At 37.5% G+C, this 72,089-nt stretch overlaps 3 protein-coding genes across 4 annotated transcripts; 2 read left to right on the top strand and 1 right to left on the bottom strand.

Moving 5' to 3' along the window:
• Positions 1-18,317: 18,317 nt before the first annotated feature.
• On the bottom strand, positions 18,318-18,908 carry LOC138894571 (uncharacterized). The gene is made up of 2 exons (XM_070179275.1): positions 18,751-18,908; positions 18,318-18,642 (listed from the first exon to the last, which is right to left on the bottom strand). Exons 1-2 carry the CDS (start codon positions 18,906-18,908, stop codon positions 18,318-18,320), a joined length of 483 nt encoding a protein of 160 aa, XP_070035376.1.
• Positions 18,909-31,612: 12,704 nt separating this feature from the next.
• On the top strand, positions 31,613-36,373 carry LOC104092762 (amino acid permease 3). 2 transcript variants are annotated; one of them, XM_009598425.4, is made up of 6 exons: positions 31,613-31,760; positions 34,215-34,545; positions 34,638-34,731; positions 34,908-35,122; positions 35,228-35,370; positions 35,476-36,373. In XM_009598425.4, the coding sequence occupies exons 1-6, from the start codon at positions 31,755-31,757 to the stop codon at positions 36,127-36,129; spliced, it is 1,443 nt and encodes a 480-aa protein (XP_009596720.1). In that variant the 5' UTR covers positions 31,613-31,754; the 3' UTR covers positions 36,130-36,373. The 2 variants fall into 2 exon arrangements, with proteins under 2 accessions (XP_009596720.1, XP_033511149.1); XM_033655258.2 differs by lacking the exon at positions 31,613-31,760 and adding an exon at positions 33,898-34,033.
• A 2,471-nt stretch (positions 36,374-38,844) lies between these two features.
• LOC138894570 (uncharacterized) lies at positions 38,845-46,010 on the top strand. Its single transcript, XM_070179274.1, has 3 exons — positions 38,845-39,175; positions 43,725-43,924; positions 45,573-46,010. The coding sequence occupies exons 1-3, from the start codon at positions 38,845-38,847 to the stop codon at positions 46,008-46,010; spliced, it is 969 nt and encodes a 322-aa protein (XP_070035375.1).
• The last annotated feature ends 26,079 nt before the right edge of the window (positions 46,011-72,089 follow it).

Here is a 72,089-nt window from a genome sequence, read left to right as displayed (position 1 = left end):
ATTGCGTTCGCAAGCAGTGTTTCGCATTCGCGAAGAGCAAATGTTGGGAAGCACATTTTGTGCTTCGCGAACGCGAGGGACCTATCGCGTTCGCGAAGAAGAGAGGTCTGGACAGAGAGTTTAAGTTCTGAAAATGGGATTTCGTCCCATTTTCAGTTTTGATGGATTGGAGCTCGGGAAGAGGCGATTTTCGACGGTTTTTCAAGAAAAACAACGGGGTAAGTGTTCTTAACTCAATAATTGTTAAATTACCTGAATCCATGGTTGTTTTTATCATATAATTGGTGAATTAAGTTGGAAAAGTTTGAAAACCCTCTTAGTTTAAATTGAAGATTTGAGAGTCGAGTTGGGGTGGGATTTTGATAAAATTAGTATGGTTAGACTCGTGGTTGAATGTGCTTTCGGATTTTGTAACTTTTGTTGAGTTCCGAGACTTGGGCCCCACATGCGATTTTTGAGCTGAGAATCCGAATTTTTATGGAAAATTAGCATTTTCTTATTGAATTAATTCCAATAAATTTTATTGAGTGAAACGAATTATTTGTGACTAGATTTTAGGCATTCGGAGGCCGATTTGCGAGGTAAGGGCATAGCAGAGTAAAGAATTTCACGCTCTGAGGTAAGTAATGGCTTTAAATTTGGTCTTGAGGGTATGAAACCCCGAAATTTTATGTCATGTGATTATTTTGGAGGTGACGCACAAGCTAGGTGACGGGCGTGTGGGCGTGCACCGAGGGAATTATGACTTGGTCCGTCCCATGAAAATGTAAAGTTGAATAATTTGTTGTTAGCTATATGCTCTCTATGTGTTAAAGAAATTTGACTATAAATCATGTTAGAAATCATGATTAGGCTATATGATAGTACTGTTGGGAACCATAGAGGGCACATACTTATTGAATTAATTGCTAATTTCTATTTTGTGCTCAGTCATGATTTTACTTACGTATCATATCTCAGTCTTTCTTGATATTTGTCGATGCATTATGTTATCTTTGTTTGGGCTGATCTTTATGATTTCGGAGAGCCCGAGAGACTAGAGAGGTTGAGGACTGAGTAAGGCCGAGGGCCTGCCGGTGAGGTAAGGATATTATGGCATATGAGTTGTCCATGTAGGATATTATAGCACGTGAGTTGTCCGTGCAGATTATGACGCTTGGGCTGTAGGAGCCCTTCCAAATTCTATTCACCCCGAGTGAGCACGAGTACCCATTGAGTGTGAGTGTTGAGGGCTAAGAGCCGAGTGATTAGTTGAGTGACTGTTGCCTGAGAGGCTGTACATGCTTTGCATTTGTTATTGCACTTGATTGCTATCTGTCATTGTTGTGAAATCTCTGAAAGAGTGACCCTGGTTCCACTTATTCATATGTATCATCGTATTTTGCTCAGTACCTGGATATGCCCTGTGAGTCCTTAGTTTCACCTGTTTGTGTATCTACACCGGTGGTCGATATTATTACTGTGGACCGTGTGTATCGGTGTGGTCGTGTGTGGTGACTATTGGAAAATTGGAGACTAAAGCTAATCTCTTATTACTTGGTATGGTTGATTTCAATCTAATCCTGGGTATGGATTGGTTGTCTCCATGTCATGCTATTCTGTACTGTCACGCAAAAATCATGACGTTGACGATGCCGGAGTTGCCAAAGGTTGAATGGAGAGGTTCTCTAGAATTTGTTCCTAGCAGAGTAATTTCTTATTTGAAGGCCCAATGTATGGTTGAAAAGGGATGTCTGTCATATTTGGCCTTTGTGAGAGATGTTGATTTTGATACTCCTATTATTGATTTAGTACCGGTCGTGCGAGACTTTCCAGATGTATTTCCTATAGACCTGCCGGGTATGCCACCCGACAGGGATATTGTTTTCGGTATTGCCTTGGTGCAGGGCACTCAGCCTATTTCTATTCCTCTGTATCGTATGGCACCGACTGAGTTAAAAGAATTGAAAGCGCAACTTCAGGAACTCCTTGAAAATGAGTTTATTAGGCCTAGTGTGTCACCTTGGGGTGCACCGGTTCTGTTTGTAAAAAAGAAAGATGGTACTATATGGATGTGCATTGACTATAGGCGGTTGAACAAAGTGAAGATCAAAAATAAATATCCTTTGCTGCGTATTGATGACTTATTTGACCAGCTTCAGGGAGCGAGGATATTCTCAAAAATTGATTTGAGATCTGGGTATGACCAGTTGAAAATTCGGGATTCAGATATTCTGAAGATAACATTCAGAACTCGTTATGACCACTATGAATTTCTTGTGATGTCTTTTGGGCTAACCAGTGCCCCAGTAGCATTTATGCATTTGATGAATAGTGTATTTCAGCCATATCTTGATTTATTTGTTGTAGTATTTATTGATAATATTCTGGTGTACTCACGTAGCTAGGAGGAATATGCACAAAACTTAGGTATTATATTATAGAGGCTGAGAGATGAGAAACTTTACGCCAAATTCTCTAAGTGTGAGTTCTGGCTTAGTTCGGTGGCATTCTTGGGACATATAGTGTCTAGTGAAGGAATTAAGGTGGATCCGAAGAAAATAGAGGCAGTTCAGAATTGGCCCAGACCATCCTCAGTTACCGAGATTCGGAGTTTTCTCGGCTTGGTCGGTTATTATCGTTGTTTCGTGGAGGGTTTCTTGTCTATTGCATCACCTATGACTAAATTGACCTAGAAAGGTGCTTCGTTCAGGTGGTCGGATGAATGTGAAGAGAGCTTTCAGAAGCTCAAGACAACTTTGACTACAACTCCAGTATTGGTGTTGCCTACAGGTTCAGAGTCTTATACTGTGTATTGTGACGCGTTGCGTATTGGTCTCGGCGCAGTGCTGATGCAAGATGGTAGGGTGATTGCCTATGCGGCCAGACAGTTAAAGGTACATGAGAAGAATTATCCAGTCCACAATCTTGAGTTAGTAGCTATTGTTCATGCCTTGAAAATTTGGCGGCATTACTTGTACAGTGTCCAGTGTGAAGTATATACCGATCATCGGAGTCTACAACATTTGTTTAAGCAAAAGGATCTTAACTTGCGGTAGCGAAGGTGATTGGAGTTGCTTAAGGATTATGATATCACCATTCTCTATCATCCCGGAAAGGCCAATGTGGTGGCCGATGCCTTGAGTCGTAAGGCGGAGAGTTTGGGCAGCTTAGCATACTTACCGGTAGCAGAGAGGCCTTTAGCCTTGGATGTTTAGGCCTTGGCTAATCAGTTTGTTAGATTGGATGTTTCCGAGCTGAGTCGAGTTTTGGCCTGTGTGTTTTCTCGGTCTTCTTTATATGATTGCATCATAGAGCGCCAGTATGATGATCCACATCTACTTGTCCTTAAGGACACGGTTCAGCACGATGATGCCAAGGAAGTCACTATTGGAGATGACGGTGTATTATGGATGTAGGGCAGGATATGTGTTCCTAATGTAGATGGTTTGCATGAGCTGATTCTCCAGGAAGCTCACAGTTCGCGGTACTCTATTTATCCAGGTGCCGCGAAGATGTATCAGGATTTGAGACAACACTATTGGTGGAGGCGGATGAAGAAAGATATAGTTGGGTTTGTATCTCGGTGCTTAAATTGTCAACAGGTAAAGTACGAGCATCAGAGACTTGAAATTCCGAAGTGGAAGTGGGAGCGTATTACCATGGACTTCGTAATTGGACTCCCACGGACTTTGAGAAAGTTTAATGTTATTTGGGTGATAGTAGATCGGTTGACCAAATTTGCGCATTTTATTCCAGTCGGTACTAATTATTCTTCGGAGTGGTTGGCTAGGATTTATATTCGCGAGATTGTTCACCTACACGGTGTGCCGGTGTCCATTATTTCAGATCGGGGTATGCAGTTTACCTCACAGTTTTGGAGGACAGTGCAATGAGAATTGGGCACACAGGTTCAGTTGAGTACAATATTTCACCCTCAGATGGACGGATAGTTCGAGCGTACTATTCAGATATTGGAGGATATGCTACGCGCTTGTGTCATTGATTTTGGGAGTTCTTGGGATCAATTTCTGCCACTCACGGCATTTGCTTACAATAATAGCTACCAGTTAAGCATTCGGATGGCTTCGTATGAAGCTTTGTATGGGAGACGGTGCCGATCTCTGGTGGGTTGGTTTGAGCCGGGTGAGGTTAGGCTACTGGGTACTGATTTGGTTCAGGATGCTTTAGAGAAGGTCAAAGTGATTCAGGAACGGCTTCGCACGACACAGTCTAGATAGAAGAGTTATGTTGACAAGAAGGTTCGTGATGTTGTTCACATGGTGAGGGAGAAGGTTCTGCTCAAGATTTCACCGATGAAGGGTGTGTTGAGGTTCGAGTAGAAGGGCAAGTTGATCCCTCGGTATATTGGGCCTTTTGAGATACTTAAGAAAATTGGAGAGGTGGCTTATGAACTTGCTTTGCCACTTAGTCTATCAGGTGTCCATCCAGTGTTCCATGTATCCATGCTCCGAAAGTATGTCAGAGATCCGTCTCATATTCTAGATTTCAGTAAAGTACATCTGAATGGTAATTTGACTTATGATGTGGAGCCGATGACTATTTTAGATCGGTAGGTTTGAAAGCTGAGGTCAAAGAGCATAACATCAGTGAAGGTGCAGTGGAGAGGCCAGCCAGCCGGAGAAGCTACTTGGGAGATTGATCAGGAGATGCAGAGCAAATATCCACACTTATTTGAGACTCTAGGTATTGTTCTAAACCCGTTCAAGGACGAACGTTTGTTTAAGAGGGGGAATGTAACGACCCGCCCGGTCGTTTTGAGAATTATAACCTCGTTCCCCCATTTACCGCTCAATTTATGCTCTATAATTATTTTATGACTTACCGGGTTAGTTGGTTCGGGTTCGGCAGGGATACTGAGTGAAATGAGACACTTAGTCTCATAATTAAAAATTTAAGTTAAAAAACTGGACCGGATATGGACCTATGTATAAACGACCTCGGATTTGAATTTTTATGATTTCAATAGCTCCGTATGGTAATTTTGGACTTAGGAGCGTGTCCAGAATATTATTTGGAGGTCTATAGAGGAATTAAGCTTGAAATGCCGAAAGTTTAATTTTTGGAAAGTTTGACCGGGGGGTTGACTTTTTGATATCGGGGTTGGAATCCTATTCTGAAAATTGGAATACCTCTGTTATGTCATTTATGACTTGTGTGCAAAATTTAAGGTCAATCGGACGTGATTTGATGGGTTCCGGAGTCGTTTGTAGAAATTAAAAATTTCAAAATTCATTAGGCTTGAATTGGGGTGTAATTCATGGTTTTAGCGTTGTTATAGGTGATTTGAGGGTTCAACTAAGTTTGTATGATGTTTTAAGACTTGTTGGTATATTTGGTTGAGGTCCCGAGGGGCTCGGGTGAGTTTTGGATGGTTAATGGATCATTTGTGGCCTTGGTGAGATTGTTGATATCTGTTGCTGCATTTTTCGGATTTTCTCTTTCGCGTTTGCGAGTGGGCCCTCGCGTTCGCGAAGAGGAATTTCAGGTACGCAAGATTTACTCTTCGCGTTCGCGAGGGGGTCTCGCGTTCGCGAAGAGGAGCTGGGTTGTGCATCGCGTTCGCGTTTGGGGTATCGCATTCGCGAAGGGAAAAATAGTGGGCATGGGTTTTTTGCCTTCGCGTTCGTGAAGGGGAGCTCACGTTCGTGAATAAGTGCTCCGTAAAGCATCGCGTTCGCGAGCAGTGTCTCGCGTTTGCGAAGAGCAAATGTTGGGAAGTACATTTTGTTCTTTGCGAATGCGAGGGACCTGTCACGTTCGTGAAGAAGAGAGGTATGGATAGAGAGTTTAAGTTCTGAAAGTTTTTGACGGATTGGAGCTCGGGAAGAGGCGATTTTTGAGAGTTTTTCAAGAAAAACAACGGGTAAGCATTCTTAACTCAATAATTGTTAAATTACCTGAATCCATGGTTGTTTTTATCATATAATTGGTGAATTAAGTTGAAAAAGTTTGAAAACCCTCTTAGTTTAAATTGAAGATTTGAGGGTCGAATTGGGGTCGGATTTTGATAAAATTGGTAAGGTTAGACTCGTGGTTGAATGGGATTTTGGATTTTTTTAACTTTTGTCGAGTTCTGAGACGGGGGCCCCACATGTGATTTTTGAGCTAAGAATTCGGATTTCTATGGAAAATTAGCATTTTCTTATGGAATTAATTCTAATAAATTTTATTGACTGAAATGAATTATTTATGACTAGATTCGAGGCATTCAGAGGTCGATTTGCGAGGCAAGGGCATAACAGAGTAAAGAATTTCACGCTCTGAGGTAAGTAACAATTTTAAATTTAGTCCTGAGGGTATGAAACCCCGAAATTTTGTGTCATGTGATTATTTTGGAGGTGACGCACATGCTAGGTGACGGGAGTGTGGGCATGCACCGAGGAAATTGTGACTTGGTCCGTCTCGTGAAACTGTAAAGTTGAATAATTTGTTGTTAGCTATATGCTCTCTATGTGTTACAGAAATTTGACTATTAATCATGTTAGAAATCATGATTAGGCTATGTGATAGTACTGTTGGGAACCACAAAGGGCACATACTTATTGAATTAATTGCTAATTTCTATCTTGTGCTCAGTCATGATTTTACTTGCGTATCATACCTCAGTCTTTCTTGATATTTGTCGATGCATTATGTTATCTTTGTTTGGGCTAATCTTTGTGATTTCGGAGAGCCCGAGAGACTAGAGAGGTTGAGGACTGAGTAAGACCGAGGGCATGTCGGTGAGGTAAGGATATTATAGCACGTGAGTTATCCGTACATGATATTATAGCACGTGAGTTATCCGGGCAACACGTGTGTTGTCCGTGCAGATTATGGCGCTTGGGCTGTAGGAGCCCCTCCGGAGTCTGTACACCCCTAGTGAGCGCGGGTGAGTGCTGAGGGCTGAGAGTCGAGTGATGAGTCGAGTGACTGTTGCCTGAGAGGCTATACTTGCTTTGCATTTGTTATTGAACTTGATTGCTATCTGTCATTGTTGTGAAATCTCTGAAAGATTTATATCCGAATTACATGAAATTGAACTGTATAAAATCGATTTGACTTAAACTGCCGGATTTGAAAACATGTCTATTCTTTGCTGGAATTACTGAAAGTGAACTGTAACTGTGTAGCTCGTCATTATCTTCAGTTCCTTAGTTATTATTGTTACTTGCTGAGTTGGTTGTACTCATACTACACTCTGCACTTCGTGTGCAGATCCAGATGTTCTCGGATATAGCGGGTTTTGATCATTTTGCACAGTTGATTTTCAGGAGATTCAGAGGTAGATGTCATGTTTCGCAGACCTTGTCTCTCTTTCCCTATCTCCTTGTTTACTGTATTTTGGTCTTAGACTATTATAGACCTTATGTTACAGATTTGTATTCATATTAGATGCTCAAATACTCAGTGACACAGGGTTTTGGGGAGTATTCTGTAACGACCCGACAGGTCGTTTTGAGCATTTACGCTTCTTTCAACTATTTGAAGTATTGAATAACTTCCTACGAGGTATTATGACTTATGTAACTTATCGGTTTTGGTTTTAAGGTATTTCGGAGTTAGCTTGGAAAAATGAACTTTCATGTTAGGAGCTTAAGTTGAAATAGTTGAGCGGATATTGACTTATGTGTAAACGATCTCGGATTTGAATTTTTATGATTCCAATAGCTCTGTATGGTGATTTTAAACTTAAGAGCGTGTCCGAAAAAGTATTTGGAGGTCCGTAGTGGAATTAGGCCTGAAATGCTGAAAGTTGAATTTTTCGAAAGTTTAACCGGGGGATTGACTTTTTGATATCGAGGTTGGAATCCAATTCTGGAAATTGGAATAGCTTCGTTATGTCATTTATGACTTGTGTGCAAAATTTGAAGTCATTCCGGATTGATTTGATGTATTTCGGCACAAAATATAGAATTTGAAAGTTCAAAGTTCATTAGGCTTTATTGAGGTAGGATTCGTGGTTTTAGCGTTGTTTGATGTGATTTGAGGCTTCGACTAAGTTCGTATGATGTTTTAGGACATGTTGGTATATTTGGTTGAGGTCTTGAGGGGCTCGGGTGAGTTTCAGGGTAGTTTCGGACCATTTCTAGGCCATTCTTAGTTGCTGGTTTTTGGCCACAGAGGTATGCATCGCGATCGCGGACAATTGGTCGCGATCGCGAAGAGCAATTTTGCTGTTTGGGCAGTGTGAATCGCGATCGCGGAAGCCTTTCTGCGATCGCGTAGAACAAACTTCTGTTGCACTGACCCGACTTTGGAAGCTTATATCTCGCAATCTATTAGAAATTTGGAGATGATCCAAAAATAAAATGTATCCCTTTGTGTCTAGGTTTCAGAAAAGTAAACCATTTGTCATTTGGAGTTATGTACAAAAAGTTATGATGTATATACTATAGGCTATCTGGAAAGAGTTTGGAAATTCTCTATTGCACATGACTAATTTTGGAAGCTTATATCTCGGAATATATAAGGAATTGGAAGATGAGCAACAAATGAAAGTTATAGCCCTTGGTGTCTAGTTTTCAGAAAGCTAAACCAATTACAAGTTGGAGTTTTGTACAAAACGTTATGACCATTATACTAGAGGCTGTCCGGAAGAGCTGGGCATTTGTGCTTCGCGATCGCGAAAGGCAAATTTTGGGCAGGAAAATTTTGTGCTTCGCGATCGCGAAGAGTAAATGCCTGGACAGAAGATATATTTTGAGGTTTCGACCATTTTAACACATTTGGAGCTATGGAGCTCGGATTGAAGCGATATTTGTGGCGATTTTCACCATATGGATTGTGGTAAGTATTCTATATCCGAAAGTGATTATACTTCATGATTCTATGGTTATATTCATCATTTATTTCGGATTTAAATGGAAGAAAATTAACATTTTTGCAAAATCTTCCAAAAACGAAAATTTAAGATTTGGAGGTCGAGTTGTTATCGGAATTTGATAAAATTGATATGGTTGAACTCGTATCGGAATGGGTGTTCGGATTTTTTAACTTTTGTCGGGTTCCGAAATGTGGGTCCCACGGGCGATGTTTGAGTTAATTTCGGAATTTTTTGGAAAATTAGTATTTCCTTATGAAATTATTACGATAATTGGTATTTCTTGAATCGGATTAATTGTAGCTAGATACGAGGCTTTTGGAGACCAATTCTCGCAGAAAGGGCATAGCGGAATAAAGAATTACACGGTTTGAGGTAAGTAACACTTCTAAACTTGGTTCTGAAGGTATGAAACCCCGAATTTGGTATGATATGAATTGTTGAAGGTGACTCACACGATAGGTGACGAACATGTAGACATGCACCGCAGAAATTGTGTCTTGAATAAATCCTATAAAATTGTAAAATTAAAGAATCATGTTATTATCTGAACATATGGCACGTGTTAGAGGAATTTAGCTGAGGCTAGTAATAAAGATCATGTTTAGGCTATGTTCCGATATTTTAGGACCCATGGGGTCGTGATACTGTTGAATTAATTGTTCTAAAATATACATTTCACACTCAGTAATAATTGTCCATTGTGAGGATATTTATGGGATTGAGCTGCGCAACGCAGCAGGCCATTTGGCTTTATATATGTTATTATTAAATGGATCGGGGCTGCCCACCTGCAGCAAGCCAGAATGGCTTTATACATTATTATTATTTTGGATCGGGCTGCCCGCCTGCAGCAGGACTTATAGGCTTTACTATTTTATGGATCGGGGCTACCCGCCTGCAGCAGGCCTTATAGGCTTTGTTATTATACAGATCGGGACTGCCCGCCTGCAGTAGTCCATATTGGCTTTGTATTACTCTTGGGCTGAAGGAGCTCCTCCGGAGTCTGTACACACCCTCAGTGAGCGTAGATGATCATCGATATTCGGGATGGACTTCCTAGGGCATGGACTTGCCTTACTTACTGCTTATATATATATATATATATATATATATATATATATATATATATATATATATATATATATATATATATATATTTGGGATGGATTTTCCCAGGGCATGGACTTGCCTTACTGATTTCTATTGTAATGAGATATGTGGACATGGATCTTGTCAGTATCATTTATATTTAGGGATAAATTATCCCAGGGCTGGATTGGCCTTATACGGTACTGGGTAACTGATTATCAGTCGATGTGCATATATATATACGGGTTGGAACACCCCTGGGCTGGATTGGCCATAAACAGTACTAAGTGACCGGATAATTTATGACCGGTATGTACTTGAGGTCTTTCTACTGAGATGTCATATGCCTCATATCATGCAGTATTAATCTATTTCACTTGTACTGAGTTTACTGTTGAACTTGAAAGCATGCCTACATTTATGTACTATTATTTTTACTAGACTGTACCTGCGGAGCTCATCATTTCTTTCAGCCCAGAGGTTAGTCTTGTTAGTTATTGAGTTAGTTGTACTCATACTACACTCTGCACCTCGTGTGCAGACCCAGGTACTTTCAGACACGGAGATTGTTAGATTTCAGAGTACTATCAGTTGGAGACTATCAAGGTAGTTACTTGGTGTCCACTGACCTTGTCTCTCTTTCCTTCAGTTATTATACTGTTCTATACTTTCAGGCAGTGGTTTTTATCAGTCAAACATTGTATTCACATTAGATGCTCATGTACTCAGTGACACCGGGTTTTGGGAGTGATATATTTGAAATTTTGAGATTTCTTATGCTGAATTTAATTATTTTGTTTTCAAATTTAAAACAAATGGTGGTTTATTGGGATTTTTGGCTTGCCTAGTATTGAGATAGGCGCCATCATGACATGTGAGATTTTGGGTCGTGACATATTCGTGTCGGTATTTATGGGATTTTGTATTGTATTAAATTATTGTATTTTCAAACTTGAGAGAAATTTTGATTTATCGAGAGTATCGGCTTGCCTAGTATCGAGATAGGCGCCATCATGACAGGTTAGGATTTTGGGTCGTGACAGAACCACGGGGCTATGCATTTAATTGCAGCAATATCTCTTAGCTTTGTTATGCCTTGAGGATAGTTAGTACTATGGTTGTGACGCTTAGGCTCGGTTTTTGACTCTAGTATAAGTACCTTAAATCATAGATTCTTAATTTTGCTTAACTGCTTGGACTGGAGTGTCGCGATGAAACCAATCCTGAGTGAGTTATGTGCCATGTCTGTGTGAGTTTTTGTATGTATTCTGTGCATTGCATTTAATGTCTAGAACTTGCCTCGTGTGTATGCAAAGCGAACAAGTAGTCTTGTTCCGTCTAGGAAGTGATATAGGCGTTTCTTTGTTAAACCAGATATATATAGTTTACCCACCTAAAAGCTATGTATCGTAGTTAACCCCTTTGAGCCTATAATCATGTTTCTTTGGTAACCACATTACAAGCCATACCCTTTGTTTGAATCGACCATATATCTGAACCTTATCACCTCTCATGAGTACTTGAATTGTGATGAATTATGAAAAAGTTAAAGTGTGGGGTGGTGGGTTGGATTTTGAGTGGAACGATTAAAATAAGGAGAAAGGTGTACCGTTTGAAAGAAAAAAAATGCAAATAAAAGCCACTTGGATTAAGAAAAACAATAAATATAAATAGTTGTATTGTAAGAAAAATAATTCTTGATAGTGGTGGCTAGTGATATACTGGTGCTTAAAGAAGTAGGGGATAATATAAAGTGAAGTTAAGGTGGAGTTTTGGTTTGACATAAGTATGGGCTGCTTAAGGGAGGTGTAGTCACTTATATCCAAATGTATCCTACCCGACCAGCAACCTGTATTACAACCAATTAAAGTCCTACGGGCAAGCCTATGGTGCATCATTTGTGACATATGAATGTTATTTCTGAGAGCGAGTAAATTTTTCCTATCTTGAGTTCCTACGTTCTTAAAACTTCATTGTGTGTGAAACTGACCTCCTTGTTGGGTGAGGGCACGTGATTCATAAAGGAAAGGTAATCTCGTTGACCTCCATGTTAGAGTAAGTAAGTGAATTGTGAATAAGTCATGGTATTTGTGAGTCAAATCTTGAGGCGAGAATGTTACACCTTGGTGCTTAGACTATTTTAAATATTCTTGGTGTAATGAGTTAAGGGAATTGCTTAGTGAGGCTGTGTCTGTAAGGGTGGTTTGATTGCGCGAGAACGCGCAATGTTTAAGTGTGGGGTATTGATGTGTGGCTATAATTCCATAGTTTCGTATATTATTTGGATTGTATTTTATATGCTTTAATGATAAACTACACTTTAATTGTGTGTAACAGAATATATTTTATGTGTAGGTAAATTGGAGATGAAAGTAGAGCAAAAGAAATACTTAAAGTCTAAAGTGTGCTCGAAAACAGCTGAAAAGAAGAAAAAAAGAAGTGAGCAGCCTACGAATGAGGAAGCTGGCGAAGCCAGACCTAAAACGGGCGTTAGAGCAGGCGACGCCAGGCTTGTAGCACGCGTTGGAGTAGGCCACCAGGTTTTGGAGCTGGCGACGCTAGGCCTGGAGCGAGCTCAAGCTGACGGTAGACCTCGTGAGGCCAGGTCTGGGCGTGCACATTCCGAGTTTTAAAGACTTATTTCGTCTCCTGGTTTGACTAGGACTTGGCCTATACATTTAGGTCTTTTCCTACACATATTAATAGACCTAAAAATACCACTTTTGAGGACTTTTGCAACCGGAGGCAAGGATAGCTCGTGGAACAACCGTTGGGAGTTAGACTCATCGATTTCTACATCCTTTTATCCTTACTTTGTAATTTAATTATGCAAAATACTTTGGATATTGTGACTATGAGTATGAGTAGCTAAACTTCTAATTTAGGGTTTTAATGGAGCCAATTGGAGGATGATTTTCATGTTACGTTAATATAGATTTGCCGTAGTATTTTCTCTATTTTTTCATTTATATTATTATTGTTATTGATTGAAGGGCCCTAAATCTACTGTGCCTATTTAGTGTGTATTACTCGAGAGAGAGTGCATATTTAAGTAGTTGTTGAACAACATCACTCGTAACGTATATGAGGGATCAATACGAAGGGTTTAAAGATGGGATTAGGGATAACGAAACCTTGGTGCGATCTGAGTGAGCCATAATTAATGCCAGCTAGCGTAATTCAGAAGAATATGTCTAGTAAATTATAGTAATTACTCGAAAGAGAGTTACGACAGTCAGAGTGCTCATGATCGATACAGAAGACTTAGGCAAATTTATAAAAGATGTAGCGAAAAGGATTCCGACAATAGGAGAAATCATAACCTTAGATCATTCCAATTCTTGTCTACAAACCGTAGTAGTTAGTTATTAATTGTTGCACTTTCATTACGTAATATTTAGTTAGTAAACATCCAAATTGTTACTTAAATATTTCTGAAGATTGATTACATGAGTTCGTGCGAGTCTAGTAGTTGTGTTTGATAGGTTAATTTCCTGTGGGATTCGACTCCGGACTTATTAACCGAAATATATTTGCAACGACCGATTAGTCCTTTTTATAAGGCATAGTTGGGCGTGATCAATATTCAATGAATTTCGTAAGACAAATACATGATCTTGATCAAAGCGACTGGGTTCAGCCGAACCCGTAGTTGATGTGCTAGCTCTGCTTCTGGTTATAGTATCTCTTCCAGAGCCTTCAATTAAATTACTGCTACCAGGAATTGTAGTAACATCTTCCTTACACATATTTAAATAAGAGAACTATTTCTTCTCTTTGAATATTGTATGTGTCGTACATGAATCAATTGAACAAATATTTTTACAATTGAACTTTGATCCAAGTTTGCTTTGTGAGATATACATATTTGCTTACAATGGTTTGACATACAAAAGAAATATACGAATAAATATTAGTATTTTCAGAGATAAAGGAAAAGAAACAAAATTAAATTATTGATTCAATAATGATTTTAATGCAATTTCGAGCAAATTCTAATTATGATACGAATAATTACGTAGCTAAAAATAATACAATTATAAGTACACTACACATATGATTAATACAATTACATTAAATTTATTTATATGTATAAGCTATTTACTTTTGTATTTAATAAAGAAAAAGAAAAAAAATTGAATGAATGGACCGTTTCTCGATTTGTTAATATCAACACTATAACTAATTACATTAAACAATTATGCATTTTTCATATCAAGCTGGTTATACCATCACAATATCATTAAATAAACAAATATGACTATAATAATTTAAGTAATCAAGTGTGCCAATTATTTACGAAACATGTTTATACAGTTGATTTATAGCTAAAATTGATGACAACAACTGGACCATAATTCTTACCTTTAAAAATAAGTTAGTCATATATTCACATACATACAAAGTTAACAAAGTCATTGATGGTTTACAATACATACTATATTAAGAAATTATATCACATGACAAATTAGATGTGGTCAGAATAAATAATGTGATATTACATTAAAAATGAAATAACAGTTTTATTATCAATAGATTCACACACTAGAAATAAGTTGTGTGTGTTACATATATGCATGAATGCACAACATATGTGTACTAACGTGTTGCTACTACCACCAGCAACCAATGTATTCCTACGTTTTTGAACGAGCACGCGTTGTTTAAAACGAAACCAGAAGACTAAGTAAACGGAAACATTGTTTAAAACGAATACTAGAACTATATTTAATCAAAACAAACTAGAACTATATTTAATCAAAACAAACTAACACTACTACATAAACTAAATGATACTAATAACTATTACTCATGTAAAAGAAAACTATGATTACATAATATTTATGCACCAGCTACTACAAATAGACAAAAAAAAAATTACTCAATCATCTTTAACCACAGATCCATCACCAATCAAGTGGTCTATTTTTCCATCAGGGTGCTCAAAAAAAGTGTGCCACATCTAAGTGGGTGATGTCAAATTCATTGTCAGAGACAAAATTGGCTTCAAGGCCTTTATTCTTTAGAGATGCTTAATAAAGCGATAAACCAAATATCTTGGTGTAGGAAAAATATTTGCCCAATGTCCCTTTTCACCGCAACGATAGCATTCACTTTCTGAACTATTTGTTTTTGGCTTCTCATCTTTCCCTTTCCACTTTTGGTGGTTATTTTTTTGGGGGGGATGATTAACACCAGAAAAATTTATTCTTTGGTGTCACGACTCGAAATTCTCACTTTCGAACCGTGATGGCGCCTAACATTTCACTTGCTAGGCAAGCCAACGTTAGAATAATATTATCCATTTTAAAATAATTTTTAAATTTATTAATAATCAAAGAAACAAATGCGGAAGTAAAATCTAAAATATAGTGAATAATCCTTAGAAACAACGGTGTCTAAATACCATCCCAGAATTGGTATCACAAGTATACGAGCTTCTAGAATAATACAAATAAAGGTCTAAATAAAATAAAGCTATCTGAAAATAAACACACAGCTAAAGTAAAATAGACGGGGACTTCAGAATTGCGGACGCCATCCAGTTATACCTCAAGTCTCCTTTGGTGGCTGAAATCCGAGCAAGTCTATGGTACGCCGCTGGGACCAACTCCAAAATCTGGAGAAGAAGTGCAGAGTATAGTATCAGTACAACCGACCCCATGTACTGGTAAGTGTTGAGCCTAACCTCGACGAAATAGTAACGAGACTAAGGCGGGTCACTTACATTACCTATACACAATATAAGTAACAACAACAGTAAGAGAAATAAATCAGGTAACTCATTTATAATAATTGTAGCCAACTCAGCAGTCATAACCAATTATCATTTCCATCAATTCTGTTGTAGCGTGCAACCCGCTCTCACAATATATTCACATTCAATTCTGTTGCAGCGTGCAACCCGCTCTCACAACATATTCACATTCAATTCTGTTGCAGCGTGCAACCCGCTCTCACAATATATTCACATTCGGTTCCGTGGCGGCATGCAACCCGCTCCTCCAATATATTCATTTTAATCAAGTCTGTTACGGCGTGCAACCCGATCCCCCCAATATATATATATATATATATATATATATATATATATATATATATATATATATATATCGAATTTTAAATAAGTCTATTGCGGCGTGCAACCCGATCCTCCAATATGGACTTTTAATAAGTTTGTTGCGGCGTGCAACCCGATTCTCCAATATGGACTTTTAATAAGTCTGTTGCGGTGTGCAACCCGATCCTCAAATATGAACTTTTTAATAAGTTTGTTGCGGTGTACAACCCGATCCTCCAATATGGACTTTTTAATAAGTCTATTGTGGCGTGCAACCCGATCCTCCAATATATTCATTGTAATTAATTCTGTTGCGGCGTACAACCCGATCTTCCAATATATTCATTATAATCAATTCTGTTGCGGCGTGCAACCCGCTCCTTCAACATTTTTATTTACCAATTCTTATAGAAGAAATTTTCCCAATAAGTGCAACAATTAATATAAAATTATAAGACAACAAGCATACAATATTTATGATTAAATTATGAAACAAACAAAGGCAAATAGCAAATTATTATAAAAATCAGAGAGAAAATATGCAGTTTAATATTTAATATGCTAAATGTCAAATAATATTTAAGGCACATAATTCAAATAGCATGTAACAATTAATGCAGGAATTCAAGCATTAATATTTTCCAAAGAATAGGAGAGAAACAGTTATTATAATAATTAATTCATGATTTAAAATAATTTATGATTTTTCAAGTAAGCAGGCAAACAATTAATTTGACGACGTATAGACACTCGTCACCTCACCTATACGTCGTTCACATGTAATTCACATAACAAATAATTTAAGGGTTCTATTCCCTCAAGTCAAGGTTAACCACGCCACTTACCTCGCTTTGCAAATTCCAATCAATTACTCGACCACGGCTTTTTCTTTTAAATTTATCTCCAAAAGCTTCAAATCTATTCACAAACAATTCGATATACTCAATACGAATCATAGGAATTAATTCCATATGAATTTACAAATTTTCCGGATAAAAATCCAAAATTTATTAAAATATTCGGCAGTGGAACCCACGTATCAAATCCCGAAAAAACTATACGAAATTCAAACACCCATTCCGAGATGAGTTCAACCATACAAAAATTATCCAATTCCGATGTCAAATGGACTTTCAAATCTTAAATTTTAGTTTTTGGAAGATTTTATAAAAATCTGATTTTCCTTCCAAAATTTCACGGATTCATGATATAAATGAGTATGGAATCATGAAATATAATTAATATAGGATAAGGAACACTTACCCCAATATTTTTCCATGAAAATCGCCTTACCCGAGCTCAAAAATAGAAAAGGGTTGAAAATGGGACGAATTCCATTTTCCAAAACTTAAGTTCTGTTTCTGAGACCTTTACCCTTCGCGAACACGGTCAGTGCCTCGCATTCGCGAAGCACAAATTAGTGCTGTCCAGTTTTACTCTTTGCGAACGCGATGCTTGCCTGGCTTGGCCTTCGCGAACGCGAAAGCAAATTTTTCTGGCCAACCTCTTTCCCTTCGCGAATTCGAGGCTTCAATCGCGAACGCAAAGCTTCGCACCTCAAGTCTTTATGAACGCGTTCTCTCTGTCGCGAACGCAAAGCACAAAATGTGCCAGCCCCAATTTTCTCTTCGCGAACGCGAAGAAGGAAACCAGAAGCAGGTTTCTGCAGTTTCCTCAAGTCCAAAAATGACTCGTTAACCACCCGAAACCAACCCGAGCCCTCGGGGCTCCAAACCAAACATGCGACCAAGTCCTAAAATATCATACGAACATGATCGCGTGATCAAATCGCCAAAATAATACCAAGAACTACGAATCAGACACCAATTCAAAGGAAATTTTCAAGAAAACTTTAAAACCTTTATTTTTATAACCGGACGTCTGAATCACGTCAAATCAACTCTGTTTCTCATCAAATTGGTAGACAAGTCATAAATATTATAGTGGACCTATACCGGACTCCGGAACCAAAATACGGACCCGATGTCAATAAATCTAACATCAGTAAATTCTTAAAAATCATTAAGCTTTCAAGCTTTTAATTTTTCATCAAAATTCTATATCTCGAGTTAGGGACCTCAGAATTCGATTCCGGGAATACGCCCAAGTCCCAAATCACGATATAGACCTACCAAAATTGTCCAAACATTGATCCGAGTCCGTTTGCTCAAAATATTGACTAAAGTCAACTCAGTTGAGTTTTAAAGCTCCATTTCACATTTTAATTCATTTTTCACATAAAAACTTTTCGAAAAATTGTACGGACTGCGCACGCAAGTCGAAGAATGATAAATGGTGCTTTTCGATGTCTTAGAATACAAAATTACTTATTAAATTTAAAGATGATATTTTGGGTCATCACACTTGGCCACGGCCATAGCCACGACCACCACCACGAACAGGGCTACGACCTTTTCCACGCTTAGTATAATGGGAATACACCTCATCCACTTCATGCAATGGTGTTGAACGAGTAGGTTGATTATTGTGATTTCTCATGAGTAAGTCATTGTTTCGTTCAGCCACAAGGAGAAGAGAAATCAACTCAGAGTACTTCTTGAAACCTTTCTCTCGGTACTGATGTTGCAGGACCATATTGGAGGCAAGAAATGTTGTGAACGTTTTTTCAAGCATATCATAGTCTGTGATACTATCTCCACAGAGTTTTAATTTAGAAGTAATTCTGAATATCACATAATTGTATTCAGAAATAGACTTAAAGTCTTGGAGCATCAGATGAGCTCAATCATATCGTGCTTGCGGAAGTGTGACCAATTTTAAGTTGTCATACCTTTTCTTTAAGCCATTCCACAAAACAAGTGGATCTTTGACTATGAGATATTCTAATTTCAACCCTTCATCAAGGTGATGGCGCCATAAAATCAAGGCCTTAGCACAGTCTTGGGTAGATGCTTTATTTTTATCTTTAATGGCGTCTCCAAGACCCATTGCATCTTAATGGATTTCAGCATCCAACACCTATGTCATATAGTTCTTACCCGAAATTTCAAGGGCAACAAACTTTTATTTCATAATATCAGTCATAGTTAAAAGAGAAGAAAAAATATACTTTAGTCTTCTCAAAGAGTTTCTTGAGATAGTAGAGTCTCGTGTTGATAACCTGTTATAAAACAATAAAAGAAGAAGAAGAGTATTGCATACAAAAGTAGGAAGAGAGAATTATTATTGATTTAGGATGAATTACAATGGAATAGAACCCCTCTATTTATAGGAAAAAGTGACTTAGCCACAAAGTAACAAACCCTAGAATCTCTCTAAAATATAGACATTCACGTTAAATAAAATTCTATTTATAACACTCCAAGTAATGTAGTCCATCTCGGAATTCAAAAATACTATACTGTGGATTATATATATATATATATATATATATATATATATATATATATATATATATATATTAAGGTGATTCAAAATTTTATATATGTATAAAAATATTACCCTAATTATATGCGGTTTAACTTTTTGATTAAAGGGGTTCAATTCCTCATGAGAACTTGAAGGGTGTGCTGGAGAGTTGAAGTATCGTGGAAGATCACTTGTTATTTTAATTCAATACGCATTAATTAAGATGTTTAACATCTAGGATTTTTGTATGCTATAAGTTTGTCCTAACCAAAACTACGTTTAGAAAGAATATTGACATAAAAAATGCTATTTAGTTGTAGATTGGTGTTTGTTACCCAAGATTGCCAATGACGATGTAGGTCAGCTAAACTTGGAATAATTTTAACCAATTGCCAACAATATTTGTACTAATGACATGATCTTAAAAGCCTCTGTATTTGTTAAGAGATGTATGAATGAAACCTCGGAAAAAATGTTATCCTTTAATTTGTACCAACATATCGTGTCTAACATTATCTATATATTATTAAAAGTCAAAGAAAAAAGTATCACATTAATTCAAGCGGTAGCTTAGAAAAAAGCCACATAGAATAATTAGTTATTTAGTTAATAATTATTTATTGGACATTAAAAAAGAAATTAACTATTTAGACATGGGTGAGGTTGGTTTAGGTTTGTTAATTTCTTTGTTGTATTTTTTTAAATCATTTTCTTTTTTCCTTTTTTAAATAAAAAGTTTATTGATTCATTAAAATATAGACAATATTATTGAGAATAATATAATAAAATTTAATATAAAAAATTATTTTCAAGAGTAATAAAATATATATATCTTCTATTATATTACAAAAAGAAAGTAACAGACAAAAATATTAAACAAGTAATATGAAAATAATTTCTATTAAAAATGTAATTATACTAAATATTAGATAATATAATAAATACAAATACAAAACAAAAAGTTATTCGATGGCTATATAAGTCCCTTTAATTTAATAGAGATTTTATTCATTAAAATTTAGACAATATCTATTCTATCTGTATAGAATAAGAGAAGCAAATCATTGTAATAATTCTGCGTGTAACATCAAAAAACAAGTGTCAAATTTTAGGACAAAGCTCCAACAAATTTGAAGATTCAAAAACTTATTTATAAAAACATGGATGAGGATTGGTTTAAGTTAGTAATTTTTTAAAACTGTTTTCGTTTTTTTTTAAATAAAAAATATGTTTATTCATTAAAATTCAGACAATATTATTGAGAATAGAAGAATAAAATATAAAATAAAAATATATTTCAAGAGTGATAAATATATATCTTTTATTATATTACAAAAAAAAAAAGCAACAAACAAAAATATTAAACAAAATAATATGCTAATAATTTTTTTATTAACAATGCAATTATACTAAATATTGGATAATATAATCTATCTATATAGAATAGGAGAAGCAAATTAATTGATGATGTCAAGTGTAGCAAAAAATAATTAACAAGTGTCAAATTTTAGGACAAAACTCCAATAAATTTAGAGATTCAAAAATTGTTTTTAAAAAAAAGTAAAAACAATGATTTAAAAAAATAAAGACACAAAGAAATTAACTACCTAAAATTAACTACTCAAACATGGGTGAAGGTTGGTTTATGTTAGAAAATTTCTTTGTTTCTTTTTTTAAAAATCATTTTCGTTTTTCTTTTTAAAATAAAAAGTGTATTTATTCATTAAAATTATTGTGAACAAGAGAATATAATATAAAATAATAAATATTTGAATAGTAGTAAAATATATATTTTCTATTATATTACAAAAAGAAATCAGGAGACAAAACTATTATGCAAAGTAATATGCTCATAAATGTTTTTATTAACAATGTAATTATATTAAACATTAGATAATATAATAAAACAATACAGAACAACAAAGTTATTCGATAACTATATAAGTCCCTTGATGGTAGGCTATAATCTCATGTTTTAGTCGATTATTACATTCCAATTTACTACATTTTAGTTGAGTTTGTGCTTTAATCGCTAGTGTTTTGCACTAATTGTGTGATTTATGCCTTGTAGGAGTGATTCCTAGCTATGTAGATGTTATGAAATGAATTCAAGTGATTTGGAGCTTTGAAGTTTGAGTAAAAGCCCAAGAAATTATGTCGGGATCGTGTTTGGGGATCAACGGATGATAGTTAAGATCGAACAAAGAATCGAGCAGGCATATTGTGCAGTTTCCAGTAAACTACACATAACTTTTGGCTCAGATATCCATTTGGTCTGCACAATATATTGTTGAAAATCTAATTAAAAGGGATACAACTTTAATGTTTTACGTTTTTTCAAATTCCCAACAGAATAGGTTTCAAAAGTGTGCGGCCGCGCACTGACCGGGCATATGGGGCACAACAGTGTGGAAAGTGTGCGGGCACACTTTCAGGTGCGTGGCCATGCACGTCCTGTCCGGAAAAAGTGTCCTTTTGCCCATAGGAGAAGGTGTATATATGTGGGGCCGACCCTACTTGGTATATATACATGAAAATATGATATTTTTGGGACTTCTGACATAATTTAGACCTAAGGAGGCTAATGAGAAGTTGGAGAAGGAAGAGCACAAGGAATCCATCATTCAATCCCAACTCAAGACAAGGGATTGGATTGTTTTATGTTTTTCTTTACTTTACACTTAATTGTGATGAATTACTCCATATCTATGGAGTAGTTCTCTTTAGGATTTGATGGATTTGGTGTATTGATAATTATTTGCGGATAATTAACTCTAGTTTTATGTATTGAATCGTTTTGAATGTTTTAGTTATTTCATCTTTATTCACTTGTTAATGTAATCGAGAGAGGCATAACTTGTAATATTGTTTCTTTATATTTAGTTGGTTAAAGTCATTAATTCTTCTTAGTAATCAAAAGAGGCTAGTTGAATTGTTAACTAAACTATGTTAGGAGGATAATCGAAAGAAGTTCTCCTAAAGATCAATCCACTACGAATTCTTGCATATCTTCACACACTTAAAATTGGTTCATATTGTAAGGTTGAAACTTAATCGAGAGAGGAGTTTCTACTAAATAATTGAACTAATAACCAAGTGAATTCGAGAGACTCACTTGAACATTAGAAGTGAATTATCTAGAGTTAAATTCCAAACATGCATCTTGCATCTATCCTATCAACTCTATCTTCTCCCCATTGATATCTTCCTTTTCTTACTACTTGCGTTGTTTGTCACTAGTAAATAGTTTAGAATCTTAGTTAATTTAAGTTTTAATCATATAAACATCAATTGTAGATCATCTTGGATAGCAATCTAGCTACAAACTATGATAATATTGTTTAACTCCAATCCATGTGGATACGATATTATATTATACTATATTCGACTAGCGAGCATATTTAAGTGTGTGTTTCAAGCTCGTCAAATTCTGGCGTCGTTGCCGGGGATTGGCGATCAATGGTGTTTGAAATAGTTTTTGGTGCTAATTCAGGAATTAGGTTTTAGTTTTTTTCTTTTCTTTTTCCTTTTCTATTTTATTAGTTAACTTTTTTTCAAGATTTGTTTTGTAGTTCCTAACAAGTTGGAGAAGATACTGTAGATATTGAACTCTAAATACTGTGAAGATGGAGTACAACCAGCCTAAGAAAATGGTTGAAGAGTTAGCAGCTGAATATTATCAGCGGTCTGCTATGTGTTTTAAATGCAGTGAAAATCATCTATGGGTTAACTGTCAAGCAGGTATGTATTCCTCATATGGTTCGTATTTTGAACAGTCTCACTCTGTTTCTAGTACGTACAGGTATGAAGATTTATATGGGCACAATCTTGACTCTGGTTGGGATGAATACCTTATTATAACTGGAATAGAAGCGAAGTGAGAAAACCACCTCAAGGGGAGAATGGTAGTTTGGAAGAGCTAGTGTATAAGTTCATAAATAAGCCGGTAGAGAGATTTACATAAGTTGATGAAGCCATTAACAACCTAATAACGCAAGTGAGTCAAATAATAAGTACACTTTTATAAAGCTCATTGCATTGTGATGGTGAATATATAGAGGAGATACCTTGCGAGAACGAGCCTACTCAAGAGGATGAGCGTCCACAGAGAGAGCTTTTCACTGTTCAAGAGGATTATAATTCAACTGAGATGATTGAAAATAAGTGTGTGATTGAGTGTGAAGCAACGGAAGAAGAGCTCAAACCCTCATCCACCGTTCCACATTTGCAATATTTGGTAGAAGAGAATGAGAAACAAATGGTCTTGGACATACTAAAGAAATATTCATTTGACCTTTCTTCTTTATTTTTTTATTCTAACATTGATCACGTGGATTTGATTTTTTAGGATTTACAGGAATATGTATGGATTGATCTTGTGAAAGAATGTAGAAACAAGTTAAGGATCATTATGAACGAGCAATTCACCGCTCAAGATGAGGACAAGAAAGAAAGAAAAAAACGGGTCTTGCAGGTATCCTTAGAAGAATTAGGTTTAATGAGCTCCATAAAGAATCCCAAGGAGCGAAAACGAGGAATGAACTCAGAATTAGAGGTGGAGTTCATAAGTTCTCGGAAAAGAAGAAAGTTCAGGGAAGTTTCCTTTACCTTATGCTTTTTAATTCTGTGTCATGGGGACATGCGACAACTTAAAGTGTGGGATGGGGGATATTTATATGTTGCATGTATAATGCTAGTTTTAGTTTTGAGCTTTTAAGTAGTTAGAGTGAGAAAAAGTAAAAAAAATACATAAAAAATTTAAATTTTTTGATTTTTCCCGACAATGGATATCATTCGACGGGTTTCTTGAGGGAATTAAGTCGAAAGAAAAATGCAAAAAGATTTTCTTTTGTAGTTAGTGTATTAATTAGCCCTTGGTTTTTCTTTATGCCGCAGTTCTTTTCCAAGGATTTTGTTTGAATCGGGTGTAGTTAGATTTTTATTTTTAGAAGTAGAAAAACATTGTACTATGATTTGAAATGGAAGCAATATCTCTTGACTTGATCATGCCTTGAGAATAGTGAGTGCTTTAGTTGTGACGCTTAGGCTCAATTTTTGACTCTTGTATAAGTACCTTAAACTGTATGATCTTAACTTTACTTAACTGCTTTGATTAGAGTGTCTTGATGAGTTAAACCCTAAGTGAGTTATGTGCCATGTGTGTGTGAGGTTTGTATGATTCTGTGCATTATATTTGTTGTCTAGAACTTTCCCCGTGTATTTGCGAAGCGAAATAGTAATTTTATTTAGTCTTGGAAGTGATATAGGCGTTTCTTTGTTGAGCCAGATATATGTGTTTAACCACCAAATGGTTATGTAATCGTAGTTAATCTTATTGAGTCTGTAATCCTATTTCTTTGGCAACCGCATTACAAGTCTTACCTAGTTGTTTGAATTGATCATCTATTTGAACCAGTTACCTCTTGTGAGCACTTGAAATTATTATGAACTTTGGAAAAGTTGAAGTGTTGGGTGGTTGGTTTGGCTTTTGAGTGGAACTATTGAAATAAGGAGAAAGGTGCAATGAATTGAAAAAAATAAGAGCCACTTGAATTGAAAAAAAATAAAAAATAATTGTATTGTTGTGAACGTGATTCATTGATAAGTGGTAACTCTTGATGTAATGGTGCTTAAATAATTTGGGGAGTTAATGCATGTTGATGTCAAGGTGGAGTATGGTTTGACATAAATGTGGGGTTTGAACAATAAAATGTATGTATTAAAGTGCTTAGGGAGGTGTAGTCACTCTTTTATCTAAATGTATCCTACTCGTCCTGCAGCCTACATTACAACCAGTTAAAAGTCCTATTTGATCCTTGACTGAATGAGCTCAATTAGTAGAGTAGTATACTATGGGCAAGCCTATGGTGCATCTTTTGTGGCACATGAATGTTGTTTCTGAGAATGAGTGAATTCTTTCTATCTTGAGTTCCTAATTGTTCTTGAATTTTATTGTTTGAGGAACTACTCTCTTTTGTTGTGTGAGGGCACTTGATTCATAAAGAGAAGGTAATGTCGTTGACCTCTATGTTAGAGTAAGTGAGCGGGTTGTGAATAATTCATGATACTTGTGAGTCAAATCTTGAGGTGAAGATATTACACTATTGTGCTTAGTCTATTTTAAATATTTTTGGTGTAATGAGTTAGAAGAGTTACTTAGTAAGGTTGTGTCTATATAAAGTATGGTTTGGTTACTCGAGGACGAGCAATGATTTAAGTATGGGGTGTTGATGGTAGACTATAATCTCATATTTTAATCGATTATTACATTCCAATTTACTGCACTTTAGTTGAGTTTGAGCTTTAATCGCTAGTATTTTGCACTAATTCTGTGTTTTATGCCTTGTAAGAGTGATTCCAAGCTATGTAGATGTTATGGAATGGATTCAAGTAATTTGGAGCTTTGAAGTCTGAGTAAAAGCCCAAGAAATTAAGCCGGGATCGTATTCTGGGATCAATGGATGATAGTTAAGAACGAACGAAGAATCGAGCAGGCATACTGCGCAGTGTCCAGTAAACTGCACTTAAATTTTGGCTCGGATATCCGTTTGGTCTGAACAATATATTATTGGAACTCTAATTCAAAGGGTTACAATTTTCATGTGTAACGTTTTTGCAAATTCCCAACAAAACAGGTTTAAAAGTGCGCGTCAAGTGTATGGCCGCGCACTGACCGCGCATATGGGGCAGAACAATGTGAAATGTGCGCGGCCACGCACATCCTGTCCGGGAAAAGTGTCCTTTTGCGCGTAGGAGAAGGTGCATATGTGTGGGCCCTACCCTACTTGGTATATATACATTAAAAAATGGTATTTTTAGGACTTTTGACATAATTTAGACCTAAGGAGGCTAAGGAGAAGTTGGAGAAGGAAGAGCACAAAGAATCCATCATTCAATCCCAACTCAAGACAAGGGGTTGGATTGTTTTATATTTTTCTTTACTTTACACTTAATTGTGATGAGTAACTCCATATCTATGGAGTAGTTCTCTTTAGGGTTTGATGGATTTGGTGTATTGATATTTGTTTGCAGAAAATTAACTCTAGTTTTATGTATTGAATCGTTTTGAATGTTTTAACTGTTTCATCTTTATTCACTTGTTAATGTAATCGAGAAAGGCATAACTTGTGATATTATTGCTTTATATTTATTTGGTTGAAGTCATTAATTCTTCTTAGTAATCGAAAGAGGCAAGTTGAATTGTTGACTAAACTATGTTAGGAGGATAATCGAAAGAGGTTCTCCTAAAGATCAATCCACTACGAATTCTTGCATATCTTCATGCACTTAAAATTGATTCATATTGTGAGGTTGAAGCTTAATCGAGAGAGGAGTTTCTACTAAATAATTAAACTAATAACCAAGTGAATTCGAGAGACTCACTTGAACATTAGAAGTGAATTATCTAGAGTTAAATTCCAAACATGCATCTTGCACCTATCCTATCAACCATATCTTCTTCCCATTGATATCTTCCTTTGCTTACTACTTGCGTTGTTTGTCACTAGTCAATAGTTTAGAATCTTAGCTAATTTAAGTTTTAATCATATAAACCTCAATTGTTGATCATCTTGGATAGCAATCTAGCTACAAACTATGATAATATTGTTTAACTCTAGTACCCATGGATACGATATTATATTATACTATATTCGACTAGCGAGCATATTTAAGTGTGTGTTTCAAGCTCGCTATCCCTTTAATTTAATAGGGACTTTATTCATTAAAAGTAGAAAATTTTATTGAGAACAATAGAATAAAATTTAAACTAATTTTTTTTTCAAGAGTAATAAAATATATATCTTCTATTATATTACAAAAAGAAAGTGACAAACAAAAGTATTAAATAAAGTAATATGCTAATAAAAATTTCTATTAACAATGCAATAATACTAAATATTGGATAATATAATAAAGAAAAATACATAACAAAAAAGAATATTTGATGCATATATAAGTCCGTCTAATTTAATAATAATTTTATTCATTAAAATTCAGATAATATTATTGAGAACAGTAGAATAAAATTTAAAATAAAAAATATTTCAATAATAAAAAAATATATTTCTTATATTATATTACAAAAAATAAACTATTTGTCGTAGGGTCAAAATAAATAAAACTTGAGTAAAAAGTACTCACCTTCTAATAAGTTCCCACAATGCTAACATAGGCGGGAAAACGTTTAACTGGCTTTTGCTGCCACATTCGTCAATGAATTTTTACTTTCAGTGAGCTTGGTCCTCTTTATGACTACCTTCCTCCGGGTCATAAACCTAATAATTTGAAGCTCTTGGATATGTTATTGAACAATCAAATTAACTGGGAAGGTTATGATCAACTTCTTCCTCAACATATTATGCTTAAAGTCAATAGCCTCCGGATCCAACTGAAATCATCTACTCCCGATAAAGCAATATGGAGTGCGGATGACAGTGGGACATTTTCAGTGGCCTTAGTCTGGCATTTGTTTAGAAGAAAGCAACAAAAGGCTTGAGTTAATGCTATGAATTGTCAGAAAGGTATTCCCTTCAAGATGAACTTCATTGTATGGAGGGCTTTGAGGGACAAGATACCAACTGAAGCGAGAGTTTCTAAGTTGGGTTATTCTATATCCTCTAGATGTTGTTGTTGCGGTTCCCTAGGAGTAGAAATCATTGATCATTTATTCTGCACTAGCTCATTCGCATAGAACATATGGAAAGTGTTATGTGGGCCTATGGGAATTGCATACAATGATATATCTTTCAGACAACTTATGGTGAATTAGTGGAGGTGCAAGGTAAATAATCCAGTTCAAGCATTCTTTATTAAATGTGTACCTGCCATTGTTTCTTGGGAAATCTGGAGAGCTAGATATAATTCCAAATATGATAATGTTAGAGCTAATGTGAGAAGATATCTTTCTTTGATTGCTTTCTCTGTTGCACAACTGGTGAACAGTCAATTCCAGCAGGTTCAGTTGTGTCCACATTGGGATGATATCAGTCAACTAATGAGGAGCTCAATTAACTTTGAAAAATTCATGGTAGTTAAATGGATCAGACCTACCATACCCTTTCTCAAATTGAACTCTCATGGTAGTTGCAAAGAAGGGAATTGTGGTGGTGGAGGTGTGATTAGGGACAAAAAAGGGTGCCTAATTTTTTCCTATTCCTTATCTCTAGGCACGGGTACTAGCAATTGGGCAAAAGCTTCTGCTCTTCATTATGACATAAAGTAGTGCATGCTAAATAGAGTGCAGAATATCAATGCTGGGAGTGATTCCAAATTGCTTGTTGATTGTGTGAATGGATAATGTACAGTTCCCTCGAGGATATCTAAAGAAGTTGAGGAGCTTAAAGAATTCAAGATTCAGTCAAGCTATAGTCTTAAGCATTGTTACAGAGAGAGTAATCAAGTTGTTGATAAACTTACCAATTATAGCCATACTCTCGCTCATTCTAAAGAATTTCATGAATTTGCTGAACTCCCTCCTCAAGTTAGAGGCCTGATGAACATGGATAGATGGTCTTTCCGTTCCTTTCGAAGGATCAGATTGAAGAAAGACAACATTTCATTTCAATCACCATGATCATCATGTATTTATATAGTAGTAAGGTAGTTAGTACTAGAGGTAACTTTTACATAGAATGGAGTATTTATAAATACTTCATAATGTTATTGCTTTCCCAACTCAAATACATTTACCTCATCTCAAAATGTAAAAAGGTAGGTCTGTCTATCTTTCAAGATGAACTAGGGAGAAGATGTTGCTACTCCCTCAACTCAATGTACTCTTTTGGAGATGAATAACATGCGTTGTTTAAAAAAAAACATTCCTCAATGATAAGAATTCTATCGTTATTTGTCCCTTATACAACAACAACAACAAACCTAGTTTGATCCAATAAATGGGGTCTGGGGAGGGTAGTGCGTACGCATACCTTACCCCTACCTCATAGAGATAGAGGGATTGTTTCTGATAGACCCTCGACTCAAGGAACAGTGAAGATAAAGCAACCAAGTAGCAACGAATATTAGCAACAATTTAACATGGTAACGGACGTGAATGCCACAACATGCATAATAAAAAACCATAAAAAGGAAATTACAAAAATAGTCCTAGTACTACTGATCGGCCTAGAAGGAACACACTACTAGCTGTCAACCTATAGCCCTAATCCTCGACCTCCACACCTTCCTATTGTGGGTCATATCCTCGGTAAGCTGGAGCAATAACATGTGACCACAGGTGAATTCAGGATTTCAAGAGGATGGGTTCACTATTGTGAAGATGTGTATTTAGAATTTATATTTGACGAGTTTAACTTTAGTATCTACCATGTACCCACTACACTTTTAAAATTATAGGTTCAAAATAATATTCTTTTTAAAATTTTATTAATTTTTACATATATATCTATACTCCGTGCCTAAAACAAGACCGTCCGGAGTGGGATTTGAACCACCAATTTCATTCGTAGAGGTGCACCCAATGATTATTGCACCATAGGAGTCTTTGAGCATGGGTTCACGCACATATAATTAAGTAATTTTAAAAAATATAATATTATTATATATTATTTAGGGAGAGGAGTATGAGTTCACGTGAACTCATACCCTAAGACTTAGATACGCCCCTGGACATGTCCTGTCTAATGACCTCTCCCCAATACTTCTTAGGCCCTTAGACCCGCCATGGACAACCTCTCACACCTACTCACCGGAGCGTCTATGACTCTCCTCTTCACATGCCCGAGCATCAGTCTCGATTCCCGCAACTTGTCCTCCACAAATGTCACTCCTACCTTGTCCCTAATAACTTTATTCCTAATCATGTCTTTTCTAATATGCCCACACATTTATCTCAACATCCTCATTTCATCTACTTTCATCTTTTGGACATGGGACTTCCTGACGGGCCAACACTTAGCTCCATACAACATAGTCGGTCTAAGCACAAATATCTTTATAATATATTAAAAGGTTTTATATAAAAATAAATATGTTATCTTTAATATTTTATTATGTTCTTTATCCAGACCCTTTATCATTTCATTTTAAACAATTCTAATGATTGCATGATAATTCATTTAAAATATTCTTTAGAAGTATATATTCCAGATACAATTATCATAAAATTATATAATATGTCTTAGATGAGTCCCATATTTTGAGGTCATTTTAAGGGTAAGCACAGATACGGCATGTTGTTCAACAAATTAAGAGTTTTCAGTTTCCTAATAAGATTTTATCATACTGCATATATATATATATATATATATATATATATATATATATATATATATTCTCTCAGTCTTCATCTTCCTCTCTTTCCTGATTTTGTATATCTTATCGTAAAACATACTAATAAACTTTTATTGTAATCATATAAGCATACCGCAATAAACATAGATAAAATTTATTGTGGCATGTTAGTCTGCTTTATATGTAGAATTTTAAGCTAAGGATTATGTCTAAAGAGTATACACTGCATTCACCAACAGTATATATCTCTCTAAGTGTTGTATTTTCTTTAATTTCCCAGAAAAACTAACGACGCTAGATCCAAAGATCCTAAATGAGCGGTTCACATCCTTAAAAAAACATATACAAACCAGCTGACAGATTAATGTACCACCAACCAGCTGTGTGTGGCGGGATGAGATTCCTCTCCTCTTAAACGAAAATTTAGAATTCGAGCCCTGTGAATGAAAAAACTTTTCTTTCTAATATATGCGGCTGGATTAGTCGCTTCCCATATGGGTGCCAAATAACAAATATTATAAAATAAAAAAGGACAAATTAGTGTACATTGCCCCAGATTTGTGAGGTAAAAGTTAAAAAATCTATTATTATTATTACAACATTTTTCCTAAGACTTTGGGAAAAATTAAATAGGATACTAATTGTCCATCCATGAATGGCAATTGTTCTTTTTTCTTTTTCACTAAGAACGGAAACGAGGCATATAGGAGTAATACTTTTGGATTATTCCCAAGATTTATATTCGGAGATGTTTGACTGGTGCAATTGATTGGTGCGCTCAATTGCAATGTACAATTAAATTATGCTCTTTAATTGGTTTCAATTATTTAGGGGAATCAAATAATATAGTAATTCAGAAGAACTGATTCTCTTTCAACAACAGTGGATGAGTATTGAAGAAAAATGCATGTGAGGAATTTTTTTCAGCTTTTGATCTAAAGGCTCTCTTTTAAAGAGAAAATTTTAAATATTATTCATATGTTTAATTGCTTTACTACTACTATAAAAATGTTAGATCATTGCTTGAATGAACCACACAAATCTTCAAGCTCTTAACAAGCTTGTCCCTCCTCTATTTTGGTCTTATACATTTTGTTTCCTTTGTATAAGGAATTTGAATTGCATTTGCTTCCTCAATTTGGAAAGAGGTTTTTTACGAAGGAAAGAAATCAAATAATGACGGTAAGAAACCATTTGTTTTGTTTGGTCATCTTTGTTCTTTCAAGATTTCTTTTATTCCTTTATTTGTCTACTCGTTATACACAATATGTTTCATTTGATCAAGCATTACTTTCTACTTAATTAGATTACGACTGACTTTATTCGTATCAGTTTGGTTTAAGTTGATTACACTAGTCAAATATGTATAGTGATTATTCTTTTTTATTTTTACTTAACGAAATTATTTATGGGTTTCAAATGCATGGTCTACCTTATAGGGTTATATGTACGTCAATATTCCAATAATTGTTAGTAATTAGGTTAAAATCAAACAAACGAAGAGTATTCACAATTAACATTCATTTGCTTTTTCTTTATTCCCTACCGGGGGTGCCGGAATAATCTAGGATGAATCTCCACGATGGTTAGAAATAGAAAGAGTAAATACGATTTTGAATACTTTGCTTATGTACAATTATAAAGTATCAAGCATTCTAATTAGATTAGGTTAATATCAATGGATCATTTATCTTCATTGAATGATAAATAACTATAAGTGACGGAGACTGACGATTTAAATAACAAAAAATTCAATATTTAAAAATTCTATGGAGAATGACCGGAAAGGTGGAAAGGGCAAACGGAAATAATAAAAGGTAAAAAGGAAGTTTGTGATTTTTTTATTTTTGCTTTCTTTTAACTTTTACTCAAAATCTTCTTAGAACTCTCGACTTTTTATGACTATGATATGATATTACTTTTAAACTACCTAGAGATATTTTTGTTGAAAAGGAAAGGGTGAAAGTTGGGGAGAATAGAGCAGTGGAGGGAGAAACTTTAAGCCAGGATTGTTTTTCCTGAAAAAGTATACTATCTAGAAAGGATGAAATATTAAATCACCAATTGCATGTTTTAAATCAAATTTATCATTTAATATAATTAATTAATTAGTAATAATTTTTATCTTTTAATTTATTATTTAACTATAATATTGACTTTATGCACTAACCGAATTCGGATAAGTTTTTGCGGAGGATGTGTTGGCTAAGGAAAAGAAGGTTGGAACTTAGGAGGGGTAGTTGGTAATTGATTTTGAAAAAAGAAAAAAGAAAAAGATAAATGATATTTAGAAGGCCGAAATGAGTCAACCTAACTGAAGTGGGCGGAAACAGAGGTCCAATATCTCAAAAAATGGTCGTTGACTAACGCATCTATTCTCCTTTCTTCTGTTTTTTTTCCTATCACGTGGCTTACCTATATAATGTTTCTTTTTTTAAAAATAAAAATAAAAATTGTTTTATTCTTTTTACTTTTTTTTATTCTCCAATTTGTATGAAGAAAAGATCATGGACTATTAAAAAACTTCACTACTACTTTATGGGATGGAATTCTACTTTATAAAATTGGATATTATTATTTTTAACCCGCATCAAAAATTAATATTTATTAGCCGAAAAATATATAAAATGTGTATAATTTTTGTATATAACATACAGAATATGTATATATACAAAAAAATACACTCGATATTATTATTTTGAGAGCGATTACACATTGTCATTTTTCCCATACAATTTGGTTAGTTGTTTCACTTCTGCCGTTTAGTCCTATTAAAGGTAGTTTTAACCCTCTTTTTTTTTTTTAAAGTAATAGTAAAATATTAGCTTTTACACATCATGCATAGCCAACTAAAGATTGAATGATGCAAGTACCCAAAAAATAATGTATTGATAATCTCATAAATCTCAATACATTCTCAATGCTCTCCACACAAAAAAATAAAAAAAATAAAAAAAATAAAAAAATAGACAGCAACACCTTATTTATAAAATAGTGCAAAATCTACTTTTGAATAAAACTAGAAAACTTTGTTTCATTTTGACTACAAAACCTTTTTTAGAGATTGATTAAAGAAACAAAAATACCAAATCCCAATTTACTTCATACTTTCATATAAATTTTGACTACAAAACCTATTTAGAGATTGATTAAAGAAACTAACAAATACCAAATCCTAAACTACTTAGATTTTACACTTCAAAATGGCCTACTTCCCCACTTGCTTAAACGAGCAATCACTGGCCTCCTATTTAAAGCCCCCTGCTCTGCATGTTTTTCCGTCAAACACAACCCTCTGCACTTATTTCAGTCTCTTCCTCTGTTATCTACTTATCAATCTCTACTCAGAAACTCCATAACTAAATCTTTAAAACCCCATCACTTTCGTGTTTCACGTTATTTATTTCATGTTATAAAGAAAAATCCCACTTGGGTACTTGCAAAATCATTGAAAAGTGTGAAGAGTTTCTCTCTTGCTCTGTTCTGTTTCACTAGTTTAAAGTCACTGTTAAATCAGTTCTAGTTAAGAGCATAGTGTGTGGTCCATTGAACTTAAAAAAGAAACATCTTTTCTCTTTTTGTGGGTAAAACAGTAGAAGGGGACTAATTAAATATCTGTTTCTTGAAACAAAACAGATGGGAGATAACAACCATCATCAAGTGTTTGATGTATCCGCCAATGGCTACGGTGAATCCAAGTGTTTTGATGATGATGGTCGTCTTAAAAGAAGTGGTAGTGTTTGGACAGCAAGTGCTCATATAATTACAGCAGTTATTGGTTCTGGAGTTTTGTCATTAGCTTGGGCCACTGCTCAGCTTGGTTGGATTGCTGGTCCAACTGTTTTGCTTCTCTTCTCCTTTGTTACTTACTACACTTCTGCGCTCCTTGCTGATTGTTACCGTTCTGGAGATCAAGTTTCCGGCAAAAGAAACTATACTTATATGGATGCTGTCCGAGCCAATCTTGGTATATAAATTTTTTCCCTACTTTAATGTGAACATTTTTGTGACTTTAATGTTTTCGTTTATATTGATTTGGGTGTTTTTGTTTGAATTTAGGTGGGCTTCAGGTGAAGATTTGTGGGGTAATTCAGTATGTGAATCTTTTTGGAGTTGCAGTTGGCTATACTATTGCATCTTCTATTAGCATGATGTAAGTATATGCAGCAATACTTTATTTCTTTTGGAAACAACCGTGGAATCCGCCTCCCGCATAAATGCTAAGACTGCGTAGAATATACGCTTGTGATCCAGCCCTTAGCTAGAGCTTAGTGCACCGGGTTGTCTTTTTCTGTTGGCTAATTTTAGTAACCTGTGAATGATTTACAGGGCTGTGAAAAGGTCTGATTGTTTCCATAAGCATGGTCATAGAGCAGCTTGCAATGTTTCAAGCACTCCATACATGATCATGTTTGGAATAATGGAAATCCTCTTCTCACAAATCCCAGATTTTGATCAGATTTGGTGGCTTTCTATTGTGGCTGCTGTTATGTCCTTCACATACTCTACCATTGGTCTTGGTTTAGGAGTTGCCCAAGTTGCAGGTCTGTTAAAATTTACCTTTTTTTTACCTTCAAAATCTTGCAATTTTAGCTACTGTTTTACTCACTCTTTTTTGTCCTTGCCCTGCCCTGCCCTTTGAATTGCAGAAACAGGAAAAATCCAAGGAAGTCTCACTGGGATTAGTATTGGAGCTGAAGTAACTGAAATGCAGAAGATTTGGAGAAGCTTTCAAGCTCTTGGGGCTATTGCTTTTGCTTATTCTTACTCCCTCATCCTTATTGAGATTCAGGTAAAAATTAGCGCTGAGAAATTAGCAAGTTTATTCCAATTTCTTGAATAAAACATAATGTAGAGGTACTGACTTTGATGTTATAATTTGTTGAATAATTTATAGGATACACTGAAAGCACCACCATCAGAAGCCAAGACAATGAAAAAGGCAACACTACTTAGTGTGGCAGTAACAACAGTTTTCTACATGCTTTGTGGCTGCTTTGGATATGCAGCATTTGGAGATCAATCCCCTGGAAATCTACTAACTGGATTTGGATTCTACAACCCTTATTGGCTTCTGGATATCGCGAACGTAGCCATTGTTGTCCATCTAGTTGGTGCATACCAAGTTTACTGTCAACCCCTTTTCGCCTTTGTTGAAAAAACAGCATTTGAATGGTACCCTAGCAACAAATTTATCACGAAAGATATCGATGTCCCAATCCCTGGATACAAGCCTTTCAAGCTCAACCTTTTTCGTTTAGTTTGGAGGACGATTTTCGTGATCATTACAACTGTTATTTCTATGTTGATGCCATTCTTTAATGATGTTGTTGGAATTCTTGGAGCTTTTGGATTTTGGCCTCTTACAGTTTACTTCCCAGTGGAAATGTACATTGTGCAAAAGAAAATTCCTAAATGGAGTGCAAGGTGGATTAGTCTTCAAATACTTAGTGGTGCTTGCCTTGTTATATCAATTGCTGCAGCTGCTGGTTCTTTTGCTGGAGTTGTTTCTGATCTAAAAGTTTACAGGCCTTTTAAAACACCTAATTAAGCATTTGGGACTCACCAATTATTGTTGATGTTCATTAATTAAACAAGGCCTGAAGAGGTGCTGACCAGCCACAAGTAGTTATTGTGTAGTTTTTTTTTAGTTCTATGACAAGAAGAAAAAAAGGCAGGTCCTTTTTATGTATGTATGTTGGGAAAAAAGAAATCAGTGTTTCTGCATTATGTAACTCTTATTTCACTGCAAAGATGAAATAGGAAATTGAATCAAAAGTTTCTGTGCATTTCAACTTTTCTCTTGAAATTTTGTCTTATTATTTGGATAGAATATCCTTGAGGTGAAATCATATATTGGGAATGAATCCAATTATTGATGGTCAACATATATAATAGCAAAATGATTAGATATAGTTGTCTTTTAGTAACCCGTGAATCCATAATTGGTTTCTAATCTAAAATTCTAATAAAAACGAAATAGCACATGGGGATGGAGCAATTGGAATTTGGACAAAAGGTTCAATTGGGAAGTATTAGGACTCGACAAGTCCTTATACCGTCTTAATCAATAGATTCGTTTGATTTGGGCAATTATTTTACCTAACTTAGAGTCATAGCTTTAAAATTCTTTTACTATCTTTTTAAGAAAATTAAATTCACCATGTGTCTATAATCTTACCAACAATACACTTAATCACGTAACGTAATTGTGCATTTGAGATGTTAAATGCATGAATATGATGATAATTTTTTTTTAAGTCTTTGACTGTGTTTTGATCATGTAGATATTGCCTAGAAGTGGTTTGAATCATGTTGAAAGTGTTTTTGCTTTAATTTGAAGCGGGCCGAAAATGGTTTTGAAACAAGGATATAGACGGTAAAAATAGTACGGGCTAGCCAGTTTTCGGATTGATAATTCAAAAATAGCCAGCGTTTGCAAAGTCATTGAAAAATAACCAATATTTTGCTGCAACACGGACCGGTCCAGCATAATATACTGGAGATTGGTGCACATGTGTATAAACTTCCAGCATATTATGCTGGAACTCCAACACGCGAAAAGTTCCAGCATAATATACTGGAGATTGGACCACTTGTGTATGAACTTCCACCATATTATGCTGGACCGGTATATTATACTGGAACTCCAGTATATTATGCTGGAATATTTTTCGGATTTTGAACAATATTTTCATTTAGATTTATCTTTACATGAAAAGTGGCTAAATTTCGATTACTTTTGAAACTGTGGCTATTTTTCAATTACCACTTGTAAATCTGGCTATTTTTAAATTGTGTAGCTTTGCCCTATTGCGCTGGAGTGGAATGTCATGACCCGCCACATCATCATGCCACGTAGGTGCCATTTGACATATATTAATGCCATGTGAAAGCTTACATATGAAATAAACTAACACATGTGGAAAGGTACTATAGAAATATGAAAATTTCTCATGGAAGACTTTAGAACCCTATGGAATAGCTAGGAAAGTCCTTAGAAGATTCTAGCTATGTAGAATATTCTAGAGAAGATACTTACTTGTAAATAATAAGGGTCTTGTGTATAATTATTATTTACTCACTAGCCCATATGAAACTAATATATAAAGGGGGTTATTCATTTGTAACTCATCAAGCAAAACAATCAAGTTCTCTCTAATACAAAAGTTTCCTTTAGCAATTCTCATGTGTTCTAACATTCCCTTAGTGATCTTTAATGTAGTAAAACTGACTTGGCATAGCAAGAACGTGAGCAAGTTGTGCAAGATTGTGAGCGAGCTGTCAAGTACCGCACGTGTACTTAGTTAACGACTAAGGACGTGACAACGTAATATCAGAGCAAAGGTTAAGACTAAAAGAATGTTAGAAAGAATACACGAGATTGCTAGAAGAAAGCTTTGTAGGGAACCATGGTTGGAATTACCAAGGGCGTGGTACTTGCAAAAGGGACCAATGTGAAGCTACCTAAGCGAAAGCAGTATGGCGGTACATGGGATGCCCGTGAGGTGGTAGACTTACTTTTGAGGATGGAGAAGTACTTTGAGGTAGTCAAGGAGGATGAAAAAGTTGTTAAGATATGCAACGCCTCAATATATTTGACCGAGGTTGTCGCGTTGTGGCGGTGTCGAAAGTGTGCTGCCAAGGAGAAGGGGCTATGCAAGATTGAGATGTGGGAGCAGTTCAAGAAGGAGTTAAAGAAGCAATTCTACCCGATGAATGTGGTGTACGAGGCTAGGCGGAAGCTAAGGGAGCTCCGACAGATGGCCACAATTCGGGAGTATGTGTGCGAGTTCACTACCTTAATGCAACAAATCCCGTCATTGTCCGAGGAAGATTCCCACTTCTACTTCATGGATGGATTGCAAAATTGGGCAAAGCGGGAGTAAAGAAGACATCAAATAGCCAGCATGGACGAGGCCATAGCGGTAGCCGAGTCGCTCGTTGACTTCAAGATGAAGCCTTCCCAGTCCAAAGAAGGCAACACCGATGGGGTGGGGGAGATCATGACAAGGACAACAGGAAAGGCATAGCCGAGGTATACAAGGGCAATGACAAGGGGCCATCCCATAACAGGCAGGGGTCCAAGAGAAATGACAAAGGGCTGGAAAACGGTAGTGAGTACGTGCCTAAGGGAGGGTGCTACTTCTGTAAGGGATCACATCGGGCAAGTGAATGCCCATAGTTGGGGAAGCTTGCAGCAATGATCGGGAACTTTGCTCAGGCACACAAGGGTGACACATGAGGGACCTCTTGTATTGGGGGGATGCGCTTGGAATCTAAGCCGAAAGTAGGGTATTACAAATCTTATCTCGGCGCCATGCAAAAGGAGCATGGTGGCAGCAAGAAAAGTTGGGCAGATATTGTTGAAGTGGATGGCAAGTTACAAAGTGATGACACGCTATCGGACTTAGATGATGCACCAAGCAGAGGGGTCAAGTTTTCCAGTAAGGCTGTGACCATGGAGGGCAGCCAAATAAAGAGTGGAAGCAGGGACCCGATGCTTGAGAAGCTGCTAGACTTGATCAACTCACGGGGAGATTCAGGCATAGAGCAAGGAGAGGCATCTGATGAGCGGAGGATCGAGGCCACCATTGGTAGTTGTCCAAAGTACAAATAGGGCAAGAACAAAAGTGACGAGTACCTTGTGACATGGGAAGGAGAACCGCTCCATAGGGCATCATGGCTAATGGACAAAGATCTCCGACGAAGCCAAGGCGAGGTGCGCACGTACGTCAATGCTTTGTGCCGAGGGCGGCACAAAATTGGGTGGGGGAGAGTGTCATGTCATGACCCGCCACATCATCATGCCACGTAGGTGCCATTTGGCATATATTAATGCCATGTGGAAGCTTACATAAGAAATAGACTAGCACATGTGGGAAGGTTCTAGAGAAATATGGAGATTTCTCATGGAAGACTTTAGAACCCTATGGATTTGCTAGGAAAGTCATTAAGAAGATTCTAGAGAAGGGATTTACTTGTAAATAATAAGGGTCTTGTATATAATTATTATTTATTCACTAACCCCTATGAAACTAGTATATAAAGAGGGTTATTCATTTGTAATTCATCAAACAAAAAAATCAAGTTCTTTCTAATACAAAAGCTTTCTTTGGCAATTCTCATGTGTTCTAACATTCCCTTAGCGACCTTTAATGTAGTAAGGCTGACTTGGCATAGCAAGAACGTGAGCAAGTTGTGCAAGATTATGAGCGAGCTTTCAAGTGCCGCACGTGTACTTAGTTAACGACTAAAGACGTGACAGGAAGCTGCAGCGCTAGGCTAAAATCATAGTAAAAAGGTAAAAAGATGACGATAGTTTAACCTATGACTTTAAAACCAACATGTATATGAGTCGAAATAAGTATTCCCTCCGTTTTAAGTTATTTGACACAATTTTTTTATTAGTCCTTCTAAAAAGAATGTCATCTTTATATATTTGAAAAAATTTAAATTTTAAACTTTCCATTTTATCGATTTTATACTTAATGATGAGAACCTTTTATAGCCAACAAATGTTACGACTCCACAATATGTGTTTTAAGACTACAATAGTTTTAAAAGTCTTTTTTTTTAAAAACTTTGTATCAAGTTAAACTATAATAATATACATGGTGTATTCTCATAGGTAGGGTCTAGGGAGGGTAGCGTGTACTCAGACCTTACACCTACCTTGTGGAGGTAGATAGGCTGTTTTCGATAGACCCTCGGCTCAAAAAAAATATTTCAAAGCAGGTTTGAAAAAGAAAAACGGTAGTAAATAAGCCATGTTGAAAATAATAAAGAGAAGAACAATAACAATAGCAAAATAACAAAGCAATAAGATAATCAAAGCAAAGGAAACGACATGTAGTAATAAAAATCGAACAATAAGATAATACGAGAATGATAATAATAATAATAATAATAATAATAATAATAATAATAATAATAATAATAATAATAATAATAATAATAATAATAATAATAATACGGAAAAATACATAAGTTACACCTTGAACTTGTCCCGAAAGCTCAAGTTCACACTTTAACTTTACGGGTGTCTTTTTACCCCTCTATTCTTGTTCATATGAAACTAATGTCTCCCTATTAGACTCAAACCCAGTCATAAGTTGAGCAGTGTAGTACACTCGTTCCACATCATCTTCCACGTTAGAAAACCATTCAAAAAAATCTCAAATTAAATTCACCTTGCCTATTCTACTTTCTTCCTCCCCTCACCCTACCACTGGTAGTTTGGTCGGCCAGAAAGATCTAAAAGTCCCTGGTTCCTCCTCCTCTCCAAAATAATTTACCATTTCCACTCTTCTTCATACAAATCATCAAATTTTCACTAAACCTCCAACCCCGTCACACCATTGTCGCCAGCACCTCTCAACCATCGTCCCCCTCCATCTTCCCTAAAACCATCATTAACATTTTTTCATATCTATGAGATAATAAATTCCACCATAATAGTACCTATAATGAGTCTAATAGTGATTTCTGCCTCGCATCAAGACGACAAGTACGAGTCACAAATCGACATCAGTGCTCCAAGAAATTAAGCTCGAAGAGAAGAAATATAAGTAATACCAATTTGAAGTTGGCTTTTTGTTTTGAGTCTAGCTATGTTTTCTTGACTAAAACGAAACACCATTCCGTCAATGGCAGCTGGTTGATCTTCAATTCTTCATCAAAATAAACTCTTATCATCAAGCATTAGAGGGACTTTAATCGGTTGAGTCATACTTCGGTGGTGTTAATGGTGAATATAAGAGGAAGAAATATGCTTTCAGAAGTGAAAAATGATGGAAGAAAATATAGGAGTGGGTTTGTAAGGTGGTCGAGGAAGTGGAGGTTCCGAAAATGACCATGGCAGTGGTGGAAGTGGTTGGGTCTGTAAAAAGATAAAATAAAGAAAAGGGAAAAGGAAAAGTCAACAACGAAGGGGTCAAAATTTCTACCTGTTGGGATATAAAAAAGTTTTTGAAAAAAAAAAGAAATAAAAAAATCCACCTAATTATTTGTTTGAGAGATAACTATGTATTAACAAAAAGATTAAAAGTAATTAGTTGTATAATTTCTGATGAAAAGATGACACGTGCACGATTTTACTCCTTTTTAACTTTCTTTCATTTTTCACGTGCCTCTCCGAAAGTGGGTACACTTTCGCTGCCACATCATTACTCATGGGCTAAAAATTACGCTTTAAATAAGAATAGGGGTAAAAGGATATTCGTAAAGTTAATATTTGAATCAGAATTTTCCAGACAAGTTTAAGGTGTAACTTATGTATTTTCCCTAATAATACCGATATGGAAAATAAGGAACAGATACGGTGTCCCAAACTCGACTACCTACTAATCTTCTATCCTTATTTTCTATCTCTATATCCTGTTATCTAGGATCATGTTCTTTGTAAGCTGAGAATGTGTCATGTGTCTAATCCCCATAAAGTTAAATTACGTGAGATAAATTGAAATTGAGGGAATATGAGTTATTATGCATGTATTCCTAAAAGATGCATCTAATTATTTTCACATGAGGCATGTTTTCAAAAGCTAGAATATCCATGTACTGCCTTTGATTTATTTCTTTTAGATATTTAGTAGGCGTTTGGACATAAAAATTATTATTTCTGATAAATGTAGTATTTGGAGTTAAGTTAAAAAATAGTATTTGAAATTTGAAGTTATGTTTGGACATGCATTTCACTTGAAAAAATATTACAGTTTTGTGAGTAGGGAAAGTTTTTCAGAAAATTGTAAAAGATGGTGAAAACCACTTTTTGGTTTTTGAAAAACTTATTTTCGAAATGTTTTTAAAAACTTGTAAAATTTCATGGACAAACATAGTTTTAATTTTTTTGAAAAAACAAATTTATGGACAAACGGGGCCTAAGTTATACCAAAATTTCTAAAGTTATGCTCTGTATACGGTTAAAACTGGCCCCACCCGATTTTACTGTATGACCGAGACCGGGAGTTTGCATCGAAGGACAACTCCGAAGAGGATCGGATCGAGGCACGAAGATAAGGTACCGAGATTGAAATTCGAGGCACCTGCCAAAATCGAGGCCAGCAGCAATCGAGACCAAACAAGACAGGCATCGAGCAATACTGAAGATAGTGTAATAATGGAAAAGCGAGATATCCGCGACTGGTCGAAGATCATAGCGAAAATCTCGGAACGGATCAAATCAAGAACGGTTGTTTAGTTAATCATGGGATTTCCTTCTGTAATTAGAGTTGTACCATATATAGAATTCCTCTACTATATAAAAGAGGGGTTCTAACCATATGCAAAACGAACTGATACAATAAAAGAAATATAATTTTCTTTCTCGCTCACACTCTTGTTTTCCAGCTTATTGTGTTTTTATGGTCCTTGCATCAATCAGTTTGAGGATACTATCTGTATACGGTTAAAACCGAGTTCACCCGATTTTACTGTATGACCGAGACCGTGAGTTTGCATCGAAGGACGACTCTGAAGTGGATCGGATCGAGGCACAAAGATAAGGTACCGAGATCAAAATTCGAGGCACCCGCCAAAATCGAGGCTAGCAGCAATCGAGACCAAACAAGACAGGTATCAAGCAATACCGAAGATAGCATAATAACGAAAAAGCGAGATATCCGCGACTGGTCGAAGATCATGGCGGAAATCTCAGAACGGATCGAATTAAGAAAGGTTGTTTAGTTAATCATGGAATTTCCTTCTGTAATTAGAATTGTATCATATATAGAATTTCTCTACTATATAAAGGGGGGTTCTAACCATATGTAGAACGAACTGATACAAAAAAAAAGTAATATAATTTTCTTTCTCGCTCACACTCTTGTTCTTCAGCTTATTGTATTTTTATGGTCCTTGCTTCAATCAGTTCGAGGATACTCTAATTCAAGGGTTGAGTTCTACTCAAATACTGGTTTGATTTACTTTATTGTATAATTCTATTATTAATCTTCATATATTTCAATTGGTATTAAGTGAAATCACGTAACCCTAAACCCACATTATAAGTTTAATTGTTATCCAATTTTTAGGGTAAACAGTTTGGCGCCCACAGTGGGGCTAAGGATAATAGTGATTGCTTAATACTGATTCCGATAACACATACTACTTTACGCTTGTTCTTGTGAGTGTTTTTGCTTTCAGGGAAAAACATGCCAAACTCACAAACAACACCCACACATGGTGACAACGGTTTCGGATTTCATGGGGAGAACGACAATATAGCCTCCCCAGGAATCGAGGTGCCTCAGGCTGATCTCGAGGGAGTACCAATTGCAAACCCCATCGATGTTAGTTCACATATTGCCCTAAATACAAATTTGGGCGTTGATCCCGAAGGTAGCGTACGTAGGGAAGGTCGATCTGCTGGTCGAGGTACGTAGAGTGGATGAGATGGTGGAGTCAGCCTCTAATTGATATTTGAAATGTTACATGCTCAACAAGCCGCTATAGCGCAATTACAAAATCAACATCGAGCGCCGAGTGGGGTAGAACCAAAAATCATTCACAGGACCGAGCCAGTACCGGAAAGGTCAAATGCCAATGAATCGGGGACTGACCCCGTCATTGTGAAAATGATCGAGGAGCTCACTAAATGAATTGAAACGGGAAAAAAAAATCGAGGCAAATGACAAGAAAGTAGAGACATATAACTCCCAGGTTGACCAAATACCGGGGGCACCACCAATTTTAAAAGGTATGGACATGAAGAAGTTCATGCAGAAGCCGTTCCCCCCAAGTGTGGCTCCGAAGCCCATTCCTAAGAAATTCCGCATGCCGTAAATCCCCAAGTACAATGGAACCACCGATCTAAATGAGCATGTCACCTTCTATACATGTGTGATAAAAGAAAATGATTTAGAAGATGATGAGATCGAATCGGTTCTACTAAAGAAGTTTGGAGAAACTCTATCGAAGGGGGCAATAATGTGGTATCCCAATCTACCACCTAATTCCATCGATTCCTTCGCCATGCTTGCAGACTCTTTCATAAAGGCACACACCAGAGCAATAAAGGTTGCAATTAGGAAGTCGGACCTCTTCAAGGTAAAACAGAAAGATAACAAAATGTTGAGGGAGTTCGTATCTCGGTTCCAGATGGAACGCATGGAACTACCACCCGTCACAGACGATTGGGTTGTTCAATCTTTTACTCAAGGTTTGAACGATCGGAGTTCGGTGGCCTCACGACAGAATTTAATTGAATACCCAGTGGTAACCTGGGTCGATGTACATAATTGATACCAGTCGAGGATGATCAATTGGGACCCCTTCCGGTTCCGCTTATCCGATCAGGCTCGTTGGAAGAATTCAGAGAAATATTGACAGAGAACTTCGGTCGAACAGAGACCGATATCAACCATACAATGCAGATCGTAGAAATAGCGGCCCAGGACGCAATCCTATCCGAAATGATCAAAGGAACGATCGAGGACAAAACTCTCGAGGGCTCATGAGCAAAAACGGTTTCGATAAACATGTCGATCCCATAGAGGTGCCACGATTATCAGAGTATAACTTTAGTATCGACGCATCAGGTATTATGTCAGCCATTGGGAGAATCAAAGATACTAGATGGCCCAGGCCGATCCATCCCAAAGGAACCCTAATCAAATATGTAAATATCACAGTACAAATGTTCACAGAACCAAAGACTGCAGACAACTAAGGGAGGAGGTGGCCCGTCTATTCAACGAGGGTCACCTTCGAGAGTTCTTGAGTGACCGAGCTAAAAATCATTTTAGAGACAGGGATGCAAACAGGAAAAACGAGCAGGAAGAACCATAACACGTGATTCACATGATCGTTGGTGGGATCGATATTACACAATGGCCCATTTTCAAATGCACTAAGGTATCGATCACCAGGGAAAAACGAACTCGAGACTACGTACCAGAAGGCACTTTATCATTCAACGATGAGGAAGCAGAAGGGATCTCACAACCCCACAATAATTCATTGATAATCTCTATCCTTGTGAATAAAATTCAGGTTAAACGTGTTTTAATTGATCCAGGAAGCTCATCCAATATTATTCGATCGAGGGTTGTAGAGCAGCTCGGCCTACAAGATCAGATCGTACTCGCAGCACGAGTTCTCAATGGTTTCAACATGGCAATTAAAACGACTAAAGGAGAAATCATTTTACCAGTAAATATAGCTGGGACTATTCAAGAAACCAAGTTCCATGTGATGGAAGGCGATATGAGATATAACGCTCTATTCGGAAGACCCTGGATTCACAATATGAGGGCAGTTCCTTTAACACTTCACCAAATGCTGAAGTTCCCAACACCGGATGGAGTAAAAATGGTGTACGGGGAACAACACGCTACCAAAGAGATATTCGCGGTTGATGAAGTGATACCGATATCGGCACTTTCATCAACAAAAGGATCGGAGTCCAAAGGAAAACAAAAAGCTAAATAGCAACCACAACTGTAAGCCTCGACTCAATCGGAGAAGCAGGGAACGGACGATGACTATTGGATCCCTCGATCCTTCATAATCCTCGAGGATTTTGACACCACCAAATTGACGATCGAGGAGTTGGAGCAGGTTGTACTAATCGGGCATCTACCCGATCGAAAGGTATACCTAGGAATGGGGTTAACCCCCAAGCTCAGGGGAAAACTCATTAAATTTCTTATCAATAATATGGATTGTTTTGCTTGGTCCCATTTAGATATGGCAGGGATCCTGCCGGAAATCGCTACATATCGACTGAGCTTGGACCCGAAGTTCCGCCCGGTAAAACAAAAGAGAAGACCCCAGTCTGAGGTAAAACATGCATTCATCAAGGACGAGGTAACCAAACTTCTCAAAATAGGATCCATTCAGGAGGAAAATATCCCGAATGGTTAGGCAACATAGTCGTAGTCCCTAAAAAGGAAAATAAATTTAGGATGTGCGTAGATTATAAAGATTTAAACAAAGCATGTCCTAAAGAATCTTTTCCTCTGCCGAATATCGATCGCATGATCGATGCCATGGCCGGCTACAAGATCCTTAGTTTTCTTGATGCCTACTCCGGGTACAATCAAATACAAATGAACCCGGAGGATCAGGAAAAGACTTCGTTCATCACTAAGTACGACACCTATTGTTATAATATAATGCCGTTTAGAATAAAAATGCTGGTGCCACTTATCAATGCTTAGTAAATCGAATGTTCGAAGAACAAATAGGTTAGTCAATGGAAGTTTATATTCACGATATGCTAGATAAGTCCCTGGGAGCAGAGGACCATTTGACACATTTGCAGGAGACCTTCGATATACTAAGGAAATACAACATGAAACTCAACCCGGAGAAATGTGCATTCGGGGTCGGCTCGGGCAAGTTCCTTGGCTTTATGGTATCAAATCGGGGTATCGAAATCAACCCCAATAAAATCAAGGTGATCGAAGACGGCACAGTCGTGGATAATGTTAAGGTCGTACAAAGATTTACAGGGCGCATAGTCGCCCTAGGCCGATTCATCTCAAAGTCTTCAAATAGAAGTCACAATTTCTTCTCGCTGCTCAAAAAGAACAATTTTGCATGGACCCCGGAATGCCAACAAGCATTGGAAGAGTTAAAGTGACACCTATCGAGCCCGCCCCTGCTTCATACTCCGAAAGCAGACGAGCAACTCTACTTGTACTTAGGAGTCTCGAAAATCGCGGTAAGTGGATTCCTCGTTCATGAAGAGCAAGGTACACAATTTCCTATTTACTATATTAGTCAAACTCTAGGTGAGGCCGAGACCCGGTACCCACACTAAGAAAAAATGGTGCTTGCCCTAATAAGTGCCTCTAGGAAATTAAAACCATATTTTCAATGTCACCCAATTTGTGTGGTGGCCACTTATCCTCTTCGCAATATTTTGCATAAGCCCGAACTCTCTGACCGATTGGCCAAATGGGCCATCAAAATTAGCGAGTACAATATCGAGTATCAACCCCGAACGACCATCAAGTTTCAAATCTTAGCAGACTTTGTGGTCGACTTTACGCCAGCCCTCGTACCATAGGTCAAAAAAGAACTATTATTAAAATTGGGTACAGCATCGGGGGTGTGGACCCTATTCACATAAGGTGCATCAAACGTGAAGGGCTCCGGGCTAGGCATCATTTTGAAGCTGCCCACATGTAATACAATTAGACAGTATATCAAAACTTCCAAGTTAACTAACAACGAGGCCGAGTATGAGGCCATGATTGCAGGTCTTGAGCTAGCTAAGAGTTTGGGAGCAGAAGTCATCGAAGCCAAATGTGACTCCTTACTTGTGGTAAACCAAGTCAACGGAACCTTCGAGGTTCGAGATGATCGAATGTAGAGATACATGGATAAATTACAGGTGACACTACATCGGTTTCAAGAATGGACCCTACGGCATGTACCTCGAAAGCAAAACAGCGAAGTCGATGCCTTTGCAAATTTGGGGTCTTCAGTCGAAGACGATGAAATTACGCTGGGGACTATCGTACAACTTTTGAGGTCAGTGATTGAAGAAGGCCACACCGAAATAAACTCCACAAGTCTGACATGGGATTGAAGGAATAAATATATCGAGTACCTAAAGAACGGAAAGCTTCCATCGGATCCTAAGGAATCGAGGACTTTACATACGAAGGTCGCACGATTCACATTGGCCGAAGATGGAACACTATATAGAAGGATGTTAGATGGACCATTGGCAATATGTTTGGGTCCTGGAGACACCGACTACGTCCTACGGGAAATTCACGAGGGAACTTGCGGAAATTATTCCGGTGCCGAATCATTGCTTCACAAAGTCATCTGAGCAGGATACTTCTAGGCCAATACGGAAAAAGATACGAAGGAATTCGTTCGAAAGTGCGACAAGTGTCAAAGATATGCGCTGATGATCCACCAACCCGGGGAGCAACTCCATTCGATCCTATCCCCATGGCCGTTCATGAAATGGGGAATGGATATCGTCGACCCTCTACCATCGGCCCCATATAAAGCTAAATTCATTTTATTTATGACTGACTATTTCTCTAAATGGGTTGAAGCACAGGCCTTCGAAAAAGTCAGGAAAAAAGAAGTTATCGACTTCATTTGGGACCATATTATATGTCGATTCAGAATGCTTGCCGAGATCGTATGCGACAATGGAAAACAATTCATCGGCAGCAAAGTAACAAAGTTTCTTGAAGACCACAAAATCAAAAGGATCTTGTCAACGCCATATCACCCCAGTGGGAACGGACATGCAGAATCAATGAACAAAACTACCATTCAAAATCTAAAGAAAGGTTCAACGACGCTAAGGGAAAATGGAGAGAAATATTGCCCGAGGTTCTTTGGGCATATCGAACAACATCAAAATCCAGTACGGGGTCAACTCCATTCTCTTTAGTATATGGCACTGAAGCTCTAATCCCGGTAGAAGTCGGGAAACCTAGGGTCAGATTTAGATATGCAACGGAAGATTCGAATCACAAGGCTATGAATACAAGTCTCGAATTGCTAGATGAAAAACGGGAAAGTGCCCTCCCTCGAATGGCCGCACAGATGCAACGGATCGAAAGGTACTACAACCAAAGAGCCAATTTTTGACATTTTAGAACCGGGGACTTAGTACTGAGAAACGTCACCCTCAATACTCGAGACCTAAACGAAGAAAAACTCGGCCCAAATTGCTCGATATGGTCGGAAAAGGATCTTACAAACTCGGAACGATGAACGACGAACAATTGTCAAATAATTGGAGCGTGTCACTCCTCAAATGATATTATTGCTAAGGTATGACCTTCTCCATTTTCATTATAAGTTTATACTAACCAAGTACAGGCGTTCTATCGGAGACATCGGAGCTTCCTTCGACATGAAGCCCTTAGGCCTGAAAGCACGCGTTGTACTCTTTTTCCCTTCGATCGGTTTTTGTCTCAAATGGGTTTTTTCGGCAAGGTTTTTAACGAGTCAACCATTGTTCGTGCTAACTTAGAGAAATTCAAAAGTATCCGAGGCTCCTTTACAATCAACCTCGAATACTGAGGGGCATCACCCTCGGATAGCTACAAGTAAAATACTTCGTGTCGATAGGGTCTCGATAGGTAAATTTTGTAGAGGACCAAATGGTCAAATTAACCGTGTGCATGTAGACTACCCGAGCCCTAAATGGCAAAACATGTACGTAATGTATAATCTATTGGAAGAAGTATTGTTTCCTTACCAGATGCTCCATGCTTTAGAAAAATTTATACTTTACAATTTCATACATGATCTATGGTGGAAACTGGCTCAAGGGCCAATCACAACTGAAGTTCAAATAATTTACCCGTTACTCGGGGACTGTCACCCAAATTATTGACACGATCAATTCACTAAACCTTGAGATTGTAAGACCTTAAAAAGGCAATCCTCGATTTTATAGGCCACGGCCACCCCACTCGGGGACTGATACTTCGAACAAGTTTGAAGTATAACAGGGGAACAAGCCCAAAAGGCGAATCCCAAGTTAAAGGCTAAGGCTAAATCAACACGGTTCGGAGACGTCCGATTTCCGTTATTAAATAGGCCTTCAAATATTTTCACAAACCGGTTAAAAAGGCAACCCTCGGCTAAATTTCTAAGGGTCTCGATAATATTGACCCTCGAAAACCTTAATGGATACAAAGGCGTTCGAACTCTCGAACAAATCCTTTAATTTATGCTAAGGTATTACGAAACAAAGGGCCTCGATATTATCGACCCTTGAACATCCTAATGGGTACGGAACCGTTCGAATTCTCAAACAAATCCTTTATTTCGTGTTAAGCCACGACAAAATTTATATGATTAAGCGATAAACTTTTCAAGCCGAAAAGTGGAGAAAGCCATTCTTTTTGCCATGGCCATATCGGCCTAATTCAAGAGCCTAAAGGGACAGTTTATTTTTGAGTTTGAAGAAATCATTCTCACTCAATTAAAACCTAAGGGTCACCGTATTCCGAGTTCGAGCAAGTAATCACTCGATTATAAAACTACACTAGTACGGTTTTGATCAAAATGCCTAAGCCTCGAACTTATGAACAAAACTTTCACAAGGCATAAAAGAAATAAAGGCAAGTCGGAAAGAAAAGAGATCTTTATATATATGAATATTTACAAGGTCCGATCAGGATCCTATACAAAAGATCAAAAGTGAAAAATCATAAGGTTTCTGATCTCCTCTGGGGGTACCTTCTTCTAAATCGAGGTCCTCCCTATTCTCGGACCTGCTCTTGCTGCCACCACCATCATCATCATTGGAAGTGGCCAGCGCTCCATCTTTGGCTTCATGATTTCTAGTCAGTAAGATTGAAACCTCGAGCGTGAATCTCCTTGAGGTTTTCCCTCCAAGATTGGCATTTGGCGAGTTCAGCAATCTAATATGCTCAAGTTTGAGCGGTCTCGGATGCCTCTCTTGCTTGGACTTGAGCGGCTTCAGCATCGGCTCGTTAGACGTCCACAATCGCATCAGCCTCAGCCTATGCATTTTCGGCTTCAGATTTGGCCTTGGCAAGTTCGGAAGCCAACCGAGCCTCGAGCTTCTCTATTTTCCTTGCTTGAGCTGAGCTCTTCTCCTTCATGCCTTGAAGTTGACTTTCGACCGATGATAATTAGGCTCGAGGATTCTCTTTTTCTGCAGCAAAGCGGTCCATACCTTCTTTCCACCCCAAGGACTCTGCCTTTATCATATCGACCTCCTCACAGAATTGCTCAATCCTCTCGATCTTCTACTGCAGCCGTGAGATTGAAATTTTAGCCATCATTCCCGAATCGAGCCCATGAGCTTTTAAGATTTTCATTACCTGCTCGATCAGGTCTGTCTGATCTTAGTGAGCCTTGGCCAACTCGGCTCGAAGATCTTTGATATCTTCCTCTTTCTGCCCACTAAGAAGTTTGAGGGCATTTATCTCCCGAGACCTGGAAAATGCCTCCTGATGAAGAGCTAAAGCCTATATGAAAAAGAGAAAGTTAGGCAGAAAATGGAAGAATATGATATCAACAAAGGGAATCGAGACTTACCTGATTCAAGGCTCGTTAAGACTCAAAGAAAAGACCCTATGCATCACTCGGACCGGCAGCATCCTCGATACATGTAAACAAATCATGGAAGGGGTCCTCTCCCTTATGAGCCTTGTCTACCTCGAGGGTCCCCAAATCTCAGGCTTCCCGAATCCCCACTTCGGAAAAAGTAGGGAGAGTGGGCGAGTCTCCGATTACTATTTCCCCAAGTGAGTCACTTGGGGCGTTCTCCTCAGTTCGAAGAGGTTCAGGGCCGGTCCCTTCAGATATACCCACCGTTTGTTCACTTCGGTGGGAGGCATCCTCGATCTCCAACAACTCGGGGACTTTGCCCGAGTCCTTCTCCGATACCCTCTCAGTTCGAGGCGAAGCCTCATCAACCACCATCCATCCAGCTGTCTTTGGGGCATCGATGGTTTTCTTTACTCGGGCCACCAGTATGGAGCCGTCATTTTCTTCCTCTTCGTCTCCATACCTTAGACGTAGAACAAATTCTTTGGTCGGAGGGATGGTGTTCTTCCTCGGCTTACAATCCGTCCTTGTCTTGAGTTCTGGGTCCTCGCAAGCCGAGGCCCTTTTTCTCTTATTGTCCTTCGCTGGTTTTGGAACTGGGGCCGAAGTCTCTTCCTCACCAGACGGGGGCCTCATGAGGTGGTCGAGGGTAAAAGGCATCCCCTCGACTTTGCTCACGAAGAATCAGAGCAGAATAACAATTCGCCAAAAAGAAAGATGGATTTGGCCTAGGGTTATTTGGTACTGACAACAAAAATCAACGACGAGGGGGTTGTGGGGGCCCAGTGTGAAAGGGTAAGTGTAAATACTTAAAAATCCTTCCACATGGGTGGTAATGTCTTCTTCCGGGGTCGGTATCACCACTTCTTTGCCTTTCCAGTTGCAGTCTTTCCTTACCTTCTTAAGGTACCCTTCAAATATCGAGCATATGTACCTCGACACTGGCTCGCATCGACCAGGAATTGACGAGGCTTTATCGGTTTTGAAGTCAGAAGTGATAGCACATCCCCTGGGAACACACTCTTCAGGTCGTGGCTTCACCGATGTTTTGTCGCCAGCCGGCAGCGATGAAGAAGTGCTTTTTTTTAGGAACGGCCTTTGATGTTTTTGCCATTTTTGTATGGATTTGAAGTTAAAAATAGACGAAGATGATAAGATTTGATGTTTCAAGAAGATGGTAGCAATAAAAGTCGTGGATTTGTAGATGAAGAAGTTAGAAGATATAAAACGCTTTGGAGATTAGGAATCTAAAAGCAAAAGTTTGAAGTGGTGGAGAGTGGGGCTATTTATACATTGCACAACGACGGTTCAATATTGGCGGTGGCAGAACATCGACTGACGCGCATTTAATGCCTAGGAAACTGTACAGATGGGACGTTTTAGTCACTTTCGTCGCTTATGTCATAGGGATGATGTCATAACAGGACGAGGTATAAAATCGAAGGCTCAATTCGTTTCTTGTCATTACACTCCAAAAAATGAGGGGACTATCTGTATACGGTTAAAACCAGGCCCACCCGATTTTACTGTATGACTGAGACCGTGAGTTTGCATCAAAGGACGACTCTGAAGTGGATCGGATCGAGGCACAAAAAGAAGGTACCGAGATCGAAATTCGAGGCACCCGCCAAGATCGAGGCCAGCAGCAATCGAGACCAAACAAGACATGCATTGAGCAATACCGAAGATAGCATAATAACGGAAAAGCGAGATATCCACGACTGGTCGAAGATCATGGCGGAAATCTCAGAACGGATCGAATCAAGAAAGGTTGTTTAGTTAATCATGGGATTTCCTTCTGTAATTAGAATTGTACCATATATAGAATTCTTCTACTATATAAAGCGGGGTTCTAACTATCTGTAGAACGAACTGATACAAAAAAGTAATATAATTTTCTTTCTCGCTCACACTCTTGTTCTTCAGCTTATTGTATTTTTGTGGTCCTTGCTTCAATCAGTTCGAGGATACTCTAACTCAAGGGTTGAGTTCTACTCAAATACTGGTTTGATTTACTTTACTGTATAATTCTATTATTAATCTTCATATATTTCAATTGGTATTAAGTGAAATCACGTATTCCTAAACCCACATTATAAGTTTAATTGGTATCCAATACGTAAGGTAAACATGCTCCATGTTACTTACAAAAGTTCTTGTTTTGTTTGTTAGTTGAGATAATCATGTGTTATAAGACATTATTCATTTGTTGCAAGTTGCCGATCACGACAATCAGTTTGGGTCGTTCGTTACATTATTAAATTGAAATAAGAAAATGAAATCATTATTGATCCGGGATCTTACTTTAAATTCAATTGGAGCAGTAGAAAATATAAAAATATAAAATTCCTTCTTAGATCTATTTCCTTCTAAACCAAATGGACCACAAGAGAATTGACGATATCATGCATGGAAATTCTTATATTTAACTTGAAGTAAACCTATGCAATACTAATTAGGATCAGTAATTCTTAAATTGAACAGAACGTAATGATTGATCTTGTTTATTTTATGATAGAATTAAAATGATAAATTGAGTTCCAAACATTGAAAAAGCAAGGATTATATTTGAAATTTTGAAATTTTGGACATGCTAAATATGAATATTGTTTACCCGAAAAGCGGATATAGCTGAATTTATACGTAGTTCTAAGGATACGTGATATAAATTGATACAAATCGGGAGAAATATATAAATGAATATCGAAATTAGTTATAAAAGAAATGAATGCAAAACGAATGAACTAGTTAGCTTAAGCCTTCAAGTTTTATCACCTCCAAATTGAGTGAAGAACGATTGGTAGAAAAAATAATATGACTAAATATCAAAAGCCAAAGAAGATAATATTTGCTCTCTGTTCTGTATATCTTAGAATCAATGTCTAAATGAATCACTTTTGTACAGTTGATAACCACTCTTAATATAGTGGGGAAATCCTACTTTGTATATAATTAAAAATATATAGTATGGATCCCATGATAGATTAATTAATTAGTTTTTTCATGATTCAAGCCGTAATTTCCGCCGAGATTCTCTCCCCAAATGCGGCTATAACGACTTTTTTATTTCTTGGTTCGATCTCGATCTTGGCCGATCTCAATCTTGGCCGGTCTCTGGGTCTCGAGCTCGACCTTGACTCGGTCTCGATCTTGGCCGGTCTCGGTATTAATCGATTTTGGGTCTCATGCTCGATCTCGATATTGAACGGTCTCTCGGTCTCGAGCTCGATCTTGACTCGATCTCGATATTGATCTGTCTCTGGGTCTCGCGCTCGATCTTGACTCGATCTCGATATTGATCGGTCTTTGGGTCTCGTGCTCGATCTTAACTTCGTATCATGGCTCGATATTACAATGATGAACCTTGGACCATCATGTTCCAATCTCGATTAGTCATACGAAGGGTAGACTCGATTTTGACCATATACAGATAGTCCCCTCGTTTCTCGAAGAAAAGATGACGAGAAACGATATGAATTTCCGAACTTCGATTTAGTGGATGATGATGTCAGCGATGAACCCGATTGTGACGTATGTGACAAACGTCTCGTCGGTCCAGTTACCAATGCATTAAATGTGCGTCAGTCGATGGTCGGTCACTACCAGTTTTGAACCGTCGTTGTGAAACCAATAAATAACCTCTTCTTTATCATTCCAAACTTTTACTTTCAAATCTTTTTCATTCCAATCTTCATAGTTCTTTGCCTTCTCTAAAGCTCCCTATTTTCAGGTTTTCAAATTTCTTTGCATGTTCTTCCAAAAACACCAAATACTTCCATATCCATTCTTCTTTGTTCACAAAAACTAAATGGCCAAAACATCTAAAATCGTTTCGCAGAAAGAGGCTGCTTCCTTTTCTCGGCCGGCCGGTGAGAAAACAGTGGTGGAGCCACGCCTTGAAAAACTTATTCCCGGGGGTGTGTTATTGATTCTGACTTTAAGGTCGAGAAACCCTCATCGGTTGCTGGTCGATGCGAGCCTGTATCGAGATATATATGCTCGATATCCAAAAACCTTCTTGATTTGGTGAAGAAAGATTGCAATTAGGAAAACAAAGAGGTTGTGATACCAGCACCGGAGGAAGCAATCACTACCCACGTGGAAGGGTACCTAAGTGTTTACACTTATCCTTTCACGTTGGGTCCCCTCGATTCGGTCATCGTCGATTTTTGCAAGAAATACCAAGTGACCCTCGGCCACATTCACCCTTCTTTCTGGAGGATCATGATACTGCTCCGTTACTTTGTGAGCAAAATCGACGGGCTTCCCTTTACCCTCGACCACCTCGTAAGATTATATAGCCCTCGACTCTACCGAGGTGGGCTGATAAAGCTTCAATGTCGGGCCACCAAGGCATTCACCTCGAGTATAGATAAAGACAAAGATCAGGGTTGGATGTGCCGGTTCATTCGGGTGAAGACTTCGGACCTGATCCCGGCTGAGAATTTGCCATTTCCTGAGAAATGAAATATAAAACGTAAGTATGATCCCATTTTAAATTTTTGTTTATTGTTTTACTTCTTCACGATTTCTTATCAGTGTTTTTCTCGATGCAGCCGTTGCTTGGATACCGGGTGCGGTTCCCCACCTCAAGAACTGGGTCAGGATCCTGGTTTTGACGTTGACATACGTCGAGCGCGCGTGGTGCGATTTGTCAAAGGACTAGTGGGAGGCTCGTACTCATGGTAAGCCTTATTCTTGTCTTACCGATTTGCCTATTGTTCGAGCATTTTTCTTCCAGCATGAGTTTATTTATTTTCTCCTTCTGCAGGTCTCGGAAAGGATGCAGCTATGAGACCCCCGTCCGGTGATGAAGAAGCTTTACTGCCCGTCTCTAAACCAGCAATGGTGATTAAGAGGAAAAGGGCCTCGAACTCCGAGGGTAAAAAACCCAAGAAGAGAGCGGCCCGTAAACCCAAAGGGAATACAATCCCACTGACTATGGAGTCAGACTAAAGACTAAGGAATGAAGAAGAAGAAGAAGAAGAAGGTGATTATGGGTTGGTGGCCCATGCACGAGCTAGCACCGATATTCAGACAACTTTGGAACCGGTGAGGGCTGATACCACTCTGTCTAGGCTCAATGAGTTCGAGGAGGAGACTTCGGCCCAAGTTCCCGAGCCGAAGAGAATCTAAGATGCTTTATCTCGGGGCGAAGGGATCGTTGAAGAGGCGGTGGATGACGATGCGCAAACCGGGCTTGAGGCTCATCAAGACGGAGGCGGCGCCCCAAAAAACCTACTTGGGGCAATAGAGATCGAGGATTCCCTCTCGTTTCCTTCATTTTCCCAGTCGATGATACGTGATGCTCAGGCCGTGGTGACTTGTCACGAGGAGGGAGCCCATGGAGAAGAAGGTCCTTTCCGTGGTTATTTTGTTGGGGTAGAAGATGTCACCGGTCTGAGTGAATTGGAGGCTCCGAAAAAGAGCTTGGGCGAGGTGGCAGTTTCTTATCTATTAAACGAAGCTCAACAGGCCCTGAATCGGGTAAGTTAATCTTCTCTTTGTCAATTTTCATACTTGTATTTTTCTTTCCTTTTATAATTCCTCCTTTCTATTTTTGTGGGCATATGTGCTTCATCACGATGTGTTTCTCCGATCCCGAGGGGGGCTGAGCCGGTACGAGGCCGAAATCCGAGGGCTTACTGAGGAGAGAGATACCTTCAAGCTTCTCAGTGAGCAGAGAGAAGGAGAAGCAAAAGGACTTCGGGCTGAGCTAGAAGCAGCTCGGAAAAAACATGCCGATTTGTCTGAGCAGGTAAAAAAAATATTTAAAGTTAATGATACTGACTCGATCGTGATGGTTAACAGTTCGGTCCAACAGGTCTAGCAAAAGTTTGATGTAATCAGGCAGCTTCGTGTTGAAATGGACGCAGTGAAAGCAGAGGCCGAGTAGTGAAAAAAGAACATGGACCGCCTTGCCTCAGAAAAGGAGGCTGCTCGAGCTCAACTGGCCTCGGCTGAGACCCAAATCCGAAGATTGAAAGAGAAGGCCTTGGTGCAAGTCATGGAAATCGAGGAGTTCCAGTCTCGGTTGGGCTCAGCAACTTTTGATAGAGAGAGACTGGCCACAGAACTTGCAGCGGCCAAATTGGAGGTCGAAATAGCTACGGCTAATGCTGATGCAATGGTGGCTGTCTACCAATCTGATGCTGAAGCTACTCAGGTTAAAGGAGGTTGCCGAGGCTGCTCAGGCTCGAGCAAACTGGGTTGCCGAGCATGCTAAATGCCAATCTCGAAGGGAGACTCTCGAGAAGATCCATGCTCGTGGCTTCGATCTTACAGCCGAGATCGAGAATGCTAAGAAGCTTGAAGCCGAAGCCAGAGTGTTGGCCTTTCCTGATGATGATGATACCGGGAGTATGAGCGGATCTGAAAGCGAAGGAGGCCTCGAGGGTGATGATGCTGCTCCCGGAGAGGACTAAGTCCTTTAGTATTTTTTGTGTTTCTTTTAAGACCGTTTTGGTCTTTCGTAGAGAAACTTGATCGGACCATGTTGCTTTGTAAATGATTTTTGACACATATATATAAAACTTTCCTCCTTTCCGACTTATAAAATTATGAAGTTGTATTCTAAGATACGAGGTTTAAACAATTTGATTGAAACTGAATTAGTATAGCCCTTAGACTTTATGGTCGAGTGAGTGCTTACTCGAACTCGAAGTAAAATAACCCTTAGGTTTTTTATTTGAGCGAGAACGGTCTCTCGAACTCAAGACAAAAAAAAAAAACCTTAGGCTTTATGGTCGAGTGAGTGCTTGCTCGAACTCGAAGTAAAGTAAACCTTAGGTTTTTTATTTGAGCAAGGACGGTCTCTCGAACTAAAGACAAAAAAAGCCCTTAGGCTTTTGTAAAAAAGATTGATTATGGCTTTGTCCCCTTTTTGGCTTGAAAGAGTTTCTTATCATTCGTATTTGCAAAACTTGTAATGCCTTGAAATGAAATAAGGAATTGTTCGAGAGTTCGAATAATTTTGTACTCATTAGAGTTTTTGAGGCTTTTATATTATCGAATCCTTTTATGATTTTGTCGGGGTAGCCTTTTTGACCGGTTTATGAAAGATTTTGAAGGCCTGTTTTATTACAAAATTCAGACGTCTCCGATCCGTGTTAATTCGGATGTAGCCTCTTTAGTTCGGGATTTGCCTCTTAGGCTTATTTTCCCGTTTTACCTCGAGCTTGCCCGAAGTGTCAGTCCCTGAGTGGGGTGGCCGTGGCCTATAAAAATCCCTCTTTAGTTCGGGATTTATCTCTTGGGCTTATTTTCCCGATTTTACTTCGAGCTTGCCCGAAGTGTTAGTCCCCGAGTGGGGTGGCCGTAGCCTATAAAATCGAGGGTTGCCTAAGAGGTCTTATGATCTTCAGAGTTTATATAATTCAATCTTGTTGATTTTTCGGACTGTAGTCCCCGATTTGTGGGAGTAATCATCCGAACTCCGTCATGGTTGGCCCTTAGGCCTGTTTACATAATAGATCGAGAATATAAAGTATAAAAGCTTTTCTAAGGTACGAGATATCGGTAAAGAAGAATAATTCTCTTTATAAATTATTATACATGCGTACATGTTTTGTTCCAGGGCTCGAGCAAAATACGCGGGCATGGTTCGTTTGACCGTTTGGACCTTACAAATTTTTCCTATCGAGACCCTGCTGCCATGAAGTAACTTCCTCGCATCAGACTTGATATTCGAGGGTAATGCCCCCAGTATTCGAGGTTGATTGTAAAGAGGCCTCGGATACTGTTGAATTGTTCTAAGTTAGCACGATCAATGGTTGCCTCATTAAAAACCTCGCCAGAAAACCCATTTGGGACAAAACCGGTCTAAGGGAAAAAGAGTGCAACGTGTGCTTTCAGACCTAAAGGCCTGGTGTTGAAGAATCCATCGTTGCTTCTGGTCGAACACCTGCAAGGGTTAGCTTGGAAATATAAATGAAAATGGGAGGGGTCGTACCTTAGCAGTAGTATCGTTTTAGGTGTGATACATTCCAATTGCTCGGTAGTTGTTTGCCGTTTATCATGTCGAGCTAGTAGGATCCCTTTTCGATGATTTTGAGAACCTAATATGGTCCTTCCCAGTTCGGACCCAATTTCCCTTCATTCGGATTTCAAGTGTTGAGGGTGACTTTTCTTAGCACCAAGTCCCCGATGTTAAAATGTCAAAGATTGGTTCTTCGATTGTAGTACCTTTCGATCCGCTATTTTTGGGCGGCTAATCGGACGAGAGCGGTTTCTCGTATTTTGTCCAATAATTCTAAGCTCGTATTCATGGTCTCCTTATTCGACTCCTCTATTGCATATCGAAACCTGATGCTAGGTTCTCCGACCTCGACCGGGATCAGATCTTTGGCGCTATAAACCAACGAGAATGGTGTTGCTCCGATACTGGATTTTGATGTTGTGCGGTATGCCCATAGGACCTCGGATAGTATTTCTCTCCATTTTTCTTTGGCGTCGGTCAATCTCTTCTTAAGATTTTGGATGATAGTTTTGTTGGTCTATTCGACTTGTCTGTTTCCCGCTGGGATGATAAGGTGTTGATAGGATCCTTTTGATCTTGTGATCCTCGAGAAATTTAGTTACTTTGCTGTCGATGAATTGTTTTCCATTATCACACACAATCTCGGATGGCATCCCGAATCGACATATGATGTGGTCCCAAATGAAGTCTATGACTTCCTTTTCTCTAACTTTGTCGAAAGCATGTGCTTCAACCCATTTAGAGAAATAATCATTCATAAACAAAATAAATTGAGCCTTACCTGGGGCCAATGGGAGGGGGCCAACAATGTCCATTCCCTATTTCATGAAGGGCCATGGGGATAGGACCGAGTGGAGTAGTTTCCCGTGTTGATAAATCATGGGCGCATGCCTTTGGCATTTGTCGTATTTTCGAACGAACTCCCTTGCATCCTTGCCCATATCTGTCCAATAATACCCTGCTTTGATTACTTTACGGACCAACGAATCGGCACCAGAATGATTTCCACAAGTGCCCTCGTGAATTTCCTGTAGGATGTAGTTGGAATCTCCCGGTCCCAAACATATTGCCAATGGTCCATCGAACGTCCTTCTAAACAGTGTTCCATCTTCGGACAAGGTGAACCGTGCTGCCTTTGTGCGCAGAGCTGTCGATTCCTTTGGATTTGATGGAAGTTTCCCATTCTTTAAGTACTCTATGTATTTGTCTCTCCAATCCCAGGTTAAACTTGTGGAGTTTATCTCGGCTTGACCTTGTTCGATTACCGATCTCATGAGTTGTATAACAGTCCCCGAGTTGAGTTCGTCATCTTCGATCGATGAACCTAAGTTTGCAAAAGTGACGGCTTCGATGTTATGTGATCGGGGTACATGTTGCAAGGTCCATTCCTTAAATCGATGTAGAGTCACATGTAGTTTATCCAAGTACCTCTGCATTCGATCTTCTCGGACTTCAAAAGTCCTGTTAACTTGGTTTACCACGAGGAGGGAATCACACTTAGCCTCTATGACTTCCGCTCCCAAGCTTCTAGCTAGTTCGTGACCTGTAATCATGGCCTCATACTCGGCCTCATTGTTAGTCAATTTTTTAGTTCTGATAGACTGTCTAACTACATTACCTGTGGGTGATTTTAGTATGATGCCTAGTCCGGACCCCTTCGCGTTCGAAGCACCGTCCGTAAAGAGGGTCCAGACCCCCAAAGATGTACCCGATTTTATCAGTAGTTCTTTTTCATTCTCGAGTACGAAGGCCGGCGTAATGTCAGACACGAAGTCCGCCAAGATTTGAGATTTGATGGCGGTCCGGGGTTGATACTCAATATCGTACCCGCTTATTTCTATGGCCTATTTGGCCAATTGACCCGAAAGCTCGGGTTTATGTAAACTATTTTGAAGAGGATAAGTTGTTACAACGCATATCGGATGATATTGGAAATATGGTTTTAGTTTCCTAGAGGCGCTTATTAAAGCAAGCGCTAATTTTTCTAAGTGTGGATATCTAGTTTCGGCCTCGCCTAAGGTCCGACTGACATAATAAATAGGGAATTGCTACCTTGTTCTTCTCGAACCATGACTTCACTTACCGCTATCTCCGAGATAGCTAAGTACAGGTAAAGTTGTTCGTCCACTTTCGGGGTATGAAGAAGCGGCAGGCTCGATAAATACCGCTTTAGTTCCTCCAAGGCCTGCTGGCATTCCGAATTCCATGCAAAGTTGCTCTTTTTCTTAAGTAGTGAGAAAAATTGGTGGCTCCTATCTGAGGATCTCGAAATGAATTGTCCTAGGGCGACTATTTGTCCCGTTAGCCTCTGCACGGCCTTTACATTATACACTACTGTGATATCCTCAATATCTTTGATTTTATCGGGGTTAATCTCGATTTCCCGATTGGACACCATAAAACCAAGAAACATGCCTGAGCCAACCCCGAATGCACACTTTTCGGGGTTGAGCTTCATATTGTACTCCCTCAGTATGTCGAAAGATTCCTGCAAATGCTTTAAATAGTCCTCTGCTCGTAGGGACTTAACTAACATGTCATCAATATAAACTTCCATTGATTTTCCTATTTGTTCTTCGAACATTCGGTTTACTAGGCGTTGATAAGTTGCACCAGCATTTTTTAGACCAAATGGCATAACGTTATAACAGTAGGTACCGTACTTAGTGATAAACAAGATCTTTTCCTAATCCTCCGGGTTCATCTATATCTGGTTGTACCCGGAGTAGGCATCGAGAAAACTGAGAGTCTCGTGGCCGGCCGTGGCATCGATCATACGATCGATATTAGCAAAGGAAAAGAGTCTTTAGGGTATACTTTATTCAGGTCTTTATAATCTATACACATTCTTAGTTTGTTTCCCTTCTTAGGGACTACCACTACATTTTCTAACCATTCGGGGTACTTTACTTCTCGAATGGATCCTATTTTTAAAAGTTTGGTTACCTCATCCTTGATGAAGGTATGTTTGACTTCGGACTAGGGCCTTCTTTTTTGTTTCACCGGATTGAATTTCGGATCCAAGCTTAGTCTATGAGTGGTGATTTCCGGTGGGATCCCTGTCATGTCAAGATGAGACCAAGATAAATAGTCCATGTTAGCTATAAGAAATTGAATAAGCTTTTTCCTGAGCTCGGGACTTAACCCCGTGCCCAGGTATACCTTTCGTTCGGGCAGATGTTTGATTAATGTGATTTGCTCCGGTTCTTCGACTGTTGATTTGGTAGTGTCGGAATCATCGGGGACCGTGAAGGATCGTGGGATCCCATAATCATCATCTCTGTCAGTCTTCTACTTCCCTAGTTAGGTTGAGGCCGACGTTTATGATTGTTATTTAGTATCTCGTTTTTCCTTCGAAGTTGATGCCTTTGTCGATGAGAGCGTTGATATCAGAATTACTTCATCAACAGCAAACATTTCCTTTGCGGCTGGTTGCTCTCCGTAGATTGTTTTGATTCTCTCTGGTGTTGGGAATTTTAGAACCTGGTGAAGGGTTGAGGGCACTGCTCTCATGTTGTGGATCCACGGCCTCCTGAATAGGGAGTTATACCTCATGTCGCCCTCGATCATATGGAACTTCGTTTCTTGGATGGTCCCGACCACGTTTACTGGTAGAATTATCTCGCCCTTAGTAGTTTCACATGCAATATTGAATCCGTTTAGTACCAGGGTTGCGGGCATGACCTGGTCCTGTAGACCGAGTTGCTCTACGACCCTCGATCGAATGATGTTGGCCGAACTACCTGGATCAATTAGCACACACTTAATTTGAGTTTTATTCATAAGTATAGATATTACTAGTGCATCGTTATGAGGATGCATGATTCCTTCTGCGTCTTCGTCACTAAAGGACAAGGTTCCTTTAGGTATGTAATCCTGAGTTCGAGATCTCTTCTCTCTTACAATCGACATCTTAGTGCATTTAATCATTGGCCCCCGGGGGACATCGATCCCTCTTATGATCATGTGAATAATTTGTTGTGGCTCTTCTTGTTCGTTTTGTCTATTGAACTCTCTGTTTTTTAAATGATTCTTGGCCCGGTCATTTAAAACCTCTCGAAGGTGCCCTTTATTGAATAACCGAGCTACCTCCTCTCTCAACTGCATGCAATCTTCCATTCTGTGGCCATGGGTGCCATGATACTTGCACATTTGATTGGGATTTCTTTCGACTAGATCGGACTGTAGAGGTCGAGGCCATTTAGTTTCTTTGATGCGTCCGATAGCCGACACGATGGCGGATGTATCACTGTTGAAGTTATACTCTGATAACCGCGGTGCTTCCTTAGGTCTGGTATGTCTGTCGAAACCATTCTTGTCCATCAGCCCTCGAGACCCTTGGCCTTGATCACTTCTCATTTTGCCTCGTATGGAGTTGTGTCCTGGTTCGCTACCCCTACGATCTCCGTTATATGGTCGGTATCGGTCCCTGTTCGACCTCGGTTCTCGGTCGATGTCCCTTTTAATAACGGACCCAGAACCCAACTGGTCATCTTCGACTCTAATCTTCAATTGATATCGATTGTGTACATCGGCCCAGGTAACAGTCGGGTACTCAATCAAGCTCTGCTTCAACTATCGTAAAGCCATTGGGCTTCGTTCGTTCAGTCCTTGGGTGAAAGCTTGAACGGCCCAATCGTCTGTGACCGATGGTAGATCTATTCGTTCTATTTGGAAATGAGATACGAACTCTCTTAGCAACTCGTTATCTTTTTGCCTTACCTTGAAAAGGTCCGACTTCCTGGTCTCGGCCTTTATGGCTCCGGCGGGTGCTTTTACAAAAGAATCTACAAGCATGGCAAAAAAATCAATAGAGTTAGGCGGTAAATTATGATACCATATAATTGCTCCCTTTGACAGGGTTTCCCCGAATTTATTTAATAATACGGATTCGATCTCGTCGTCCTTTAGATCGTTTCTTTTAATGGCACATGTGTAAGAGGTGACATGTTCACTGGGGTCGGTTGTTCCATTATATTTAGGAATTTGGGGATGCGAAACTTCTTGGGGATCGATTTGGGAGCTGCGCTCGGGGGGGGAGGGCTTTTGTACGAACTTTTTGGAATCCAAACCTTTCAATATTGGTGGTGCCCCCGGGATATGATCAACCCTGGAGTTATAAGTTACTACTTTTTTGTTGTTTGCTTCAATCCTCTTTTCTCCTGACTCTATCCGTTTTGTCAATTCCTCGAGCATCTTTATAATTCCGGGGTTAGTCTCTGATTCCTGTTCATTTGACCTTGCTATAGCTGGCCCCATTCTATGGGTGACTTTATTGGGGTGGACCGGGCTCGGGCCTGCTCTGTGCCTGGGCTTGGCTCTGCAACTGAGCTATCACTACCTGTTGAGCTTGCAATATTTCGAAAATCATATGCAGGTTGATCCCGTCTTCTCCAACATTTTGGATTTTTCGAACTGCATATCGAGTTCCACCATAAATGATGTTTTTGGGGTCGGAATATTGGTTCGCCTCAATTGCCACATGTGAATTAACGTCAATTGGATCTACGACCCGAGTTCCAACGGGGTCAACGAGTGGCCTTTCATCCCCGGGCATCAGATTGTTATTCTCATCTTGATGGCCAGCTTCGTTGTCGATAGGTAGGGCCATTAATTGAGAGTTTGTCATTTTTAACCTGAAATCAAAGATACTTCCAAGAGCAAGTGTAAAAAAGTGCGTTTTATAGAGATCCGTACCAAATAACCACTATTATCCTTAACCCCACGGTGGGCGCCAAACTGTTTACCCGAAAAACAGATAGAGTTGAATTTATACATAGTTCTAAGGATATGTGATATAAATTGATATAAATCGGAAAAAATATGTTAATGAATATCGAAATTAGTTATAAAAGAAATGAATGCAAACCGAATGAACTAGTTAGCTTAAGCCTTCAAGTTTTATCATCTCCAAATTGAGTGAAGAATGATTGGTAGAAAAAATAATATGACTAAATATCAAAAGCCAAAGAAGATAATATTTGCTCTCTTTTCTGTATATCTTAGAATCAATGTCTGAATGAATCAATGTCCTTTTGTACAGATGATAACCACTCTTAATATAGTGGGGGAATCCTACTTTGGATATAATAAAAAATACATAGTGGGGATCCCATGATAGATTAATTAATTAAATTTTTCTTGATTCAAGCCGTGATTTTTGCCCAGATTCTCCCCCCAAATGCGGCTATAATGACTTTTTTGTTTCTTGGCTTGATCTCGATCTTGGTCAATCTCAATCTTGGCCGGTCTCTGGGTCTCGAGCTCGACCTTGGCTCGGTCTCGATCTTGGCCGGTCTAGGTATTGATCGGTCTCTGGGTCTCGAGCTCGATCTTGACTCGATCTCGATATTGATCGGTCTCTGGGTCTCGAGCTCGAACTTGACTTGATCTCGATATTGATCGATCTCTGGTCTCGAGCTCGATCTTAACTTCGTATCATGGCTCGATATTATAATGATGAACTTTGAACCATCATGTTCCAATCTCGATTAGTCATACGAAGGGCTGACTCGGTTTTGATCGTATACAAATATGATTTAAGTACTAAATACTGAAAAAATTTCAAATTGAGCTCTTAATATATAATTCTGAATTTTCAGAACTTATTCTCAGATATGATGACTAGTTGTTTCAAAATTGAATTATGAAAAATCAAGGAAAAGGTTTGTGACATGTTAATTACAATTTGTAGATATGTAGTGCATTTGGTACCTTAATTTCTAGGAACCATCCAAATTGCTCTTTTGACTAAACCGGATTATATATTATATTTATATGTAGTTGTAGCCACCCCATAACACTCCATTATGGGTCTTTCTCTTTCTCTTTTTGATGAAATCCCATTTGATAATTGACCTATGGTTTAGCAAAATTGTCACATTGGGATCTTGTACACAATAAAAAAGATATCTACATTTTGGAAGGATGCTAAGAAGAAAATTCAAAGAACCACTTTTGTGCTTATTCTCTTTTTTTGTAAAACTGAATACAAACAGTGGACATGGGTCACAATCAATCAACATCAAGAAAGAGGGCACGAAACTTCAAAACAATAATTCAAAGTTCCAAAAGAGGTTTTTGAAATGGATGGAGGAGCAGAACGTACAAAGTTATAAAATATGGGAAGTATATGGTGAGAATTAACTGATGGAAGTGACAAGTACCAAACATTGTAAATTCATAAAGGAAGAATGAGGGGAATGTGGTACTTGATAAAGGCCTTATTAAATCTAAAAATGATTTGATACTCCCATGATGTTCAATTGCTTTGTTACTATTCCTCCTTATTAGGAGGTTGTCCTTTAAAACGTGGAGTAACCAATAGAATTTTAAAGGCAACTTTTGGAGCAACGGTTTGTGGAGGCAGTTACTAATGATTGCGTTAGGATAGAATGTCTATATTATATTTTTTAAAGTGCAGTCATTTTCCGTATTTTATGTAAACGCAAGATACTTTGTGCATCATGCTACTTTTTTAGATTGACACAAGTATTAAAACATATATTGTGTCCGATTAACTTGGGTAATATCTCTAACAAGCTAGATATACTCAGAAGCGGAGCTATAGTTCTATCTAGGGATTCAACAAAAACCAATATTTTTAGCTAAAACTTAGTATTTGTGTTTAAAAAATTCAATTAACATATATAAATAATTTATCTAGACCCGTAAATTTATAATTCAAACTCAAAATTCTGATGTCGCCTCTTGATTTACATAAAAGACTTCAGCATTGACGAAACAATATGCAGCACGCTTTGAGTTAAGCTGTTGGTCATATTATAAGTGGAAGTTGATAAGTGGTTATGTAATAGCAAATTTCAACTTATAAAGACTAATACTACTACTATTTTTCCCATAGGTTTACTTTGTTAATTCCATGTAATGTAATCTAAAAATTTGTAAGGGTCGGCCGCAGCCGCAGCTTTGGTGGAGGCGTGGAGCCAAAGGAAAGCACGTGACCGTCCAATGTGTTGTGTGCACTAAATAATATTACTACTAATTATTATGTATTTCCTTCTTATTTCTTTTTAAAATGTAATATTACTGAGTCTATAAATTTCAACTTTGGTTACTTTATTTAGCTTTGATTTGTCCCATAAAGGTCTCCAATTTATTAATTTTGTATTAATTGGTATGCATAACAGAGCATTAAAAAGAATCTATAACAGCATTCCTATATAACAACATTCCTATATAATAATAATTCACTATAAAAATCAAACCTTTTCGGAGTCAATTTTTATGTTATGTTATAATATATGTTCTATATAATTACATTTCGCTATAACATTCAAAAATATTCGGAATAAACGAGACTGTTATAAAGATCTTTAACTGTACTCTTTTTTTTTTAATGTAAAAGTTTATAAAGGGATGATGAACTTCTGATGTAAGGTAATGTAAAAGTTTATATAGGGATGATGATCTTCTGATGTAAGGTAATGCTCATAAGTTTTTTGAATAAATAAACGTGGCACTTGATTGAATCTTTTGCACAAAAACAAAGGTTGAGTAATAGGGGATTGCTTGAGGAAGGCCCACATATTATTCCAAGGGGTCCTCTCTTCCTCATTCTATTTCTTACTTATGGGATATAGATTTCTTTAATCAAAGTGGGATGCATTTGAGTCAACCCTATAAATTATGATAATTAATGGGAAAATAAATAATTCCACTTTGTGTATTCATGTTATGCACAGTTTTAATGTCAAAGACTAAAGACTTCATGTAGTTGTAAATTAAACGTTACTGAATTCTTCAGCCACTTCTGGATTTTTGCATCTGAGTTTAATGTTACATATATAACATGTTGCTAGAAAAGGGGAAACACGAGAGATTTACAACATATTACATTATATTTTTATCTTTTACTGATTTACTTTTTTGTGTTTTGGCCGAAGTAGATATATTTCAAACCTATTACATTAATTTATTGGTTTCTTAATGATTTATTAATTTTTCTACTTTTTACTCTAAGATATTGTTTTCGATACATCCTCAGCTCGGTTAATATATCTGCTATTAGAGAATATTTGTCATTGATATATCCTTTATCTCGAGTATATCAACACTTTCTTTACTAATTGTCTCGATCCAACTTATGCCAGTAGCATAAAAGAACATTTCTGACAGTAATGTATTCTTTCAATTCAACTTATAAAATGATCTTAGTATATTCTTTTTAATAATTAACAAATGACCTAAGTTACTTAAGTGCATCACAATCAAACAAATGTTAGCACATACAAACACAATAAGATCAAAAGTTGATAGGCTGAAGTAGCAACAGTGGCATAATAGAATTTACCTTTAAAGACCTACTTTTTCTACTTATAACATGGGCGGATGCAGCCTATCGGCCACATGTTTATTTGAATTCAAATTTACGATACAATATATATATATATATATATGCAAAAACTTGTTAAAATTTTAACAAATTTTATAACTGAACCCAAATTTTAATAGTACAATGAGCTTAATATTAAAAATATTAAAAATTAAACCCATCAAATATAAATGTTAGATCGATTGTATAGCTAAAACATATTTGTATGCATCTTAACCATCCATATCTATTCCCTACTATTTAAATGGAAGTGGAGCAGGCCTAGTCTATGCTGGCGTCCGCTGCTAATAGTGGAATATATTTGGCTCCTCAAAATCACTTAATAAATTGATTTCTCTATGTTCTGGCTCTTCCTTTTTTATTCCCCCATGTTCTTAATAGATACTAGTCTTATAATACGCTAGTATATAATATTTCAATGAAAAAAAGAATATTAAAATATTATAAAAGTAGTATATTAATATGTTATATTTGATTTGTAAAATAAAAGTATATGTTCCTAAAAATAATAAATGTTGATCATGTGTACCTAACTCAATAAAAGAAAAAACTACCACATAATTTTTTTTAATCATCTGTTAATCTATTCAATTATAAACTTATTTTAGTTTTATAATTTCATCACTCCAAATTCAAAAATTATCATTCTTCCTTCCTAGTTTTAATATTCACATATAAAATTTAAGAGATTTATAATTTTAGTTTTGAAATTCTAATTTGAGAACTTCACTAAAAAATGAATTTGGTTGATGAGTGATATTAAATAATAGTTTCTTTGTATAACTATTAAGAAACTGAGAATACCATATCTCCCATTTAGTAAATAAGATATGATGTTCCTTAATTTAATCAAAATATAAGAGAGAATATAATATTAAAAAAATAAACATGAATCTTCATGCTATTTTGGAGAAAAACGTATTTCTTTCCGTTTTAAAGTAATGTTCATTTTTCTTTTACTTGTCATCAAATAAGCTCTTTAAATGAAATTTATTTTAAATTTGTTTTCGTTTAAGTTTCAAATTGATACGACACTTAAAAAGAAGAGCGAAAAGTTCTACTATTTGGTAAGAGAACATTTAAGTCAAAAGCGTGTTTTAGTATTTGAATTACAATTATTGGCTAAATATTTGGTGTTGAAGTAATAAATTCTAAAAGGAAAGAACTTATATAGCTAAAACCTACTCGATTTCAAATTCTTAATTATATAAGTTAGTACATAGTTCAAATATGAAAAAATTTAATCAATAAATTTTAATTGATTTTGTAATCCTAAATATTAGGAAAATAATTATGACTATTCCTAAATATTAGATAAATAACTTAATTAATATTCTTAAATATTAGGTTAAACATTAAAATTAAAAGACTATTTTGTCTAGTGTGAACTCTATGTTTAAAGGGTAAAAAAAAACGAACAACATTTCGCTAAGGATATTCGTGCTTTTAATATAATATAGATGTGTGAGTTGATTGTTGGAAATTCTTGTTCCACTTTAATAGTTTTATTTATTAGTTTGCTTTACCCCACAAAGTGAAACAAGTGGCACGTCCTCATGTATGTAGAGACTAGTAAGGGATGGCTCATGTTACGCATAGCCTAATAATACTATTTTTAGGTTGTGCTAATTAGTATAGGTAAACTTTCTTCTTAATTTATATGCACGTGTAATATAAAATTTTACTTAAAATATCAAGTTATTAAAATAGTTATGGATAGTTTCTTAGACGATGCTATCTCTCGTTCAAAATAAGTGTTTTTAAATTTTTCACACACCCATTAAGAGAATCATTTAATAGCGTTAATATAATCGTTATTTAACTAAGTTATCCTTTATATCTTCTTTAAATTAGCTTTGTATATCATCATATTTTGTAGATCATTTATTGGTTCAAGGATAGTTTGCAAAAATACTAATTATTGCCTTCTTGGATTTTCAAAGTCGTAATTACTTTTGCCAAATTAATTTAGCTAAAATAAAATGTATTTCTGATAATAGGGAAGTCCATAAAAGCTACCATGTAATGCCTCAAAAGCCTATATATATATATATATATATATAGGTTGAATTAGTCCCTATGGAATCAAAGTTGCATGGTCTAGTATTGCATAGTGAATGCTAATTTCTTTTATCAAAAATACCAAAAGACCGCGAAAATGATGCATTTTTTAATTAGTACAAATGTCACATGTAGCACCTAATTCAAAGATAGTGTTAATTCATCGTATTAATTACAAGGCAAAGGCAGAAGTTAAAAAATTGATATGTATGCAACACTAAATAGAGAAATTGCATGTTATAACCTATTGTAGATTTCTTTTTGTATACGGTCAAAATAGATTTCGGTTTTCCTACGTTCGATCGAGATCGAGTGGCAAGAAACCGAAGTAGGATTTTGGCAATAAGCTCCGAAGACGGTACAAACGAGCCTCGAGTCCGAAGGCTGCTCGAGGAGTCGACTCGATAATCTTATCGAGCCCGAGGCATTGCTTCGAGGTCGGAAGCGCATCACGCCCACCCCGAAGGTCGAACTCAAACCAAGACCAAAGGGTCGACCCAATGACCGGTTCGAGCCAGTATCTAGCTCACAGACAAAAGCTGTTATAACCGCACCAAGCGAGAAAATCTTGGCAGGAATCGAGGAAGAGACAAATTATCATGGGTTCTCCACTATATGCTTTATTTTATTATTTTTATTATAAATAATATAATAACCCTCTATTATAAAAGGAGGATCCTTGTAAACACTTGGGACATGGGAATAGATTGAAAAACAACACACCCTTTCTTACAGCACAAAGATTTCTCTTGTGCTTGACTTACTTCGTCCTATCCATTTTTTCTGTTCATCATTCTCATTCTCATAGTCAAAATACTTGTATTGTTATTTTTGTATCAAAGAATATTACGTATCCTTAGAACCATATATAAATTTAACATTATCCGATTTTTCGGGTAAACAGTTTGGCGCCTACCGTGGGGCTAAGGATAACGGTGATTGTTTGATATAAACCTACAGTACACACCAGCTTACAACTTCAAATCAGCAATGGCTTTACCCATCGACCATGAAGCCGGTCTTCAAGATGAAACCAACAACTTGGCTCCCGGGGCCGGAAGGCCCTTCGATAATGGCACTTAGGCTCGAATCGAAGCAC

The sequence above is a fragment of the Nicotiana tomentosiformis genome, chromosome 6 (assembly GCF_000390325.3).
Source record: "Nicotiana tomentosiformis chromosome 6, ASM39032v3, whole genome shotgun sequence".
Classification (NCBI taxonomy): Eukaryota; Viridiplantae; Streptophyta; class Magnoliopsida; order Solanales; family Solanaceae; genus Nicotiana; species Nicotiana tomentosiformis.
Note: the sequence above shows the minus strand (reverse complement) of the source record. Positions and strands in the feature narration are given on the sequence as shown.

What these genes read in the sequence shown, in the direction of transcription:
- LOC138894570 (XM_070179274.1), top strand. Translation starts at nt 38,845, where the DNA reads ATGCGCTTGGAATCTAAGCCGAAAGTAGGGTATTACAAATCTTATCTC. An exon ending in GAGGATCGAGGCCACCATTG is followed by an intron (nt 39,176 to 43,724) that starts GTAGTTGTCCAA and finishes TTTTGCTTTCAG; the next exon opens with GGAAAAACATGCCAAACTCA. An exon ending in GCGTTGATCCCGAAGGTAGC is followed by an intron (nt 43,925 to 45,572) that starts GTACGTAGGGAA and finishes AATAAAATTCAG; the next exon opens with GTTAAACGTGTTTTAATTGA.
- LOC104092762 (XM_009598425.4), top strand. An exon ending in AGGAGTTGCCCAAGTTGCAG is followed by an intron (nt 35,123 to 35,227) that starts GTCTGTTAAAAT and finishes TTTGAATTGCAG; the next exon opens with AAACAGGAAAAATCCAAGGA. An exon ending in TCATCCTTATTGAGATTCAG is followed by an intron (nt 35,371 to 35,475) that starts GTAAAAATTAGC and finishes AATAATTTATAG; the next exon opens with GATACACTGAAAGCACCACC.
- LOC138894571 (XM_070179275.1), bottom strand. Translation starts at nt 18,908, where the DNA reads ATGGGTCTTGGAGACGCCATTAAAGATAAAAATAAAGCATCTACCCAA. An exon ending in TGGAATGGCTTAAAGAAAAG is followed by an intron (nt 18,643 to 18,750) that starts GTATGACAACTT and finishes TGTGATATTCAG; the next exon opens with AATTACTTCTAAATTAAAAC.